The sequence below is a fragment of the Populus nigra genome, chromosome 9 (genome assembly GCF_951802175.1).
Source record: "Populus nigra chromosome 9, ddPopNigr1.1, whole genome shotgun sequence".
NCBI classification, from domain to species: domain Eukaryota; kingdom Viridiplantae; phylum Streptophyta; class Magnoliopsida; order Malpighiales; family Salicaceae; genus Populus; species Populus nigra.
This window is the reverse complement of record NC_084860.1, coordinates 11,079,952-11,152,040: the sequence shown is the minus strand read 5'-3', so window position 1 is coordinate 11,152,040 and position 72,089 is coordinate 11,079,952. Positions and strand designations below refer to the sequence as shown.

At 32.5% G+C, this 72,089-nt stretch overlaps 5 protein-coding genes across 6 annotated transcripts; 2 read left to right on the top strand and 3 right to left on the bottom strand.

Annotated features, from left to right (window-relative positions):
- Positions 1 to 4,535: 4,535 nt before the first annotated feature.
- LOC133703869 (DNA-damage-repair/toleration protein DRT111, chloroplastic-like) lies at positions 4,536 to 8,228 on the bottom strand. Its single transcript, XM_062128584.1, has 2 exons — positions 7,317 to 8,228; positions 4,536 to 5,212 (listed from the first exon to the last, which is right to left on the bottom strand). The coding sequence occupies exons 1-2, from the start codon at positions 8,118 to 8,120 to the stop codon at positions 4,919 to 4,921; spliced, it is 1,098 nt and encodes a 365-aa protein (XP_061984568.1). The 5' UTR covers positions 8,121 to 8,228; the 3' UTR covers positions 4,536 to 4,918.
- Positions 8,229 to 9,091: 863 nt separating this feature from the next.
- LOC133702527 (uncharacterized) lies at positions 9,092 to 13,497 on the top strand. Of its 2 annotated transcripts, none has more exons than XM_062126824.1 (2): positions 9,092 to 9,977; positions 13,223 to 13,497. In XM_062126824.1, exon 1 carries the CDS (start codon positions 9,223 to 9,225, stop codon positions 9,952 to 9,954), a length of 732 nt encoding a protein of 243 aa, XP_061982808.1. In that variant the 5' UTR covers positions 9,092 to 9,222; the 3' UTR covers positions 9,955 to 9,977; positions 13,223 to 13,497. The 2 variants fall into 2 exon arrangements, with proteins under 2 accessions (XP_061982808.1, XP_061982807.1); XM_062126823.1 differs by lacking the exon at positions 13,223 to 13,497 and adding an exon at positions 12,635 to 12,972.
- Positions 13,498 to 21,718: 8,221 nt separating this feature from the next.
- LOC133702932 (anthocyanidin 3-O-glucoside 2'''-O-xylosyltransferase-like) lies at positions 21,719 to 23,110 on the bottom strand. Its single transcript, XM_062127268.1, has one exon. It carries the CDS (start codon positions 23,108 to 23,110, stop codon positions 21,719 to 21,721), a length of 1,392 nt encoding a protein of 463 aa, XP_061983252.1.
- A 21,075-nt stretch (positions 23,111 to 44,185) lies between these two features.
- Positions 44,186 to 46,171, top strand: LOC133702952 (uncharacterized). Its single transcript, XM_062127299.1, is given in 5 exon segments — positions 44,186 to 44,658; positions 45,234 to 45,452; positions 45,718 to 45,743; positions 45,821 to 45,875; positions 45,877 to 46,171. Coding segments are annotated over 5 exon segments (717 nt in total). The 5' UTR covers positions 44,186 to 44,286; the 3' UTR covers positions 45,922 to 46,171.
- An 8,952-nt stretch (positions 46,172 to 55,123) lies between these two features.
- LOC133703430 (uncharacterized) lies at positions 55,124 to 57,875 on the bottom strand. The gene has a single exon (XM_062127922.1). The coding sequence runs from the start codon at positions 57,594 to 57,596 to the stop codon at positions 55,263 to 55,265; it is 2,334 nt and encodes a 777-aa protein (XP_061983906.1). The 5' UTR covers positions 57,597 to 57,875; the 3' UTR covers positions 55,124 to 55,262.
- Positions 57,876 to 72,089: the final 14,214 nt, after the last annotated feature.

The window sequence follows — 72,089 nt, the reverse complement described above, 5'->3', positions numbered from 1 at the left end:
ACTGGTGATGACAGATGATTGTCGGTCTCTTTTCACTAATCAGATTCGACTATTTAAATTTCATTTTTGTCCCCCTTTGACTCTTCTAGTTTAGCATCCATCAAAACCCTTAATGATATAATTTTCACTTCTAAAGGCATCATTGCTTCCATACCGTATACTAGAAAGTAAAAGGTTGCACCTATATAAGTTCTTATTATGGTGTGGTATGCATTAAGTACGTATGGAAGCATGTCATTTCAATCTTTGTAAGTGACCACCATTTTCTGGATGATCATTTTGAGATTTTTATTGGTTGCCTTAACAGTACCATTCATCTTAGATCTGTAGGGAGAAGAATTAAGATACTTAATCTTCCACTTAGTACGAGCTCAGCAATCAACTTCCTATTGACATTCTAAGCGCTACTAATATTGCTTGCACATCGTAATGACAAATCATATATTTTTCAATGAACCTCTCGATTAACTTTTGTGTTATATATATGTAAGATCAAACATCTACCCATTTAGTAAAGTATTTGATGGCAACCAAGATGAATCTGTGCCTATTGTTGGCCTTCAAATCGATTGGTCCTATAACATCCAACCCTCACATATCAAAAGGTTTAATTAGAGGAACCCATCAACCTTTAAGGTACTGGGTTTTGGAAAGGTCGTACTGAAAATGACATTTGAAAGCTTCTTACCCTTAACAATATATTGCATGTTGTTGCCGATAAGAAGAACTTAGTATCTAGCTTATTGTTGAGAAAAAATAATTTTAAGATGGTTTTTTTAAAATCTTAGAATGTATATTGCAAACATCTTAGTTGCACAAGTGAGAATCAATTAAACCTTAAGAACAAAGAAATCATATTTGACAACAACAAAAGTTTCATTACTTTAAAATGCTTTAATAAGTACCCTATTTTGTTCTAATTTAAACATTGATATTTTTTTACTATTAGTACGCATGCTATAGCTTTTAATTAATATCAATTACAAGTTTGATTATATACTTATTATGCATACTAGAATTCTTTTTATTATATTTATGTTGAAAACATATTTTTCATAAGTTATGTTTTTGCATATGTATAGTTTTAAACATGTATAAACTCTAGGCTTTTATTAGACATCTTTTTTTTTTATTATACCTTTTTAATAATAAACTAAATGTCTTTGTTCACTAGTCTAATATATTTACAAACCTTAACTTGCACTTCATTGGTTAGTAGTTATACAATAACTTTATTATTTGTTTTTGAGACTCTTGAATATGGCATAATAGTTTGCATGCACATGCATTTATGGATGTCAATTGAGTAGGTAATACTGATGATCAAAATTTAACTTCTATTCATGTCATTTTTCTTAACCAAATCTTGTCTCTTAGAGTTCTAAAAAAAAAGAAACCCTCTTTTGCTCTTCCACCAAAACAGAATATCAAGTCATTACGTCTACTATAGCTAGGGTCAATTGGGTAATGAATTTTCTTCAAAAGTTATATGTATGTATCCCTCTAACTCTAATCATTTATCATGACAATATGAGGGCTATGCATGTTTATGCAAACCTAATCTTTTATTTTTGTATGAAACATTGACCTCCATTTTGTTCAAGATTAAGTTGCTACACGTTGCCTATGTGTTTCTTATGTTCAGACTTCTAGCCAACTTGTTAATTCTCTTACTAAGTTGTTGCCTTACTTTCACTTTCTTACTCATCGAACTTATTTGAGTGTTTGAGAGTATGTAGCTTCTGTTTTTTTTTTTTATGTATTTTAAAAATACATTTCACTTGGAAAAACATCAAATTGATTATTTTGTTTATGTTTTTCTATAGTTTTGATGTGTTGATGTAAAAACAAATATGAAAATAACATTATGTTAATATATTTTCAAATAAAAAGTACTTTTAAAAAGCAATTGCACTACAATACCAAGCACGCAATAAAAAATAATGTCCTCAATGGCCGGTCAATCTTTGGGGGCATGATATGACTACAACACTAATTGCTCCTTAGCTACAAATATAGAATTAATCCTTTATATATTTTGCAATTAGGATGTAATATTCATATTTTAGTATGTTTATATTTAGTAAATATATAGGATTAATTTTTCTTATTAGTTTCCTTTTCTATTTTTGGTATTTAACTTTGTTTATAACATAGTTATTAAACCCGGACCGGTCTGGCGAGTCGACCTGGGACCGGCCGGCCCGGGGGCTGGACCGGTCCGGGTTCTCAAAAGACCGATCAATGTAATGACCCAATCAAACCCAGTCGACCCGGCAGGTCAACCCATGACCCGGGCGAGACCCGACCAAGACCCAATATTTTTTTTTTCAAATGTAGGATTTGAAACTCATTAGTATATATACTCAATATTCCCAAGAAAAAAATTATGTTTTTTCAATGTAAGATAAAAAACTTTTTGGTTTAAATATTTCATCTTAAAAGGATAACATAGTATCTTTTTAATGTGGGATTTGAAACCCATTAGTATATATATTCTATGTTCACAAGAAAAAAACTTTGTTTTTTCAATGTATGATTGGAAACTCATTAGTATATATATTTTATGTTTCCAAGAAAAAAATTATCTTTTTTCAATGTAGGATTTGAAATACATTAGTATATCTACTCTATATTCACAAGAAAAAAACTATGTATTATCAATGTGAAATTTGAAACTCGTTAGTATATATACTCTATATTCACAATAAAAAAGTTATCTTTTTTCAATATGAGATTTGAAACTTATTAGTATATATACTCTATGTTTATAAGAAAAAAATTATGTTTTTTCAATATGAGATAAGAAACACTTTAACTTAAAAGCTTAACATAATATCTTTTTAATGTGGGATAAAAAACTTTTTAAAATATTCTTTTAAACTTCATTATTTACAATATGTATAGCCTATATTTACATGAATGTTTTCTTAATTTTTTCATATAAAATATTAAAACTTTAATTTTTTTTAATTTTTTCGAGTTGATCCAAGTTGACCCATGAAACCCGTCCGGGTTTAATAACTATGGTTTATAGCCTTGTATTATTCAGAATCAAAATACAACAATCACATTAATTCATATAATCTCTTTACACACACACACACACACACACACACACACACACACACACACACACACACACACACACACACACACACACATTATACATGGTTTTCAATTTTAAAATGTTTTACTTCTCCTCATTTATTGAATTGATTTTTCTATGATGATAAGATGTCATATATACACATACTAATTAGCAACCTCTTTGCCAAGAAAACAATAGTCCCAACCATCTAGGTGGTGGCCTAGTGGTAAGAGCTTGGGACCAAAAGGTTTGCTCCTTCTATGGTTTCAAGTTCGAGCCTTGTGCTTGCTCATATAATGATCACTGGAGGCTTACACGGTCGTTTACTTTAGGGCCCGTGGGATTAGTCAAGATACACGCAAGTTGAACCAGACACCTACATTAAATTAAAAAAAAAAAAACAACAGTCCCTCTTCTCGCTTCTTATGAATTTTTCTTACATGATTGCCAACAAACATGTGTCCCTTTTTAGCTTCTCTTGATAGTTCATGGATTGATGGCATATTTCATCCTTTTATTTTTTACATTTTCTTAATGTGATCCTTTTTTTTTTTAACTTATTTCATCACTTTATACTAGACATTTTCCTACATCCAATTTTCTTTAAAAAAATTTATTTAAAGAATGCCTTCAAAATGTTTTTGCAAAAAATGTAAATTGTAATTTTCTATGACTGCCTGTTATTTCCAATCCTTGAACGTACATCATCGCCGTCTCTTTATTGTCACTTCTCCTTTCTCATTGTCTCGTCCCCTCTCCTTTCTATCTATTAACTACTTCCATGAGATCTGCTTCTCTCTCTCTCTCATCATAAAGTCTTAAGAATGGTGGCTGTTAGTAGGTCTTGACATGCGGGAGATTGTGGTCGGCATCGGGGTTCATCGGAAAGGATGGTGTTAGTTGCTGGGGCACATGAGTTTCTCGAGGATTTTATTGTATGATAGATTTAGGTTATGTAGAAGAAAAATTGAGGCTGTGCAAGTGGTCCGCTCCTTGTACACAATTTTTTTCACAAGCTTTCTGCTATCTTTTATTTTTTTTCACAGTTTATCTTTATTATTTTATTCATCGCTTTATTTTTATATATATAATCTTTTCCAGGTTATATCTTTATAGACTATTTTTCTGTACTGTAAGATCTTTTTCAAAGTAATATAAGATCCAGCCCCGCCCGTGCTTTCCTTGGTTTGCAAATGAAAACTATTTTGTTGTACTGTGCAGTGGAGGCCGATGGGCTTCCGATAAACCGAAAAAACAAACTAGTTTTCTACGCCTGCACACGCAGTCAAGTTTCTGGATTCACCTGAGAAACACAGACGAGCCACAAAAGGTAACGATGTCATTTTGCTTTGGGAACAAACATCATTTGACAATAACACAAATAAGAAAAGTGCACAAGCATGTTAGCTGATTTTCTTCTATTTAAACAACAGAAAAAACGAAGTACGTACAAGATAAAAATGCATTGCGTGAGATCTCCTCGAGTTTCAAGAACTGCCATCATGTTTTATGAGCAGAATGTTGAATGCAATCATGGTCGACTACTATAAAGTACAAGGAATGTAGAAGTTTGTCCTATCAAAGGGAGAATATTTGAACAGAAAAAAAGAAAAAAGAAGAAATAAATTCTCTATGGTTCATTCAACGGTAACAAGTGCATGCAGCTTATAATTATCAATAGAAGCACAGTTTACACTCCACCTAACCCAAAGCTGGAACCTACTTACCATAGCTTAATTCTCACAGTAAACTGGGAATCAAAATAAGAGTCCACCATAACTTTCCTGATGAATGTGAAGGAAACTTGACAAGTTATTCAATCGGCCATCAAAAGCCAGGGATTTCACCAGGCATAGGAGCCAACTCATTCTTGCTGAACCTCTCCTCATCATAGAAGGTCGCTCGAACCACATTACCCCCAAAAAACCGCCCATCAAGATCAATCAATGCTTTTGTTGTTTCTTCTGATCTCTCAAACTGTATGAAAATTCTAACTGCCTCTTCCCGTGGAAAGTTCAGCTCAGTGATCTCGAAGATAAGAACCCGAGTGACTGTTCCATACTTTGCACACTCGGATGCAACCTCATCTTCTAGTTCATCATCTACCTCACCAGGACCCACCTTTCATGAAGAAAATAAGAAAAGAAAAAAAGAACATTCTCAGCAAATTCTCATTTCCGTCTGCAATAACAAACATGGAGCATGGGATAGACACTTTATGTTAAAACCATATAACATATTTTTTAAGGAATAAAATTTGAACTGAAAGAAACCAAATAGCAATCACATTAGAAAATAAATTTCATTTTTGTCACCAAACCAAAATGTTTACGTATCAAAGACATGACAGATGGCACAGCAAAAATTAACACAGAAATTATTTCACCAGCAACTCAGATACTGAAGCAGAGCAACTAAGCCAATAATCATGCAACAGTTTCAGCACTCAGGCTTTGATGGTGAGAAGAGAAAAAAGCATGCTTTTAGAGGCATACAGTTCTCTGTCAAACAAAGCTTCCACCAAAGAATATAATTGATGGCAAAATAGGAGTCAGGATTGCTCAAATCAGAGGGCAGAGAAAAGATTAAACTGGAACCCTTTTGTACCCTATGATTTGGTATTACAAAAGGGGATGCTAAAATGAGTGCCTATAGAAATATTGAGCTAAACCCTTTTGTATATTGTGACTTCCACTGACTTTTGAGTGCTTTGAACATTTCAAGCACAACTAAACCCATCCATCAAGGACAAATACAAGCAAGCAATCTTCAATCATCTGGTTTATATTAACATTACTCTAGATTTTTAAAAGCAATCTTAATAAAGCTTCTGAGAACATTTAAAGGAAACAGAAAACATTAAAGTTTACTTGGGGTGATCTGAATAACCCTAAAAGTAAAGGGATCATATTTCCTTTAGTAACCACTTTTACCCATCCGCTCTTCTCCTGACCGATTGGAGGAAGGGAAGCGAGACTTGACTGTTAAGGACCCAGAGGGGATCGACTGTTAAGGAGAGAGAGGGAAGCACAAGGTTGGTGACCCGGGGGAAAGCAAATGCAGATCTCACGCAAAGTGAAATCTCAAGATTCAGATTGGGTTTGTCTTTGGTGTGGAGTAGATAGGGCTATTCCTTAGCAAGGCTATTCAGTAAAGGCGAGAAGGGATCTATAGCAAGGGCAGCCCGGGTCTACCCAAAGAAAGAGAAAAGTTTGAGCAATGGTGGATATCCATCACTTAAGACTTTAAAATATCAAGTGATTCCAAAAAGAACATGGAGAGTACATTTTGCAGAAACACAGTGGCCAACAGAACAATATATTCAATACCAAATGTTAATCTAAATGCAAGGATTCTCCTCAAACAGAAACTTCATGGCTTCTATCAAAAGCCCAGAGTTCTCTCCTCTGGGCAATAAGGAGAATACTTAACACAGTTACCTAATTCATCTTCGCCGGTGACACTATAGAGCTTTCCTAGGAAAAGTAAAAGATTGATCACCTCACCACCATCACAAATTCAATTTTTTGAGATTATCAGAGACATGATTACAGTGCTAGTAGTAGTGAACATTGCTAATTTTGCTATCAAACCAAATTGCCTCTATCAACTCTTAACACCTCAGCATTTTGCCTTCATAGAAGCAAACTACATTAGGTGCTGTAAAGAATGCACCTGCTTGGGCCTTGACAAAAACACAATAAAAGGAGATGGGGAAAGGCGGACCGAGGATGTTTAACAGATGAAATTACACAGCCCAATGTAATGCTATTGCTCTCTCACACCAGTAAATTTTAAATTATAGAAACAAGCACAGCAAAGCAAGATATGGATGGTAGACCAGGTGGTTACCAGATGAAATTAGAATGTATCAAATCTTCGTGAATCTCAATGCAGAAACAATGAGCAATCTCAGGTAGTGGATATAGCACTACGTAAGTAGTTCTTGTTCACTAGAGGGAAAGTTATAGCACAACGGAATAAATGGAACATGTGAAGAAGGCATTACAAGATACAAAAGAATAAATTACAAACAAAGAACAGAACATAACAATGTCTTGCTGATTCCCATTAGTTTCTTTCATTGTAGTTACATTCATAGTGCAGAAATAACTTGCTATGCATTTCAGATGTCTATGTCAATTATTTTTTAATAACAATAAATTGTAGTCCATTTACCTGATTGCCATTATTTACCAAACAGAAGGAAGGTAGATATGCATACCATATTCCTAAGTAGCAAAACTCGAGTAGGCGTTCCATTGAGATTCACACTCTTCACCTTCTTCTCTGGCTTTGACTCACTGGCATTCACAATAACCCCAGCTCTCCGATCAGTCTTCTTGGCCATCAACGGCGTCGTAATCCCCTGCTCCTGCTTCCCCAATCCTTGCCCTTCCTTCCACCCCATCTTCGCCATCATCCTCTGGGCGGCAGTCATTTGTCCACCAGCACCAACTCCCAACCCAACCGTCTCTGACTTCCCAATACGAAACCCATCCCCATTACTGGGTGGCGACGGACTCCTCGGAACACCACCACCACTCATCGCGGCACGCCTCTTCCACGCTTCCTCCCCGGAAATATTCGTATCCCTCTCCCTGTCTTCCCTCTCCCTACTCTCTCTTTCCTCCTCCTCTTGCCTCCTCCTCTCAATCTCCCTCAACCTCTCTGCTTCCATGGCCTTCCTTTTCTTCTCCCTCCTATAATCGTCATAATCATTCGGCCTCGCGGGATCATACTCCTCAATGACCACCGAATTCACCCCTACCAATGCCGGCTGCGCAGCCACCTCATCGGGTAGGACAGTGACAGGCGGTGCCGGAGAAAGTAAAGTTTTGGAAGGTTTAGGTTTGTTTTGGGATTTTAAAATAGTTTGTGGTGGTGGTGGGGGCATGGGTTTACGAAGAGTAGGTGGAGCCATTAAGGTACTAGTAGACCATACAGTGGAGGTGGTGGTAGTTGGTTTATCTTCCTCCGCCGCCGCGGATGGTGGAGGCAGATCTCCATATAATCCACCACCTAACATTTATTTTTCCTTTTCTTCAAAACCCTAGAAATGAATGTGAGATTTTTTAAAATGTTTTTATGAAGTAAAAAAAGTGAGAAGAAGAAGCGGAAATTTGGTGAAGTCGACGACCTCAATAGTTAAGACGAGCCCGTTTGTTATTAAAAATGTCTTTAAAAAAAATTAATTAATTTTTTATTTTAAATTAATTTTTTTATATCATATATATATATATATATATATATATATATATATATATATTAAAAATAAAAGTGGTGGGTTAAAGGGAAATGTCATAGTTCTTAGAACCGGTCCGGTCCAAGGTCCGAATTCTTGATTTTAATCGGGTCATCGAGTTTTAACTAGATTACCCGGATTAATTTTTAAACAAAAAATTAAAATCACATCGTTTTAATAAAAAAAAAGATAAAAATCAATAGATTGCAACTAGAATTTTTACTGAGTCTTGTCGGGTCACACCGAATTTTTTCTTCCCCTATTTTTTTTTTAATTTGACCCGATTCCAATTCCGAATCAGCTGGAACTCGAATCAACTCACTGCCCGGACCAGATTTTAAAACTATAAAAAATATCATGAAACTTTCTCTTTCCTCGAAATTTTCTAGCCATCTTTTTCTAACCTCTCTTAACATCTAGAAAGTAAAAAACAAAAAAAGTAAAATTTGATATTAAAAAGTTAATTTTTAAAAAATAAAGGTGAAATAATTAAAATTTAAAAGATTAAATTGAAATTTTCTACACAAAATTCAAAATGAGGGATGTTTTGTTGTTTGTGGTAAAAAATGATATTTGTTCTTTCAATTTCTGGTTTTATATTCAGCGTTTTTGCAACATCACCCTTAGGTGACATTTGAAATATTTCATGAAAATTTCAATTTGTTTTTATTTAAAATTAATTTTTGTTATACAACACTCCCACTCTTTAATGGCATAAAATATAAATGTGTCGAGGCTAATTGATTTGATTAATAAACAGGGCTAAGGTTTTATCGGCGCATGGCAGACCCAGCCCACTCCTCCTCCTAAAACCCTACCACTCCATTTGTTTCCTCCCATTTTCATTCTATTGCAGAAGCACACACCTACTAAAAAAAAAACAAAAATGCTTAGAATCACAAGAACTCAACAACCACTCCAGTCCCTAACCCACCAATTCCTCCAACGTTGTTCTGTAAGTGGAACGTCGAAAGGAAAAGGCAAAGATGGGGTAGCGAAGAAGCGCTCTAAAGTAACAACGAACAAGAACAAAAAATCAGGCTCTCAAGATCCTTCTAGATCATTTTCGCGTCAAGACTCTGAGAGGAACCGTCTTTATGACCAATGCATCAACGCACCAGCCCCAGTTCGTTACTTAAAGCCCAAAGACCGTGCCCGTGAAGCAGAAAGAGAAAAATTGGGACTTCTAAGCAAAGACAGGATTCGCGAAAAGGAGATTTTAAAGAAAGGTGGAAGGCAAGCTATGGGTGTTCCTGATGAGCCCATGATTATTGGGACTCCTGGTTTAGATTTGATTTCTTTAGGTTTGGTTGATGTCGATAAGATACCAAAATATGAGTTGACTGAGGAGGATGGGATGAAACTGGCCAAGGAGTACAGTAGGGTGTTGATGAGAAAGCATAGGGCCAGACAGGCTGCTTTGACTAATTGCTTGAAGTGTAAGAACGAGGCTATTGAGGCTTTACCGGAGAATTTGAAGAAGGCCGCCTTGATACCGGATCTAACGCCTTTTCCTGCGAGTAGTTTCATGGCTACTTTGACTCCACCCATTGAAGGGTATAGTGAGAAAATTAATGAGGCAGCGAAGAAGAGTGCTGGGATGCAAAAGATTAGATAGACAGATGGATGTGATTCATTAAGGTATGTGTTTTTTTAATCAGGTTTTGAATTTGGCATTGGTTGTTGGATTCTGGATCTTTATTTACATTATTGTTTGAAATTTTAGAATTATGGTTGATTCCTTCATTGATGTCATCCTCCCTGCTGTTCGCTAATAAATTTCTTTTTATTTCTTTGTTTGTACCACCATTAATAGACCCAGTGGAGGTCACTTATACTGGAATGAAACCAATTATGTGGTTACAAAACCAGAACAAAGCCTTTAAGAAAGACCCATTTTTGAATTGCTGTCTTGAATACCAGTTGATTGATGTGTTCTTCCTCCATAGAAGCAAGGCTTTTTTTTTCCTTCTTATTATAACAACTACTAGAGGGTGTACCGCATAGGCGGGCCTGTGTTATTAATATCTGGGTTTGTTTAGGGGAACTTTTAATTTGGGAGGGAAAGGTAATAAGCTTTGTGGCACTTCAAATTTGGTTGCTTCTGAGCTGGCATGTGTCATATGGTGATTTTCTCGGTTAGTATAAGCTATTAAGTATTAAACTTGCTGTTACCAAGCATTGTGTCTCATCCTTCTGCAGCTTGATTTCTCATAAAGAGTCTACTGATCTAGCAAAGAGCTGAAGATCATAATGGTGGAAATGCTTGGATTTTCGAAACCTTTGCAGAAACCACCCTTGTAGCCAAATTTCTTCCAAAGTTTTTGTTTTCTATCATGCTGCATTCATTATTGGAATTGTGACTGTTTGACTTTACTGCGTTGCTAGGAAAGTGATGTAGTTGAACAGTAAAGTAACAAAGTAGCAGGATAGTGCGAGAAGTTTGTGACATTTACTCAATCTGAGATAGCTTTTTGGAAAATAAAACATCATAATCTGATTGATATTGATACTGGTGGTCTTCAGGGTTTTTCTTCATACATTAACCTGTCCAAACTCCACATTTAGGCTTTAGCTGGGATTTCCCTAGTTATTTAACCAGTAATGATTTTTACATTTGACTTCTGTGCTTTAGTTTCACATATGATGGCATAATTAGTCTTGAACAACTCTGTTGAGAACTTGATTATACACTTTCTGAGAAATGTCTTCAATTGCTAAGAGAAAAAAAAATATTCCCCCTTTCGGTGTTGAGGTGGTAAGGAATAAGGATATCAGGATATCAGCTGAAGGGAAACTTTTTGTATCAGATTACCTTCAGAACAGTTATATATTTTTTTTGTTATACAGACAGAAAATGAAGGATATAGCCTTTTGGATTTAACTAATTTGAGCTGGGTTGTAAATTTTTGCTTGAAATAATATATTTGAGAGTGAACTTCATAACTAGGAAATAATTTTCAATTCATTCACCTTGTTGTATAACCTAACTTATTTGTACATATGTGGTTTAGTTGTATTCATGATGGCATAACTAGTTTTAATTAGCTCTGTTCCGAGCTTTGCAGTACTCTTTCTGAGAAGACTTATATTGTTGAGCTAAATGTAGAAAAAAAACCCCCTTTTGGTGTAGAGTTGGAATGGATAGCTGCTGGAGGGAAAACATTTGTTGATTAGCTTAAGAGCAGTTATAAATTTTTATTGTGTGGACTGTGACTGCAACATTTATGACCTGCTGGAGATAACTAATCTGAGCTAGGCTGTAGATTTTGGCTTCCATATTTGAGAGTGAACTTCATCACTAGGTAATATGATTTAAGTGATTTCTTTAGCTATATATAATTTCTACATTTGAGTTCTGTTTTTTAGTTTTACTAGAGAACTTAAATGCACCGGATTTAATGCCTTTTCCATTTGAGAGGTTTATGGCTGCATTGACTCCTGATTGAAGGGTATATTGAGAAAGTGGTGGCAAAAAAAAGAGCTGAAAGAGAGGATAGATGGATTTTATTGGTTTGCATTTGATTTTCCTGATAGAGAGGATAGTGGGGAGAAGTTCCCCTCTGATTGACCCTTATTGGGATCATATCATTAGCTGAAGAGCGAGTATAGATTTTGATATCTTCAGATTGCAATTGGAGGATGTCAACTTTTGGACTAACTAATTTGAGCGGAGCAATAAACTTTTGCTCAAATAATAGACACTTCACTTGAAAAGTAGAATGAATAAACAGAATAAAGAACTCAGCATCATTGGATGATGATTCTCTCTAGCTGTTAGCCCATAAGTTCTATTGTGTTCTTTTAATTTAGGTTAAAACACTTGATTTTAAGTTTTAAATAGTTAACACACTGGAGCTTGAGCCGCAAGCTTCACATGCAATTGATGATTTGTGACTGGTCAAACTGTCATTGTTATCAAATGATTGAATTCTAACCTGAAACCATGTTATGATTACTGCCCTGGGTGGGGGTGTGGAGAGGTTACTGAAAGGTGAGGGAGAAAAGGACAGGTTGGAACAATGAGTTTCTTTCTGCAGCAGCGCCTGTTGTTTGGTTATGAATTATGATATCATGTGATGACTTCTAGGCTTTCTATTTTGGTATGCTTTGCTCTCCTTTGTTAGAACCTGCCGAAGTCTTTTTGCTGTGAACGGTACACCTGTTATATCAAGCCTTTACTTTCTTAATACCTGTTCTTTTCTGTGTTAATAATATATAAAAGGTTCACTGTTCATCCTCAAGGTACTAAGTGCTATTTACCTGATTTACATCTTATGGGATTGTTTTATGAGCAGGTGGGGCTGTCTAGCAAGAAACAGAGTGATTTCTATGAACCATGTTAGAAACAGAAACCTTATTTTGTGGTCTCATGAAAACATTGAAGCACTGAAGACTGATGCAATGATTAGGTTGAATCTAGAACTGCTTTTGGTGTTTCAGTAATTTTCAACTTCATACAGTTGACATTTTGTCTTCTTTTTGACTTTCTGCCTTGATTCTGGCTTGAATTTGAGTTAATCAATTTAAATGTAAAATGTAATTGTATGTTAAACTTTGGTCCGGGCTCACTTGTTCGGATATTGGTGAAGTTTGTGGTTCTCCTCGTCAATAAATGTTATTTCAGCTCGCCTTAGATCAGTTAGCTTAATGGGGTGAATCTTTATTGTATTTACGTTTTGTTAGCTTAAAGCCTTAAACATTGTAATGCACCGGCAAGAAATGCTCTATGCTTTCGAAGGAGGAGTGTAGTATGAACCGACATTTTATGGAAGAAGACGAGGAGATCACACAAATCCAATTATCTTCCTACTTGAGGCAAAGTTATTTAGTTTTTGAAGACATTTTCAATTCCTTTTGTTAACCTGATCTGTTTATTGTTACAGAGGAAATCTGATGAGCACATGCTAAACTATCTGATGTAGTGCAGAGATGAGAAGGATAACAGTGAAGAGAAAAGGAGAAGGTGATGGAGGAGGAGGAGAAGAGAGAGGATTAGAGGAGAGAAAATTGGAGAACATTACATTTAATCTGTCATCCAAAACTGTTTGACAATAAAATATAATAACTTGAAAACTAATAACACGAAAATTACTAATAATACGAAAGTAGGAACTCCATCACCCCTCCCTTTGGCTGCAATGAACCGCGTTCAAGAGTGTAAGAGTGTGATTGCGATTGCAAATTATTATTATGACAATGTAAGCCAAAAGACATTGCCTTATTATTATAAAACTTTGGATTGTTCTATTGCTTTAACTTGAAAAGTTCAATTTGATCCTTGAAGTTTTAATATTTTACAATTTGATTCTAAACTTTATTTTTTTTATATTTTAATTCTTAAATGCTTAGAGAGAAGAGAAAAAATTATTGAAAAAAGCAGAGGGAGGTTAATCTAGGTACAAATAGGTTTGTTTTCAAAAATGAAGATCAATGAAGGTGGTTTGATTTTTTAATCATGTCGAGAAAAGTATATTAGAAGCCATCAAAATTATTTAGATTCAGTTCGATTTTAGTTGTTTTTGTCAGTCTTATTGATAAGAAATACTCATTCATAATTACCTAATTTAGAGTGATTGTAATTATGGTATATAGTAATTATAAGCTGTAATTATGATAATATTTTTCTATTTAACGAGAAGAAATTCTTCATTAAGAGGTATTCAAATCATTATTTTGACATATATTAGAGTTGTAATTCTAAATTCCTTGGTTAATTCTTTGGGTTGAAGGTTTTTCCCCCCTCTCTTATAGGTTGAGTTGAATTGTGGGGTTTTTTTGGGTTTCTCTCTTTAGACTCATTGATTTAGGGTTATCAACAATTAAATATCCTAGTCCAGATATTCTTCTAGCATTTTGGTTTGTTACATCTCAATAACTTATCTCTTTATGTTCCAAAAATATTTTTGGATTTTAAAGTTTTGATTTTTTGGATTTTTTAATAAAAAAAATGGATTTTTTAATAAAACAATTTTGAGGTATCTAAAATTGGGTTATGATAATATTATTATCATAGGTCATGTTAGTTGTACTTTCATCTCTAACTAGATATCCTTAATTGAATGTTATCTAGTTTTAAGTTCTAATTAAAAGACATTTAAATAGGATGAATCACTTGTTAATGATTAGGGTTTGGCCAAATTGGTTATGGTCATATGATCATGTCATAAGGTTTTTAAAAAAGATAAGTATGAGGCTATGATGTTAGCATGAAAGTGATATTCTTGATTTTTATATATTTTTACCACATTATTAATTTCAATTTTATTCTAGTTCATCTTAAATTTTTCTATTTTATATACTTTATTTATTTTTATGTAGAAAAAAACAAATTCATAGATTATGAGTTTTGAAGTGAGGAATCAACATTTAATCCTCAAAACTCTAGCTAAAACATTGGCCCAAATTGAATTTTGGTTTATTATATTGAGAAAGCTCGCTTAGAAGCCAATTAAATGAAGAAATTAATCTTTAAAAAGCTGATTAACTTATGTACATGTTTTGGGCAAGAATGACAGGAGGAAATTGCCTATTTTAAGAATTGAAAATTTCCATACCAGAAATTTTAGAAACATATCTTGGTAAATTACACATAATTTTGGCTAGAAATATCCAATCAATTCAATTTTGATGTTAGGAGAAATATAAGAGAAAGCCATACAACTTTGATATTTTATCATTTTCTCAAAATAAATTGACCTGACAAAGAAAATTAGACTAGAAGTTTGGAGACTAAAGAAGAAAAAACAACCAAAACTGGTAAGTTAGGGCTTTTCATCATTGAAATTTGCAATTCAACATCAAGTGAGGAATAAAGATATTGAATAAGAGTTTGTTAGTGATTAAGAAATTCAACTCAAACAAAGTGTTTTTCTTGACACTTTTTTTTCTTTCTCCATAGAGATTATGGTTTATAATAATCTTATTATGTGTTACATATTATTGTTAAGGCTTTAATATTCCGTCTCCATGACATTCTCAAATTTCTTAGTTATTTTATTAAGGTATGTATCAATCATTATTGATTGTGTCATTGTTTCTAATACTTTGAATTATTGATCACCATTCAAATGAATTTTTATGCATGTTGGTCTCAAGAGATTATATATGATATTTGCTTCTTAGTAATATATTTTAAGAATTAGTTTGGCTTGGTTAAGTAAATTAGAAACCTCAGTATCTTGTCCATCAATGAATTTATTTTAATATCATGTTTTTGTTTAATTTTTATTTACCAATCTGTTAATTTTCTTACACATGCATCTTTTTTGTGTCTTGAAATAATTTAGGACTAGAATAATTTCATTATCTAGTAGGTAGATTGTCCCCGTGGGAATGATAATCTTAATTATAATACACTATTTAAAGCAATTAGTATGCTTTCTATCAAAATTTTATAACAATAAGCACAAAAATATCAATTGAAAGTTGATATAGGCAATGACATTGGAAAATACAAAAGTGTTATAGATTGTATATGGATATAATCATAACACTTTTAACTCTCCATAATCATAAACCTTTATAATTATCTTAACTCTCCATAATCATGCATTATTTTTAAGAATTGATGAGAGAATTATAGAAAAGATGTAAGAAAATCCCTAACTCCCCTTTCTCTCCTTGTAACCCGCTGGACACCCCAAGTAAAATGGGGTTTATATAGTAAAATTTTTATTATTTGCATTTAAGCCCTTGCCTTTTATGTTTTAATTTATCTAGTCCCCATGAGTCATTTTCTTTTCTTCTTTTCTTTTTCCTTTTGGTCTGCTAGAAACAGCCCTTTGAAGGCTGACTTTTCAACTAATTTATATCATCTTTCTTTTAATTATATTACCATGTGTCTCTTGTATATTTTGTTTTTGCCTGGTTACTAGTACTTTTTCGTGCAAATTTTAAAAATCACCAGACATAATATTATAAAAATTCTGAAACTTTACCCCATGCTAAAATAATATATTAGAATGCTCCACACAAAGTTTCAACTCAATTTTTCAATCATATTAAAAGTTATGCGCGATAGCGCAAAACTAGTCAAATTGTGATTTTTCTAAAAAAATTATCAATTTCTCCCTAAAATTATGAAATTTTAACCAAAGCTAAAAAAAATAAAATATTAAAAGTCTCCATAAAAATTTTCAGATTTTTCTAACAACCCGATCGAGAGTTACGAATTTTTAATATAAAACTAGTCGATTTATGATTTTTCGCCCAAAAATCAAAATCTCCTTATTTCATCCTTGCGTAAAGCACCCAATCATTTTACTGTCTCCTTGGAGCCACTTTACTATATTTATTTTCCTTTTTTACTCATTTACGACTTATTTATGTGCCATGACAACATTACCGATTTTTTGCCAGTGTTTACACCAACACTTTTCATACCATTCTTTTTATTTTAACCGGGGGTTTACATGACCCAAGTCAATATATGGATAAAAGTGGTTATTATTATAATCTTAAAACTTAAACTCTAGAGTAGACCCGAGGCAAGTTTCAGGTTATGGGTCAGGAGGGTCAACTCGATGATCCAAATTGTTTTTAGAAATAATTAAAGCAACCTTATTTTGATCAAATATTTTTTCCAAAAAAGTTAACGGGGTTTTGACCCATTTTTATTCTGAGTTGACCTCAGTTTTTTACCAAGTTAGGTCAAGTCAATTCTTCCTCTTTTTTTTTCTTAAACTCAGATCAATTTAGACCTCAGGTCAACCCGTCAAGTCAGTTTTGATTTTATAACAAATGTTATTATAATATTATTAATATCAAAACTCAATATAAACTAAAATATAAAAAAAACTAATTATTTTTTAAAATATATAAGTTTAACAATAATATATATTAAATATAAAATATTTTTATATATATTTTATTATATCTTGTTTACTATAACCAAATAAGAAAGAAAAATAATAATTTTATCTTGTATGTTTACTATCCCTAGTAGTTACTAAACGATAGTAGAATACAAAGCAAATCAACAACTAAATACGTTGAAATTGTAAGCAACTATCCATGTATATACTATTTGAATTTAAATTCCTAAGAGATAAGGATTAGAATAACGTTGTAGGTTGATAGGATTGTAGTAGAGTTAAACTCTACTTACTGTAACTGACTGTAGATTCTCTGTAACATATATATATATACATACACTGCTTGTAGTTAAAGGACTACGCAGTGCTTCACACAAATCCTACAATATCTTACATGGTATCAGAGCAATCTCATTAATTGTTTCTTCTTCTGTCATTGCTTTCAATCACAATGAGTGATTCCTTAACCACAAATCTGGTGACTATCAATGTTACCGCACAAGCTCCTCTCAAACTAAACAGTTCCAATTACCTGTCATGGAAACTACAGTTTCAAACATTTTTTGTTGGCTATGATTTACACGGGTACATAGATGGTACCAAGCCATGTCCATCAGAACACCTTACCACCAGCAACAGCAAGATCACAACCAAACGCTTGAATCCAGAATATATCACCTAGATACGTCAAGATCAGCTTATCCTCAATGCTATCATTGGATCCATTACACCTACAATCATCCATTTATTGCTAGAGCAAAATCTTCTCGTGAAGCATGGAGCATTCTTGTTGCCACATATGCTACTCCATCTAGAGGACGAATCAAACAAGTAAAATCACAACTCAAATTGCTAACCAAAGGCACTCTTAGTATAATAGATTTTCTACAATCTGTCAAAGCCAAAGCTAATGAACTTGCAGTATTAGGTGCGCCAATTGACAATGAAGACCTAACAGATAAAATTCTTGACAAACTTGGTGATGAATACCGAGAACGGGTAAGGGCTATGCAAGCTAGGGAGAATGCCCTAAGCTTTGATGAGCTTCATGAAAAGCTCTTGATGTTTTGATAGGGGATGGTAAAGGTTTAAAAATTACGCACCTAGGGTCCAATCAACTTTCCTCTTCCACTCACTCATTTCATTTAAATAATATCCTTTGTGTTCCTGACATTAAACGCAATTTAATTTCCATATATCAATTCTGTGTTGATAAAAATGTCTCAATTGAGTTCTTACCATGGTGTTTTCTTGTGAAGGATCTATTGATGGGGGAAATTCACGCAAAGGGCAAAACCAATGAAGGTGTGTACGAATGGCCGTGTGTTGTCGCTCCTCATGCTTTTCTAAGTGTCAAACTCGCTCCAATAAATTGGCGTTTTTTATTAGACCATCCTGCATTTTCTGTTTTAAATACCATTTTGTCAAAGCATCATTTAAATTCACATTCAATTTCTAAAGATTTTGTTTGTAATGCATGTCAATGTAATAAAAGTCACAAATTATTGTTTTCTATCTCCAGCTTAGTGTCTCAAAATCCTTTTGAATTAATATTTTCTGATGTATGGACCTCTCCTCTCTATTCTCTCGATGCATTTAAATATTATGTTATTTTTGTGGATCACTTCACTAAATACATATGGTTTTATCCATTACGGAAAAAATCTGAGGTCAAACCAACATTCATCCGTTTCAAAGCTCTTGTGTAAAATTATTTCAAGAAAAAAATTATGACTATATACTCTAACAATGGGGGTGAATACATTGCGTTGAAAGAATTCTTTGCTACACATGGCATCTCTCATTTAACAACACCCCCACACACTCCTGAACATAATGGTTTTGCTGAGCATCGTCATAGACATATTGTGGAAACCGGTCTCACGCTTTTAACTCATGCATCATTACCACTTTCTTTTTGGTCATATGCCTTTGCCACCGTAGTTTATCTAATTAATCGTATGCCCACTCCAACGTTAAATACTCATTCACCTTATGATGTTATTTTTCAACGCTCACCATATTATGAAAAACTTAGAGTTTTTGGTTGCTTATGTTATCCTTGGCTTCGTCCTTACAATGCATATAAGTTAGAACCCCGGTCTAAACCATGCATTTTCCTCGGTTATTCTTTGTCGCAAAGTGCATATTTGTGCTATGAACCCACCTCCTCCAAAATTATGGTGTCTAGGCATGTAACATTTCATGAGCATATTTTTCCTTATCATTCTTTACATACTGCAGACACTACATTGAAAACCAATGCCATAGATATATGGATTCCACCGACAATCTCAGTTCAAACGACACCTCATGCGCCTTCTACACACTCTTCATCGGCTGCGCCTAATATCTGCACTATCAATGCCACATTTCGTCCGCCAATTATCATTCCACCAACACCAATACCTGCAACCCAATCAACCATATCTTCCCTGCCTACCGTGTCCACTGCCATTCCTCAACCCCAAACTTCCACCCAAACACTACCTATTTCCTCACAAACTAATACTCTATCCAATCATTCTATGACTACCCGATCCAAAAACAACATTCGTAAACCAATCCAAAAACTCATATTCACCACTCAACTCACCCGTGACATCACAGAACCAACCACCCTTGCCCAAACCACTCGTGACCCCAGGTGGTGCTCTGTCATGGTTGAGGAATATAGTGCTTTGATTAGTAATGGAACTTGGACTTTAGTCCCTCCTGTTTGTGCTTCTAATGTGGTTGGCTGTAAATGGATTTTCAGGCTCAAAAGACACACTGATGGAACCGTGGCTCGCTACAAAGCTAGACTCGTGGTGAAAGGATTTAATCAACGTCCTGACCTTGACTACCATGAGACTTTTAGCCCTATGGTAAAACCAACAACAATTCACCTTGTTCTGAGCATTGCTGTCAGCAATGGTTGGTAGCTTCGCCAACTAGACATCAACAACGCCTTCCTTCAAGGCACCCTTACTGAAGATGTTTACATGGCCCAACCTCCAGAGTTTTCTGATCCGGACAAAGCTGACTTTTTCTGCAAGCTTAGAAAGGCTATCTATGGGCTAAAGCAAGCGCCTCGTGTATGGTATGAAGAGTTAAAGGGGTTTCTGACTGCCTCTGGTTTTTTCAACTCTCTCGCAGATACTTCACTCTTCATCTATAAGCACGACTCATGTCTTATTTATATATTGGTGTATGTTGACGACATCATAGTTACAGGAAATCATGCTCACAATGTTAACCAGTTCATCAAAAGTCTAGCAGCTTGCTTCTCGTTAAAAGACTTGGGTTCCCTCACTCATTTTTTAGGCATTGAGGTTTAGACTCATTCTACAGGTGGTTTGCTCCTTTTCTCAAAAAAGATATATTATGGACCTCCTACAATGCAACAATATGGCTCTTGCAAAACCTACTTCTACACTTCTACCTCCTGAATGCACCTTGACATTGCACATGGGTGTTCCGATGGATAATCCGACCACCTATCGTGCCACACTTGGAAATCTTCAGTATCTATCTCTCACTTGGCCAGACATCCGTTTCGCTGTCAATAAACTTTAACAATTCATGCATAAGCCAACAGACATTCATTGGCAAACAGTGAAACGTGTCTTACGCTATCTGCAGGGCACTGTATAAGAATGTCTGCTTCTACATCGCCATTCACCACCTTCAGTCCATGCCTTCTCTGATGCAGACTGGGGGGAACAAGGACGACTTATCTTCCACCAGTGCCTCCATAATTTATCTTGGTCGAAATCCCATCTCCTGGTTGTCAAAAAAGCAACACACAACCGTCCGCTCTTCCACTAAAGCTGAATACCGAGCGATAGCTGACACAGCAGCAGAAATCAGCTGGATTTGCTCTCTCTTGACAGAGCTACATTTTCCAGTAAATAATGCTCCAGTAATCTATTGTGACAACATTGGTGCCACCCAACTGAGCTCAAATCATGTGTTCCACTCAAGGATGAAACATATTGCTATTGATTTTCACTTTATTCGTCAGAGAGTACAATCGGGTACCCTAAGAGTGTCTTATGTGTCTTCACAAGATCAATTAGCTGATGCGCTGATAAAATCCTTACCTCGCTCACTCTTCTGGCTGCTCAAAAACAAGATTGGACTCATCAATCCTCATCCATCTTGAGGGGGCATGTAGGCAAGTATCCATGTATATACTATTTGAATTTAAATTCCTAAGAGATAAGGATTAGGATAAGGTTGTAGGTTGATAAGATTATAGTAGAGTTAAACTCTACTTGCTGTAACTAACTGCAGATTCTCTGCAACATATATATATATATATATATATATACACACACACACACACTGCTTGTAGTTAAGGGACTACGCAGTGCTTCACACAAATCCTACAATATCTTACAGAAATCGCATATATTAGAAATAAAACTCAAAGAAAATAAAACAACAACCGTGAAATCAAAATGTCGAATTAAGTTTCTTAGCAAGACATCCAAGCATCATCAAATTTCAAGAAACATGATTAATCAGACTAAAAACACAACAAACTTTAAGAACCAGGTGCAAAGCTGTCCAGCATTTTGATCACTTATGATCAACAAGTTCTTGCATGTTTTGGAAAAACTTGTCGATATAACTACTCATGAACCCTTCGCTTCTCAAAAGCTTCCTCCACTCGGTGTGATTCTTCTTTATCATGGAACCCACTTCACTATCTTTATCCATGACACACTTGATAGCATTGCAAAGGTTCTCCTTTGTAAACCACCCTTTCTCATCTCTTTCCACCTCTACAGCCACCTTCAACTCTTCAGCCATTAACCTTGTGTTCAAGATTTGGTCACCCAAATGTGGCACCAATACTATTTGACAATCACTCATTAAAGACTCCCACATTGATCCAAACCCACAAGTGTTCACAAAACACCCTATTGATGGATGATCTAAAATCTCCAATTGTTGCACCCATCCACCCCAAACCACTCCTCTCCCTTTAACCCTCTCTTCAAACCCCTCCGGCAATGCTTCTCCGATTGTTGATGAACCCACTGGTGGCTTTAAAACCACTAAAAACGGCAAACCTGTTGACTCGAACCCTAGAACCAATTCTTGGAGCTGCTCCTTTTCAAGGATGAGTTGGCTTCCAAATGAGCAAAATACCACTGAGCCAGCTTCAAACCGGTTTAGCCATTGAGCCCAACGGTCTTCTAAAGGAGTCCTGGCTGATTCAGGCAAAACTGGACCTGTTAAAAAAACTGGTTTCCCATACTGCCTACCTATATAATCACACAATTTTTCTTCCATCTCATAGCATGATCTTATAGCAATTGCATCACATCCTTTCATTCCTGTACAGGCTCTCTCATAAAACGTTATCCCCTCGCCGTAGGGTTGTGATACAAAGAGCAATGAACTCACTTCGTGGCCTCGGAGCACCACAGAAGTTGATGGATAGCCGGTAGGCGGCACTGATAATTCAGCCGCAGTTATGGCCTTACCTTCGACAACATTACGTGCTGGGACGAGAACTATTGCTATTGCAGCAGCTGAAACAACAGAATATTTTATTGTCTTGATCCCAAGGGGCCTGGCCACTTCTGGTATCCAATATGCCATATCATACATGACAAAATCAGGTTTTTGGTCCCGTATAATTTTCTCAACTTGGTCTCTTGTGCGGTCCATGGCAACGCAAAGAAAATGAGTCAAGTAAATAGGAATATCGGAGGCAGTCTCGGTGCCAAGAGGGAGACCTTCAACATGAGGAACCTTCACAGGGTGGAAAGTGATGTGATCAGGGTATAAATTGAAATGTTGTAATAGTTTAATGGCTTTATTGGGTAGCAAGAAAGATATGGTACAACCCTTCTCTGCAAGCTTGTTTGATAGGTGGAGGAATGGAGTCAAGTGACCAACAGCAAACCAGGGGAACATTAAAATGCGAAAATTTGACCTCTTGGAGATGAGATCGCTCATTTTTGCAGTAGATAATGCTTCTTGTTTTCTTTTGGACGAAGTGAACTCAAGCCTCCTATATATTAGTTTTTTGTCATATATTAAATCATGTTCATTTAATTTGAAATAGTTGAGATATAGGAACGTCATGAATACCCTAATTCATGATATGGTTCTACTCTTCCGGAGGTTAGGTGAGTAGAAACGGATTATTTGCTGGAAACCAAAGAGTGTGGAGATCAGGGAGAGAAAAGGTGTATATCAGTTACCCCAAAAATTTCTCTATTAAATAAAGTTTTGACCGAACAATCGGGCAGCAAAATGCGGTTAATATTATTTTGTCGAATATGAAAAGACTTCTGATGTAGAATATTTATGCAGTTACTCAAGCTAACTATGTCAAAAATGGCTGGCAACGGAAACAGTATTTTCTGGTCATTCTAATCTCATGCACATTCAAAGTGGGGGCTTCGAAATGATTTGCACGTGAAAATGTTAAGTACCAGAGAAGTAATGTTATAAAAATACACGGAAGGTTTCAAAATCGTATTCAAGCGAAAAAGTTTCCTTACAAATTTTACCTATTTTTTTAACATTCGACAATTTGAATATTCCAAATTTATTGCTACTTGTAAAATATTTTTGTTCTAATAATTTTATTAATAATAAAATTGAATATTAAAGTTAAAGAAAGCCTTTATTAATAATAAATATATTTTAAATAAATAAAATCAGTGATATGTGTAACCAACCGATCGAATACAGGGTATATTCACTAATAATCTCTCCCTTTTACTAAAGTCAATCACTAATGTATCTAATATCATATCCTTCCATATGGTATTCATATTTCTGTTGGGATAGTACTGTGGTAACAATGATCTGCAAGATTCTCTTCAATGGATAATCGTTCTATCATTCTATCTTAATTTCCTCTATATGATTTCTCTAATCAAATAAAATCATTTAAGCATATGTTTGGATCTTTAATGAGATATTGGTTCCTTTGCTTATGTAATGGCTCCATTATTATTACAATATAGGACCACTAGATCAACAATACTAGGAACCACACCTAGTTCTGTGATGAACGTCTTGATCCAAATTGCCTCTTTTACCACCTTAGATGTACAAATGTATTTAGCTTCAGTTGTAAAATCTATTATGGTCAATTGTTTAGAACTCTTCTAACTCACAACACCACCATTTAGAATAAAAATATATCATGACTGAGATTTGTTATCATCAATATCTAATTGAAAACTAGCATCTGAATAACCATGAATCTCCAGTTCATGCCCTTTATAAACTAGAAATATATTTTTAGTTCTTCTTAAGTACTTAAAAATGTTTTTAACTATCTTCTGGCAACTCTCACTTGGATTAGATTGGTATCTGATCGTTATACTCAAAGTATAAGATACATCCAATCTTATACATAGTATCACATACATAATGGATCTTATAGCCAAAATATAGAGAATCTTTTCCATCCTATCTTTCTCAATTTGTCTCTTAGAACATACATCTTTGAAGAGAGGTATTCTTTGCTAAATTAGTAAGTATCCTCTCTTCGATTCTTCCATGCTAAACTGTTTTAATATCTTGTCTATGTACATGAATTAAGATCATCCAAATAACCTTTTAGACCTATCTCTATAGATCTTTATTCCCAGCATATAGACAACTTCTCTCATATCTTTCATGGAGAGATTCTTGGACAACCAAATCCTTACTGATTGGAGTGAATGAATGTTGTGTCCTTTTAATAATATATAATCTACATGTAATATTAAGAAAATAACTCCACTCCCATTAATATTTTTATAAACACAAGGTTAATCTATATTTTTGATGAAATTAAACTATTTGATTATCTCATGAAAATGAATATTCCTTCTTGAAGCTTACTTAAGTCAACAAATGGATTTTTATAGCTTGCATACTTTGTTAATTAGATTTAAAATCTTCAGGTTGTGTTATATACACATCTTCCTGAAGATTCCCATTCGGGAATGCAATTTTGATATCCATTTGTCAATTCTCATAATTATAGTATGCAACTATAGTAAGCATAATCCTTATGGATTTTAACATAGTTACCAGTGAAAAAGTTTCATTACAGTCAATCCCTTGTCTTTGTCTGTAACCTTTCAAAACTAGTCATGCTTTATATATTTGTACATTGTCATCCATGTCAATCTTTCTCTTAAAGATCTATTTACATCCAATAATTTTTATCATTTTACGTGGATCAACCAAAATTCATACTTGGTTGGTGTACATGGAATCTATTTCAGATTTCATGACTTCAAACCATTTCTCAGAATCAATGTTACATATTGTTTCCACGTAGTTAGTAGGTTCTTTAAGTATGAGCAACTTGTCATCATTAGCTTTTATGAGAAGTTGATATCTCAATGATGCATGACATGTCCTACCAAATCTACGGAGTTCTTATGTTTTTTGCGTTTCATATTGAACATCAAATGTTATAACCCCGAGCTCTAGCTTCATGTAGATATCATTTTATGGTTCTTGAACTTCTTTAAGTTCTAATTTCCTCTCATTAATCCTTTAAAAAAAAATCTTTCTCTAAAAATATGGTATATTTTGATACAAACACCTTTTACTCAACGGGATGGTAGAAATAATATCCAATTGATTATTTTGATATCCAACAAACTTACAATTATTTGAATTAGCTCTTAGCTTTTCATATACATTACACTTTATATAATTTTTTTTCTTTTATTATGTAATTACTACACATAGGGTACACTAAGTCATTGGATTTTATTTTCAGGGAAAGATTTAAAAAGAAGAATAGAATTTTACAACAATACTGTATTGGCCTCCATCTGTTACTATAATGCTGCTTTCAGAATCATATTAGGAATTGCAATCTTGCAATGTTTATGTTACATATTCTAGTCTTAAATTTTCTCCTTATGTTGCTTTTTTTTTTCCAAGCTATCTATTTCGTGTCTATATGGTTCATTAAAAAAAAGTTCAAAAGTAGAATTTTCATTTTCATTAATAGAAATTGAGTCGTTGCCTAGAAGTTTCCTTTGACGTAATAATAAAAAAAAAAGGCTTGTACTTTTATGGATGTTAGCAAATGCTTTGGTAACTATTTTAATTTTTTTAACCTTATGTTCCACTAAAAATAAATATACATTTTAGCTCTATTTTCCCATTAAATACATGAAGAAAACTATGTTATAGATTTGGCCAAACATAGAAGTTGGAACTAATTAGTAGGCATTGGTTTGATTGAAAGGTGTTTTATGCTTAAATCCTATTGGGTAATTTGGTCTCATAAAATTTTTCTTTTTTAAATGTGGTTGTTATTTTCTATACCTACAAGATATACATTTGAATGTATTAATCAGAAATGGTATGGAAATTGTAAAGGAGCAAATGTTTTTTTTAAAATAAGTTTCTAATAGAGGTGATGGATTAGTATATTTTGAAAAATAATTTTGATCCAAAATCCTTATTTAGAAAGTCCAAAGATAGGGTGATAATCCAATGATAGGTAGGTGGAACTTATATCCAAACCCAAAATCCCTAAGCTTGATGAAATGTCAGGCCTAGATGACATGTATCTGGCTCACTTCTAGACCCAATGTTCTTAGGCATGACTACAATCCTAACCTAAGTGGACGTAGATCTAACGATCTGCCAGACCCAACATCTTTGAGTTTAGCTACATGTTGAGCCCAAACAGACATGGATCTAGCAAGTTGTCAAACCCAGCGTCCATAGGATCAGCTACGTGTTGATCCCAAGTGAACATGGGTTAAGCTAGCTGTCATACCCAACATCCATAGGGTCAGCTACGTGTTGATCCCAAGTGAACATAGGTTAAGCTAGCTGACAGATCCAAGTTAGCTACTTATTGAGCCTAAAGCAGAAATGGCTCTAGCGAGCTATTAGATCCAATGTCCTTGAAGACAACTACATGTTGAGTCCAAGTGAACAGGGGTCTAGCAAGCTGTAAGGCTCAACATCTTTGAGTTCAACTACATATTGAGTCAAAACAGATATGTATTTGGCTAGCTACCAAATCCAACATCATTGGGTTAAGCTACGTGCTGAGCTCAAGTGGACAAATGACTGGTAAGCTGTCAGATCCAATATCCTTGGGTTCAGCTACGTCATGAGCCCAAGTGGACGTGAGTCTAGAAAGCTTTAAGACTTAACATTCATAGGTTCAACTACGTGTTGAGCTCAAACAAACATGGGTCTGACGAGCTTTTAGACTTAGTATTCTTGGGTTCAGTTACTTGTTAAGCTCAAGCAAGCATAGGTCTTGCAAGCTGACAGACTTAATGCTCTTGGATTCAATTACTTGTTGAACCCATATAAACATAGGTTTGATGAGCTACCAGACCCAATGTCTTTAGGCTTGACTGCCCGTTGAGCCCATTTGAGTATGGGTCTGGTGACCATCATGACCCATCGACCTTGGACTTGGCTATATGATAAGCCCAAATGACCATTGGGTTTGAAAGTGTACCAAGTACGAAGGATTAAAGGTTTGGAGATCATTATAGGCCTTATGTTGGGTCATAAGACTTCGTTTGTTTATTCTTACAACTTTTAACATAAGATGTTAATGTTAGGGAAATTCATCTCCCTACACTTATAAGTGTATAAAAAATATTTCAATGGCCTATCATATTTTCATCTCATTAATATTATATAAGAGATATTTATCATTCATTAATGCTATTAGGAGGAAATGACGCTCCATCCCTTTCACTCCAGTAAAAACAACAAGGTTCAGAGGTTATAAATATTCAATGAACCAATTACGTAAAGAGTTCACAATTTCTATTCTCTGTAAAAATATCTTTTTTTAATTTTAGAGCATTTATCATATCCAAACTAAGAAAAAAACATTTTTTTAAGAATAAATATTCATTTTCTCAGTTGTTATAACCATTTTGCTAAGATTACTGACTTTATCGTCTGAGAGTCCCTAAATCCCATCAAAAGGGATTTTTTTTAAGTTATAGGTTTTTCACAACAAGCTACAAGTTTCATAAACTATGGAGAATATATTAGCTTGTTAGAACCTATGATTAACTCATAATTTAACAGCTGAAGAACCTATTCCTAAGCACTTTGGATTTTGGAATATCATCAACTAACGTTGTCTATGGGAATTGGTGAAAAAGCCATCAATTATGCCTCCAGAACCGGTTTTTGATGTCCCTAATCACAATCAATGGTAAATAATCAAGACACTCTTGAAATGGGGTGTGTGACAGACGTCCCTACCATAATAGGCACTTCTACCCAACCAAGCTTTCAATTTCTCATCAGCCAACTACACCTCCTCACCTAGGTTGTGTTGGCAGCTCAACGGCAAAATCAAGTTTTTCCACCTCAACATGTTTTGGCACCCATTGCAACACCCTTTTTTATAGCTCCATAGCCGCAAGCGAATCATGATTTTCCATCTCAACAAGTCTTGACACTCGTAGCAACACCTTTCTTTATAGTTCCACAAACATAGGCTACACCCAGCGCCTACAGACAATTACATTGTCCAAAAGAGCTTAGGCAGAATGACATGCAAAAGGGTTTTTAGCCTTAACAATCACCAAAACCTTTCCAAGGGCATTCATGTCGTCATGATGCTCAAACACATAACGAGTATTCTTGATGCTCATCTGGCCACTATGAGATGGAGGCTAGCCACCAATCCTGACATTCCATGCCAAAAACCTTAAGCTCCCTAGTACCATATAGACAAAGGAGTGAGAAGTAGCTTGTAAAGGAGCTTATGTATGAGGATGTCAACAACCCTGGTCAAATGAGGGATTCTTCATTTCCAAACAAGTATTGAACACTCAAATCTCTAAAGATTATATTTCCATAAATAAAAAAAAAGCTTGGAACTATGGTGGCCTAACCAACCCAAGAGAACATGTGCGAAATATGCAAAGTAACTTAGAATTGGTCATCCAAGATAGTAGTATGATGTGTAAAATCTTACCCAGAATCTTTAGAGGGTCTACACGCATCTAGTATAATAATTTGGAGCCAAATTCCATCAGAGGCTTCAATGACCTCTACGCCAAACTAGTGGCACAAATCAACACTAGAATGCTTGCCAAAAAAAGCTCTACGAAGCTATATGGTATTACCTAGTTAGGAGGTGAGTCCATGTGGTTATACTTAAAGAGTTTCAATAAGAAGATGCTCAAGGTTCCCTCACGAAACCTTAAAGAGGAAGAAATACCCCAACTCGTACATATATAAGGGGGCAGTGACTTTATAGAGCCACCAGACCTGGCCAATGTCGGTTGACTGATTCTTTCAGTCTTTAAATTCAGTTTAGTCACATATACTATGGAAAAGGTGCTACATTCATTATCCTCAGGGGTATAAGGAAACCTCTCTCTCCTCTAGGGATCCCTAGATACAACAAAGAAAGGATTTCTTTTGGTTGAGAACGACCTTCCCTCCTTTCAGAGATGGATGCTAAAGTTCCACCCCTTCTAATCTTAAGGCTTAATCTAACAGACCCTTGTTCCCTACTCCATCCCCAAGTTTCTGGCTGGAAACTAAATTCACCACTTAGAGGAAGCAATAAATCTACTCCTAAAATCAGACCTAACTCTTCTAAAGTTCATTTTTTCTAACTAAATAATAAGAAGGAAGAAGTTCAAGGCGATAAGGAATAACTAATATAACAGAGTTTCTTCTTGTCACGGAGAATAAATATCGCACAAAGCTTTTTCAACAATTTGTTTTTAGAATGGAAGTTACAATGGTGAAGATAAAAGAAAATAATGGAAGTGATAGTGACTAAGGTTATAAAAGAAATACTTTTTCATCCTTATTGTCGGATGAATAACCTTTGATGTCACTATAAATCTTTAAAAACCTAATCAATTACTATATTAAATATGCGTTATTGTTTTTCTTCCCAAGAGACTCTTTTTTAATAAGGGTAAGTAACCTGACCACAAGAATCCTAATAGTTATGATTTGGATAGTATATTACATGGAAAAGGTAAAAAGTCTCTCATTTAAAGTTAACACCCTTTCAAATCTTTATGTATTCAATACACAAATACTTGAGGGGCTACTGATAGATCAATATATTTTGAAAAATAATTTTAAACCTAAGTTGTTGTTTATAAGATCCAAAGGTAGGGTGATAACCCAATGATAGGTGGGTGAGACTTATGTTCATACCCAACATCCCTAGACTTAACGAAATGTCAAGCCTATATGACATAGGTTTGACTCACTTTTAGGTCCAATTCCTTTGGTTATGGCTACAAGCCTATTATAAATATACATAGGTCTTGCGACCTGCCAAACCCAACGTTTCTAAGTTTAGCTATGTAATGAGCCCAAGCGAACACGGGTCTAACGAGCTGCGAAACCAAACATCTTTAGGGTCAACTACGTGCTGATCATAATTGGATGTGGGTCTAGCAAGTTGTTAGACCTATTGTCCTTGGGTTCAACAACTTGTTGAGCCTAAAGCGGACATGGATCTAGTAAGCTGTCAAACCCAACATCTTTGGGGTTAGCTATGTGCTCAGCCTAATCATATAAAGGTCTAGCAAGCTACTAGACCCAATATCCTTAGGTTCAGCTATGTACTCAACACAAGTGAATATGGGTCTGGCTAGTTTCAAGACCTAACATCATTGAGTTTAGCTATATGTTGAGCTCAAACAGACATGAGTCTGGCGAGCTACTATACCCAATATTCTTGGATTTAGCTATTTACTAAGCCCGAGCAAGCATAGTTCTGGACGTTCTTGTATTTATCTACTTGTTAAGACGAAGCAGACATAGGTTTAGCAATCTGAGAGACCCAATATTCTTGGATTTGACTATGCGCTAAACCTCTTTGGGCATAGGTTTAGCGACTCTCTCGACCCATCGACCTTGGGCTTTGCTGTGTGCCAAGCCCAATTAAGTGTGGGCTTTGTAGTGTTCCAAACACGAAGAGATAAAGGTTTAGACATCATTACAGGCCTTATGTTAGCTCATAAGGCTCCTTTTATTTATTCTTATGACTTTTAACATAAAATATTAATGTTAAAGATATTTGTCTCCCTTCATCCATATATGTATAAAAAATCTCTGAACAGTCTACTATATTTCCATTTCATTAATATTGTGTAAGAGATATTTATCCCTCATTAATACTATTACGAGGAAATGACTCTCCAACCCCTCTATTCTAGCAAAAACAACAAGGTTCAGGGGTTGTAAATACCTTTAAACCACATAAGTAAAGGGTTCATAAACTCTATTCTCTATAAAAATATCTTCTTAATTTCAGAGCATTTATCATATTCAAACTAAGAACAAACACTTTTGTTCTTAAAAATAAATGTTCATTCTCTTAGTTTATATAATCATTTTGCTAAGTTACTGACTTTATCATTTGAGGGTCTCTAAATTCCACCAAAAAAAATTGTTTTGCAAGTTATAGGTTTTTTACAGCAAGCTACAAGTTTTATAAACCATGGAGAATAAACATTCTTGCTAGAATATTTGATTAACCTATAATCCAACGTTAAAGAACTTATTCCTAAACACTTTGGATTTTGAAACATCATCAGGAGCGTTCTAGCAATGCTCTTGATTTATGAAGATTTTTTTTAGGTTACATAGATGTCAAACCATTTTGATGGATTTTTTGGATAATTGTTTTTATAAGAAAGTCTTATTAATCATCATTAATAAATAATACTAATGAAAAGTCTTCATCTTTTTCCATATAGGAATGCAGAGGATAAACCTTTTAATCCCATTTGGAGTAAAATTTTAAGATGACAAATTATTAAAATGTTTAGCAATGTCTTATCACTTTATTGAAAGATGTAAAATAAGTTTTGCATTACAAAATAAAAACTAACTTTTTGATTGATGCATATCCACTCATCTGTTTTGAAATTTAAACGTGAAACCTCCATTTGATAATTAAAAATTTTAATTAATGGGTTATGGCCTTTAAAATTATCCAAAAACACTCGAGTTCCTAAATTTAAAAAGTATTACTAAGTGTCCTCATTATAATAGTTATAATAGGCCAGGGTTTTACACTAGGCCTCCCAACTATGTCACAAATTTGAAGTTAAATTCATAAAAAAATGTTGTTAGAAATTAGGCCAGGGAGCATATGTTTATTTTATCATAAAAAGATTATTATATAAATATATAACTTTATATATTATGACAAACTTGCAAACAACTTATAACATCATATAAAGGTGTAAGCATTCATACTATCCATATTTTCAAATTAGCATAAGAGATTGAAATACAATACTAACATATATACTAATGTATTAGATTAAATGAAACCCAAGTAGGGTACTTACTTGTGGAAAAGAGTAAACTAAAACTATAGGTGAGTAAAATCTAGAAAAACAATGCAAAAAACTCTTCTTTCATCCCCTTTTTTATAGTGGATTTTGAAACCAAAATTGATTAAAAAAAAATTAATTTTGATAATTTAATTCCCACCATTTACTAGTTTTGATTATCCATGATAAAAAATATACTTAAAACTTAACGTTTTGGCTTTAAATATGATGTTTTTAGCTAAAAAAACTGTTAAGGTTTTAAAAAACTCTTTTATAAGAAAAATAATCAGATTCATAGGTTGGACTGAATAAAATAATGGTTGGCAAAAAATAATTATTTTTTTTATGAGCTAAAGAATTAGTTTATAATAAACTCAAATCCAATATCAAAATAGGTTAACAAGAAATAAATCCAAACCCAAACTCAAACACAAGACCTAGAACCAGGAACCTAGGGCCCGTGACCCGAGCTTGTGCTTGTGTCTGAGCCGAGCTTAGCACATGCAAGTGGGTTAAAGCAATACCACTTTTCTTAGGTTTATTTATGACCGTTCAACTCCCTTATAAACCACAAGATATCCTTATATTTTTTCTATATGGGATAGAGAGTTTTGGGTTTCACAACGAATATGTCAATCAAGTGTTTTAAGATTAATTTTTTATTCACCTATAATTTATTTTAATCATATTAATATTCAATGTTAAGAAGCTTATATAGGAGGATAATTTCTAAGTTTTAAAGTTAAAAATGGGAACCCAATTTAAATTTGGCATCAAATATGCTAATTAACCATGGTTTAATGATATAAATTCTAACAATCCCCCCACATGAATAAAAATTGTCTAACTAGTATAAAAGACTCAAACAATTGTAGAGAGATAGTGATTTGATGGATCACTATTTCAGAATAAATAGCTTTTGGCTTTGAATTGTCCTTAGTGAAATATTATTGGATTTTCTCGACTAAATAGTTAACCTAATTTCTTAAACTATATAACCTTTTTATGCAAACCAAGACATAATATTCACATAGTTGTCTACCTAGATATTTCCTTTGGTTTTCATTATTGTGTTGATTTTGGCTATAAACAACTCCTAGTTTTATGAGTGCTTTAGAAAATTTAGTTTTTATTGAAATTCTAAAAAAATTATAGCCATTTTTCATTTATATAGATGATTTTTCATTAAAAATATTATGTTATACTCCATTTGGTAAACCAAAATATAGAAATCATTAAGACCACCACTCACCTTTTATCATGTTATAGCTAACACCTGTTTCATCATAGGAATAAATAGGAAATAATAAATTTCAAGTGTTATCGAGAATGTTATATGACTTAGTTTTTCATTTGAACCTAGATCTTAGGATCTTCAATTGACAAGATATGGCTACCATTATTACACTCTTTAATCTTTAAAAGCTTTAAGCTCATTCTCTTTGTTGAGTTATACACAAATCCTCTTGACAAACCTTTGGTTACTAGATTCTCAATATTTTCCTTTGACTCAACATAGTCAATGAGAATAATTATGTTTGAGAGAAAGAGTTTGATGATATTATGTCTATGATGTATCTAGACCTATCATTATACATACTCATTTGTTCATTCCCAATTATAGACTAATTGTTTAATGGACACAAATTTCTAAAAATAGTTTTAGCCAGCATGGAATATCCTCTAAGAAATTTTAAAGTCACTCGACTTCCTCTCCAACTTTTTCAAAAGAAATGAATTATGATTCCATTATAGATCTTGCTATATACATTTTCTTACATTATGTCAATAACACTACTTCTCTATTGAGTATAAAAACATATCCACTGGTGGATTTTGAATCCTTAGTGTCGGATATCCAATTGGCATCACTATACCCTTCTAGTATCGTTGGGTAATCAATATAGTATAGTCTATAGTCCAAAGTATATCTCAAATATTTGAGTACTTCTTTTTATTGCTTTTCAATGTTCCATACTCGAATTACTAGTAAATCTACTCAATTTGCTAACTAAGTACATAATATCAGGCCTTGTGTGGTTCATAACATACATCAAACTCTTAATTATTCAAGAATATTCTAATTGATTTATTTCCTTACCTTTATTTTTTGATATATTCAAACTTTCATTGGTGTTTTTACAATATCATTGTCACCTTTAGAAAAAATATCAAGAATGTTTCTCAACATAATGAGATTGGGACAATACAAATCCATTAGATGTCCTGCAAAACTTTATTCCTAGTATGACATCTGCAACACCCGAAGCTTTCATGTCATACTTACTAGTTAATATTTTTTTAGTATACTTGATCATAAAACCATTGCTAACAAAGATAAGCATATCATTCATATAGAGACAGACAATAATGTAGCCTTTATCTATGGCTTTTTATATAAACACATTTATCTACTTCGTTGATTTTGGACTCATTTGACTTGTCAAATTTTTCATGCCATTTTTTTATTTCTTGTTTCAAACTATATAATAGTTTGACAAATTTACAAACTTTCTTTTCTTGTTAATTGATAACAAACCTCTCACGTTGTTCCATGTATTCCACTTCTTAAGGGTCACCATTTAATAAAGTTGTTTTTATATCCATTTGATGTATTTCAAACTTGTTAATAGTTGTAATGATTATTAACACTTATATAGAAGTTATTCTTGACACAATCAAATATGTTTTAAAATAGTCCACACATTCTTGTTATTTGAATCATTTAATAAGTCTTGCTTTGTATTTGTTAATAGTTCCATCTGCTTTCATCTTCCTTTTGAAGATCAATTTATGGCCTAGTGATTTACTTCCAAGTGGAATATCCACTAGTTCTTATTTATGAAAATTCTTAATGGATTCAATTTTAATATTGATTGTCTTCTAAAAAGAAGCTTTTAAACAGGATATTACCTTCGAATAGGTCTGAGATTCATTTTTTAACAAGTATGTTAGAAAATTAATACCAAACATTTTGGTTATTTTTTCCTTTTACTTATTTTAGGTTTAATTTCATCATCTTTTGATTAAAGATGATCACTTGAACTATTTTTAATCGTTCTCCTAAATGAAATTTTTTTTTTTTGCTTCCTTCAATGAAACATATCTTTAAGAATTGTAGTATTTCTTGATTTCATTATAGTATTGGAATGAGTATTCCAAATACTTGACTTATGTACAAAAAATCAATTTTATCTACTATTATAAGCATTATCGATAAAAACACAATCTACAATTTTTATCTTGATCTTTTTATTATCAAGCACTGTCATCTTTGCAAGACACCTCTGCACTTTAAGGTATTTGTAGAAGGTTTTCTACCTTATCAAAATTCATAAGGTGTTTTTTCTAACTTTTTTATAGGGTACCTTGTTAAATATATAATTGGGAGTCAAAATTGCCTCCCTCTACAAGTTTTGAGGTGCTCCTAAACTTATCAATATAACATTCATTATTTTTTAAATGTTTGATTCTTACATCCTGCATTGTCATTTTATTATGCTGAATAAGGAGTAGTGGTTTTATGGATAATACCATTTTAGAAACAAAATTCACCAAATAAAACTTTATAATCTCTAGCTCCATCACATTTAATTACCTTTAATTTATTATTAAAATAATTTTTAACTTTATTCATGTAATGTTTAAATATTTCAAGATTTTCATCTTTGCTCCTAAATAAATAGTTATAACAATATCTTATGTGCAATAATCTATAAAAGTAATATGGTATTTCATTCCACTCTAATTTACGCTATTTTTTAATCACCAATGTCAAAGTAAATTAAACTTAGAGGTTCATTATTTATTTCAATTGTTTGAAATAAAGGTTTGGAGAATTTTAATTCTACACAAACTTCACACTTATAATTTTTCTAAAAAATTATATTTGGTAATAATTCAAGTTTAATTAACCTTTGTGTAGAATTATTTTTCATATGTCATAACCTATCATGTCACACATCTTATATAAGGCTCAAATAAATAAGAAGAATGTTCTTATCATCATCATCATCATCATCATTGGTTACAATGGTCATTACATTCATTTTAAAAAGGCTATCAAGAAAATACCCTTTTTCCTGTAAAAATTCTACTCATAGCGAGTATATATCACTCTCAGACAACATCTTAAAACCATTTTTACTTAATAATAAGCCAAACATTAAATTCTTTTTATTATCAACAATATGAAGTACATTGTGACGATAGAAGCTTTTCAGAAGTCATTTTTTTTAGGACCCAAACATAGTAAATTCAAAGTAATATTAGCATTCTCTCCCAATTGATAAACATGGTATATGAATTACAACCATTAACAGTTAACGAGAAATGTGTAATGAAATTAAGTATTTCAAGATATAAGAATAATTAAATAGTTCATACATATGTTCTGAACCACGTGAAAAATTGTTCATCTTATAATCAAAATATTTTAGATTCAATCAGTTGTGAGTTTTGGGATAGTAAAAACTAACGATGTTGCCTACGAGGAAATATTTAATATATCAGTTTATGATAGTATAAGAAATAAATTGTTCAAAAGTAACATGTTAATTATTATATTTAGTGAATAAAAGATCTCAGTTCATGGCAGTTAAATAGTACATAATTATATGCATATCTAAATTTAATTTTTGTCAAGTATCTTCCACTCATAACATTTTTTGGTACAGGTCATGCAAGATGGGAAAATATTGACAAGTTGCCACTCGAAAGCATTTCCCTACCATTGTCATACCTTGAACATGGTTGATTCTTATTCTTAAGTAAGGCTCTAAATAGTATGAGATAAATGTAGAGATCTCTTCAGTAATATAAGTCTCGCATATCGAAGCCTCAACATGCGCCTTATTTTTTACTTTTCTCTTAAGGTTAAACAAGTATCTACATAGAATTAAATAAATGTTTTGAATTGTTTTAAAAAAAGACAATAGAAATTTAATTATGATGCATCTGTAATCCATAACCTCTCGAATGGATATATTCATCTATACTGGACTAGGCCTCTAACTTTTGTCTTAAATAGTAAATGTATAAGTAAATGCTCTATTGAGGAAAACACAAACTCTTAAGTTATTGGTAAATAAGTAACTGTGCATTCTTATTTAAGGCAAAGTTGGCTTTAGGCTTTGCGACGTGTGACCTATCATAAACCAACTTCATGTTTTTATGGTGACAAAACAAAGATATATGCATTCTAGCCTTCATGTTATGCTTTGTCTTTCCTTTCACATCTATAATCATGTTAAAAATATTTTCAAACATGTTCTTTTCAATGTGCATGACATCAAGGTTATTGCGAATGAGATTAGTCTTCAATAAGAAAGCTCTCAAAAAGCACTTTGTTTTACCCAATTATGGGTCACACCAAAACCAGAGAATTTATGCTTACCGAATTGAAAACTAAACACAATGTCATCGTACTGCAACACCACATTATATAATTTTTCACTCGATAGTAATGGCGGTGCAATATCCTTTTCATCTCTACTAATAAAAAAGTTTTTTTGTACTTGTGATCCGTGTGCAAGAACCACCAATGGCAATAAAAAAAAGACATTTTACCACAATTTTCTAACATAAAGGCCTTGTTATTTTCCATATAGCATGGACATGCTAATTTTTCATGCGTGCTTCAAACAAAAACCATTTTATATGCAGGAAAATCATTGATAGTCCACATCAAAGATGTCTTCATTTAAAAATTTTGTTTCCTCGAGACATCATAAGTCAAAGTCCTAGATGACCACAACTATTTCAATTCATCAATCAACGGTCGAAGATAAACATCTATATTTCAAACCGGACCTTTTTTAGAACCACGTATGATCATAGATAAAAACATGAACTTCAACCTTATACACATCCATAATAGAAAGTTGTAAATTATAAGTATCACATGCCAATAAGAATAGGGAGCAGCAAATGACCTTAATGGATTGAATTTATCTGTACATAATCCAAGACATATGTTCCTTATTTCCATTGAAAACTTAGGATGCGCCCTATTAAAAATTTCCAGGCTTCACCATCAAATGGTTGCACCATAACTCTATTCATTGTATCATGTGAATGATACCATATCATGTGTTTAGTAGTCTTTGGAGACACAAATAACCTTTATAGTCTATAAGTAATTGGGAAGTATCTAAGTTTTTTTATATGCAACAAAAGTCTTACCAATTCTGGGTTTATAATGAGCATGCTCACATATTATGCACTCTGTCAACTCTATATTTTCAAGGTAGTACAACATGCAAGAGTTTAGATACGTGTTAATTTTTTGGTATCCTAGGCCGAGGGGTTTCAGATTTAGCAGCATATAAGTTCTCTTTTAGCTTATTCCCTTCAAGTAAAATGTTTTTTGCTCATTCGATAATTTTATCGTAACCAGCCTCACTCAACCCATGATCTAACTTGATGGTAAACACATGTGCAACAACCGATAGTTTATTATGATTTGTGCACTCATCCCCTAATAGTTCATCGGAGTCTTTCAAAAGATAAAAAAAATCTGGTTGCGTCTGCATTTGATTCTTCATCTATGATTGGACATTCACCTACATAACTTTAATTCATTCTCATCGCATTCATAACCATATTTCTATAAGGATTATTATTATCATCTACAACTCCATGCACATTGCTAGAACTAGAAGTTAACCCAACCATCTTTTCTACCATGGTCTCATAAGGAACATATGATTCTTCATGTACAAACCAACACAAGTGTTTCTTCAAGAATCTTTTTTGTAAAAGATGCATCGTTACAACATCTAGATTGAGAAAAGTTTTAATTTTACATCTCTTACATGGACATCTACTACCTCCTCCACTAATATTTCTTGGATTAGATAATGTGTAATTAATAAAACCCTCAACCCCATTATAATAATGCATTATACACAACCTTTCGGGTGAATACCAATACATCCATAAATGATCATTCATTACTTATATCAAACATATATAGAATATTGATGATAACATATATTAATTGATTATGTAAACTAAATAAATTAGCCAACATTAGTTCAATTCAAACTTATTCAATCTATTTTAATAGTAGTCTTAAATCATTATCAATTATCTATATAAATTTAAATTCCTATATATTTATCAAAATTTTCCACTCGACAATAAAATTGACAAAATATAAGTTTTCTCTTTGATTTCAAAAATGGTGTTGTTATTAGGGCGACCTGCTCATTGTGTAAAAAATATCTATGATTTTTCATGAATGGACTGTGTTCGGGTGACGTACTCGTAGTATATGTTCGGGTTCCCTATTCTTGGTATGTGTTCGGGTGACCTGTTTGTGGTTTATATTTGGGTGACCTGTACATGATCGGTATTCGGGTGATTTGTATATGATCTGTGTTCAGGTGACCTGCCTATTGTAAAAAATACCTTATTTTTCATAAACAGTTTGTGTTTGGGTGACCTGTTTAATCGAATATAAAGGAGAGAATTGAGACCCTGAAAGAGAAAATGGACATCTTTGTTTATAGTATAGGTAAAGTTGAAACTTCAACATCTCATAATCATTACATAAAATGTTTTCATTGTTTGAGAGTTGGTTAAGTTGCTTTGCAGTTTCCAAACAAGCGACTTGTGGTTATAAAAGCTAATGGTAAGGTTCTAAATGATAGGGAGGTTAGTGATAAAAAAGAAATGCCCTGCTTAAGGATGTTAGTGATTATTGTATTGAGTATCCGATTGAAAAGGAGATATTTGTAGTTAAACGAGAATTAAATGTGCAAGTTAAGGTGGGAAATTTGAAGAAGCAACAAGAGAACATCATCCATACAAGGTGTCATGTCAAAATAAGGTATATAGTATGATCATTGATAGTGAGAGTTGCACTAATATGACTAATATTAATTTGGTGGATAAATTGGACTTGCATACTACAAAACACCTTATTCCATATAAATTGTAGTAATTGAATGATTGTGAAGAGGTAAAAGTGCTTAAACAGGTTTTAGTTGCGTAAATATCAAAATGTTTAGCTTTAATTAATGAAGGATTATTTGCGTTAATGAAATTGAATTTGTTTAGATTGTTAGTTTATACAAATTAGATAAAGAATTAGTCAAATTTATGTTATATGATATGGTGTGATTATTTCTGCAATTTGTTAGGGTTTAGAAACATCCAGGTTAATTTACTGCAATTAGTGGCATATTGTTCTTTCTGAATACATCATTATGATTCCATATTCCATGGTTAATCCCTCTAAACCTTTTGTTTGGCATGATCTGGTTTAGAATTTAGTTTCAATTTCTGTGTTCTTCGATGTGTTTTTCGTGTTCTTAATGAAATTCAAGTGAAAATCCCATTTGACCATTGTTTTTTTTTTTTTTCATTTCTGAGTTTGGGTCTTGTTTTTGGGTTAGGAAGCCCAAGCTCACACGATTGGGTTGAGCTTGACAATTTTTTAAGAGCATGTTTGGCATGTCAAAAATTTTCAGAAGGAAAAATGCAGTTTTTTTCTTTAAAACATGTTTGTCAAATGCGACTTTAAAGCAATTTTTAAGCCTATAACTTTTAGCTAAAAGCGTGTTTGGCAAACACGCCCTACTAATTTTCCAACATTGTTTCTTTTCTTTTTTCAATGTTTTGCCAAACACAACCCTTGTTTTTTTAATTAATTCAATTGTATGCCTTTAAAGGACCTATTTGAAAGGAAAAAAAATATGTCTCTTATATTTTTCTTTTTATTATTTAATATTTGCGATTGTGATCTATATGCGAAGCATTTTTTGGTATTAAATAAATTTGTTTCCTTCCTAAAAAAATAAAATAAAATCTTTCTTTCAAAAAAACACATTTAAATATTTTAAATTGCATATAGCCAAGTCTCTCAAATAAAAATCATATTTGCATTAAAAAAAATACATGGCATGATTTAGCATTTTTAAATTACAGAAGATTCGAGAGAAAAAAATTCTTGCATTTTGAATTTAATAACAAGTTTATTAAATGAAACGACATAAAATTAATAAATTATTAGATTGAATATTAGTTATATTTTTAAAGGACATTGGGTTACTTTAATATGTTATTTTTACTTCTTTATAGAAATAATTTATACCTCTTATAAATTGTATCAATATCAAAATAGACTCCTTAGTAAAATGGTAAATTAAAATTTTCATTTATGTCTATATCTTTAATATTTATCTCACATTTATTAGAAATGAAATTTTTTTGTCAAAACCTTTTTCTAAACTAATTACTCATTTTAATATAGATTAAACTTTTTTCAAAAAAGTATTTTTTCTGTATTTTTTTAGTGTGAAACAATCACTAAAATATAAGTTGATATAAAATATTTTTCAATCAACCCATGGAGATGTCAATTTAGAGAAAAATATTTTAACCTCATGAAAAAAAAAATATATATTTTTCTTAACGCTATTAACTCATGATATTCACCACTATTATCACCTAGCCACCACCACTATTATTATTATCATTTTTCAATCATCACAGCCATAGCCACCATCTTATAATTAATTTAACTATCATTTTATCATCATCTCATTACAACCATGACAACTACCATATACATCCAACCACCAGCAACTCATCACTTCTTGCCACTATTTTATTATGAATATAATTATTATTTTATCATCATCCTACCATAAATGAAAAATCCTTTATATTTGAAAAAATTAATTGTATAGAATTATTTTTAATAGTTTTAAAATTATTCATAAAAGTTAGTTAATTATTTTCTTATAATAAAATAAAATAAAAATTTTAATTGTAAAGAGTTTTTTAAAGCAATATATAATATTTTTTTAATTATTCATAAAAGTTAGTTAATTATTTTTATGCAATTAACAAATTTTGTATAAATAACATTTAGAAAATACTAATATTTTTATATTACTACACATAAAATGCATGTGCCAAAAATAATAGTCATTAAAAGGGATAAAAGGAACTTAAGAGAAGACTAGCCTCGTGCCTGCACTTCGCTACGGCTTAGACATATTTTTTTACCAATTAAATGATCTCAGTGTGGAATCTGATTTAAATAAGATAGGAGTAATTAATTTTCCCACCTTGGAGGACGCTATTTTACTGTAGCTATCATGATCATCTTCTCACTGTTTTCTATTAATAAGTGCTGTATTCATGGTAAATTTCCTTCTTGGTTACTTGGTTTTTTTTGTTTCTATCTTCAAACTGCAATTTCTTTTAATTTGATGCTCGAATGTTCATTTCTTCTTCTTCGGCCCTGATTTTTTTTTCTCTTTAAATTGAGAGATAAAGCTCTTAGAAGGCTGAATTTCGACCACTAAATACTTCAATGTTAGTATCTATGAATTTATATTTGAGAGGGGAACTCAATAGAGGTTGTTTTCACCTTCATTTATGATAGAAAAAATAGATCGAAGCTCGGAAAATTTTTATTCAATTTTAAGTTTTTTGATTGATTGGAAAGTATTTTGTTATTAGAAATAGACCTATAAAGGTTCGTGAGGTGTTTGTTTTTATGTTTTTAGGTGCAAAATAGTTTGAATATGGGTTTTTGAGATCCAAGAACTTGGACCTTGATTTCTCGGTCACTAAAGCCACCTTCAATAATTGAAAAAAATGACATATAAGTGATGCATTGTCTACCAATACAGGTAATGAGTTGACAAAAAAAGTTTTTTTTTAAAACAAATTAGGACAAATGATATGTTATTTTTTTAAATAAAAAAAAAAGATGTTTATGTTTGGGTTTTCAAGCCCAAGCGCACCTGCGTTACGTGTGGGTCAGACACGCATATCTAGCCTATGCTTGCTTGGCTCTTTAATTTTTTTTTTCTCTTTTAGCGTTTTATACTTTAATTCATTTTAAATAATTATTCAATTATGTCATTATTTTTAAATTATATCATTTATGGTAATATTAATAATTGCTTTCCTAATAATTATATTTGAATCTAATATGCATAATGTTCTAAATGTAGATAAAACATCTATGTTCTAGATTTTTTTGTATAAATTTCTTATATAATTTATTTCAAGTTTATTGTAGTTATATTTCTTTTAATATATTCACGTCAGAATTATCAATTTATTATTCTATTATTTTTTTATCAAAACTTTCTTTTAAGATTATGTTAAGTTTTTGTTTAAAAAACTAGACTTCTAATAAAAGAAATTATTTTGGAAAGAGGATTCGATGAAAGAGATACTTTATATATATATATATATATATATATATATATATATATATATATATATATATATTTGAATATTTATTTTAATTACTTATAGTTTTCATGCTATTAACAAACATATTTAAGGAAAGATATAGTTTTGGCTAGACAGATTACATTAAAAAAAAAAAAGAGAGAGAGAATTTATGCCACCAATCATTTTATATATATAATTTAAATTATTATATTTGTGATGAAAATTTATTTTTATTTTCATATAATTTAAATAAGAAATTTTCAAAAAACACCCCACATCACAACATTAAATATTTTTTTGTGTTTTTATATTTTAACATCAGGCTTTAATCTTTAATAAATATTAATAATTTCTTTTTTGATATATTAATTTATATAATTTTTATTTTATTTCAATAAATATACACATTAACTTCTCAATTCTCAATTAAAATGTTTTATGATGTAAGAAAATGTGTTTAAAAATTCTTTACATTATTTTTTTTTTTTAAGTAAAATCTAAAAACTGTGAAGTGCCCTGCAGATATGATGATGTCCAAACTGAAAAGAACCAGTTGAGGATAATGCAAAAGAAAAGATCCCAAATACAAGAAACACACATTTTCCCTCCCATCTCTACAAGACCTCTGAAATGCTGCATTTACAATGCCACAACTTCCACCCTCTATCTCCCCAAATCTTCCCTCTTTCTCACCACCACACTAATCATCATTTATATCCTCTGAAGTTTCTATACAAACCCCCCATTTTCACGCCTTTCACTCTCTCAGCCCTCCCTCGTTCCAGACCAGACCCCCCGCTATGGCTTGCCCAGTTACCAGAACAAGCACCAGAACCGGAAGAAGAAGGTCCCATAGAGATACTGAGGTCTTCTCCTTCCATTTTTGCAACCTCAGATGATCCTTCTTCTATTCAGGTTGCTACTAGTGTTCTCCTAACTGGTGCCATCTCTGTTTTCCTCTTCCGCTCTCTTCGACGCCGTGCTAAGCGTTCTAAAGAGCTGGTATTTTCCTTAACTTTTTTGTTGTTATTGATGTGCTCATACGGAAATTGGAATTAGAAAGGAAGTGAGTTCGGTTGATGGGATTATGTTTCTTTGGCACAATTAAGTGGTTCTCTCCCATAATTCAATTTTGTTTTGTGGTAAATATGTTTCAGTTTGGATTTTTTTTTTGTCTTGTACTCTTTGAGTAATTTACAAATACCCTTTTGATCAGTGGTTTTATTGCTGTTACATTCTTATGGGAATTTGCATATATGTGCTGTTTTAGTGCTGGATTTAAATTTGATGGATTTGCTTTCGTTTTAACTTCCATTGTGAACTTCTGAACCACACTAGTTTTTGGTTTGGTACAATTCTCTTCAATTCATAATGTTTGGGGACTATATTGCTTAATTTTGGAAATTAGTTGAAAGCTAGGCTTTTTTTCCTTTGTTGGTAGCCGTGAAATCTTGTATTCACTCACATGTTATTATGATTCAATTTCAACTCTAAAGAAACTGTTAGATTTTATTTGCTTCATTTTACTTATTTGTGATGAGATTGGAATTTTGAGGGTGTCGATCCTGTATTTTTAGAAATTTAGGTCATCAGGGGCGAAGAAAAGCTTGAAAGAGGAAGCATTAGATAGCTTGAAGACCTTTGGATCAGCTCCAATCGATGTTAAGAAGCCTCCTTCCCCGGTTCAGGCATTTTTAGGTGCAATATCAGCAGGTGTGATCGCACTTATTCTGTATAAGTTCACCACTACTATCGAGGCATCTCTTAACCGCCAGACAGTGTCAGATAATTTCTCGGTTGGTCCCTCAATCTCTCTTTTGCCTTACTTCATTGGATTGTTTTGTACTTGTTGTTCTTAGTTAGCCTTTTTATCCCAAGTGTAACTGGAACCATAAAATTTCAAGCTTGTATGTTCTTGTGCACGGTTTGCCATATGTGAGATCAAACACATTGTTACCACATATTGCAGATTATCGTTATCTGTAAAAAAGATGGTTTGAAAATTGTTACTGTGTCAATAATACACGCTATTTCTCACTCTTTTCGCTTCCTGTGTTTCAGGTGCGGCAAATAACAGTAACTGTTAGGTAGGTCCTGCTACCACTATCCTTTTGCTTTATGATTCAACTTATGCAAGACAGTGACATCTATCTGCTATTTGCAGGACTATTGTGAATGGTTTGTGCTACCTTGCAACATTTGTTTTTGGCATCAATTCTGTTGGTTTGTTCCTTTATTCTGCCCAACTTGCTTTCAACTCTTTAATGGAAGCCGGTACTGACGAAGTAACTGAAAGTAAAACTAGCGGGCAGTCAGGTTCACCAAATTCAACATCTGACAGTGCTACAGATGGTGCTGAATTGACAAGCAGCCAGGGAGATCAAAATCCAGACAATTTACAGCAATGAAAGAGAGAATTACAAGAATAAGTTTCTGTTCTCTTAACTTTTGTGTAATTAAAACACAATCAGCATAATCGATTTTAATCATGCAACTATAATCAATTTTTAGTTCACTTAGCATCTTCATGAACTTTTTCGCTTGCTTTTCAATGCTACCATAACATAGTTTATATCAGCTTCGCAGATGACTTTGCGCCATATTTGTTGTTATTCTATTGACAATTTCTGAAGAGATGTCAGATTTTTTAGGCTAATGAATGAAGCTTCTCAAACTTTCATTTTCCATTTTCCTAAATTTACTAGTTATGAGCTTTTGTTAGAAAGCTGCATAAGGCGTGAGTCAGAAGGATTAAAGGCTACTGCTGATGGTGTGGAAGACTAGTTTGTTGGCGCCTCTAATGAAAGTTGTGCGACTAAGAATTCCATTTGAGGTGAGGGATTGGGAAGGGAGAGAGAAGCTGATTTACAGAGGGGCAGAAGTATGGCGGGAGAATGATTCAGGTCTCAAAAACCAGGAAAGATAATTTAGCCAGGAACAGCATGCAGACATCTGAGTTTAGCAGTAGATAAGTCGCCCATGTTGCAAGTGATGCAAAAATTTAAACAGAAAGCTAGTAACTCCATTTGATGTTTTGGACTGGAAAACCTGCTGAATATAATAGAAAACCTGACATTGCATCTCACCCTACGAGCTACTCTTCTTTATTTTTGTGATCCTTGACAATGGTATTTTGAATTTATGTTAGACTAGCTTATTAGAATTTTTATTTAATTAGTTAATTAAAATTTATTAGATTATGATAGTTAAAAGATGCCTAAAATATAAAGATTAATATATTCAGAATTTAAGTGTGTTGATAAAAGAGTAAATTAATTAATAAATCTTGAGAGATTTGTTCATGTGTTTTATTTTCAATATTTGATTTCAGAACTTATAATCATGAGGAGTAGGCTAATTAGGAGAGAGAAACGCAGTAGGCAGCCTTTTCTACCTTCGATAGTCAAAAACAACACACAACAAAAGAACAAATCAGCAACACGTGTCAGCAGCGGCAAACCTTTTTTTTTTTTTTCAGACAGCAGCAAGTTTCTTCACAAAATAGCAAATGCAAACCTTTGCAGCAGCGATGCTAGTCTATTTTCAAAGAAAACTACTACTTTCATCGAGCAGCAGCAACGAAGAGTTGAAGATTGTCCTCTACACGGCAGAATACCCTCCAAAATAGTATCAAACGCAGAAGAAAAACAGCAGCAGCTTTTAAATTGTACCAGCAACAGCTTCCAAACAGTACCAGCAGCGGCTTCAAACTGTACCAGCAGCAACTTTTAAATTGTACCAGCAACAGCTTCCAAACAGTATCCTTATAGCAGACCTCACCAGCAGCAATCAAGCCTCTCCGAGCACAAAACCAGCATTATGCAGTGAAGATACTGGAATAATAGAATAATCAAGAGAGAATATGTTATCTCAAGTGAATTAAAAAAAATATTTTATTTATTTTTAAATAATATTAATTATAAAATCTTTAATTAAGATGGAATGAGTTTTGAAAATAGTTTTAAAATCTTATCTAAAAAATCAATGATTATAATATTGAGAACTAACATAATTTGACGGAGCATACATGTTACATGTTATAATATTTAAATCGGAATATTTTTTATGAAGGGATAATAAATACATTGAGAAACTAGTTATTAAAAAGTTAAGTCAAATCACTTATGATTTTTCTAATATTTAAGTGATCATAACAAATTGTTATACATTATTTTTTATCTTCAAATATAAATCAATCAATTATTGAATTGATAATAAATTAAATTATTTAATTTATTTAATCTTATTTTATTTGGAAATATGATTTATATTTGGACCAATTTATTAGGGAACCTAATAGGTCATACATGTAAGAATCATTGATCATAAATTAAAATGGGATGATTAATCAAGTTTGACTTGGTTGTAAGTAAATTTTTGAAATTGAGGACTAGAATAATACAAAGTATTATAATTCTAGACTTAGAAACAATTAAGTAAGGAATTGATTGAATAAATTTCTAAAATTAGCCTAAAATAATATATGTGATATTATTTAAGGTGTAAATAGATATTTTGCTATTTATAAGGTTTTTAGGTTTCCCTATAAATAGAATGTTATGCCTGTTATTTTCAAATAAAAAAAGATGAGGAAAGTACAGTATATAAATACCTAAAAAATAAAAGAAAAGAGTTAGCACTCTAAAGTATAACAATCTCTCTCTTCTAAAAGAGTTTAGAAAATGTCTCACTAGTGATTCGTGTGAACTATCGTTAGAGGCTGGATATTTGGACAATTTGTAATTTGTGACAACCTAGCCTTGAAATAAATATTCAAAGCCAAAAAGAACATATGATTTTTAGGTAATCTTCACATAAACTCTAAACAACTCTAGATTTGTCTAATAGGATCTTTGAGACTCGTGAAAAAATTTAAATTTATTGTTTCTACTATGTGTATGTGTTTCGAAAAACCCAACAGTAATAACAGAGCCTTCATTAGACAATTAGCATTATTGATTACATGTTTTAATTGTTATTGACGTTAATTACAAATTAAATTTATGTGCAACAGCCACCGGCGCCAATTGTCGCTGGTAGAAGGTCACGATAGTGTTAAACTGAGGCAGCACAAGAGCTTCTGCCTTACACTTTCACTAGGTGAAACGGCAGCATTGTGCTGCTGCTGAGGGCTGCCATTAGCATGGGCAGACCACGCCGGCAACAACAGATGCAATAGCAACGCTCCTACAGCAAGAAGAAGATGACAGTGGTAGAATTATTATTATTCCCCTACTATTTAGATTAGGGTTTTTTAGGGGTAGAATTATGAATATACCCCTACAACTTATGCTTAATTATTTCTAGGGTATTATTGGGGCAAAATTACAATTTTCCTCCTCTATGTCTAAAATATTGATTTTTTATTTTAAAATTAAAACCCTAAATTAAATTAATTGTAAAATATTTAACTCAAAATTTTCAAGTTTTGGTTATATCCTAATAGGATTAGGATTTAATTAAAATGTTGAATTAAATAATGTTTAGAAAAATATTTTTTTTCTAAAATAAAGAGAGTTTTTAAGCTAAAATATTTTTATTTAATTAATCCTAAAATAGTTTAGGATATTAATAAGAATTTTAATATGATTAATTTTCTTATTAAATTTTGATAAATGGTTTTTCAATTATAAAATTTATATTAAATAAAATTTATCAAGTTTGTAAAATTATCAAATTGGATTTGATTTCATATTTCTAAGTATTAGAAACTTTATTTTAAAAATTACACATAAAGTCAATAATTAGAATTGAAGTAGGAATATATTTATTTATGCATATTAATGTGTTATTATGCATGATGGATGGTTATGTACATTAAATATCAATGTGATTGTGTTTTTATGGTTGAAGAGTTATAATATTAAATAGGATGTGTGTGTTGTTTTTTTTCTGTTTTTTTTTATTGTAAAATTATTTTCTCATGTAATTCCCCTTGAATGTAACTTGAGATTTCTTAATTAATTATATAAATGTTATATAATTTAGAAATATAGAAATTTAGATAGAAAATTTATTTGTAATCCTGAATGAAAAAAAGAATGGCGGTGAAGGATACAACCATAGTGCTCGCAAAGAACTTATAATAATTTACAGCAGCTACTTAAGTTTTGATCACCTGATTCTCATCGATGGCTCGAGGGAATTAATTTAAATATGTTCATAATCATCCTATTAGAATGTCATGCTATGAGTATATGTTAACATATATTATTGTTAAATATGATATACCGATTATGTCATGAAATGAAATCTAATTAAAATTGATAATAAATCCCTCATTAATATGTTAAGTACATGTTGAGAATATGATTTGTTGCCTTCCGACTTTATATGTACAAAATCAAAGTTCTATTCATGGATAACTTGTTAAGTTACTCAAGGTTACTGTTAATCGAATATGTTTAATGCTATAAAATTAGGTTTTATTTAACTAACTTATATGACTTGAATGAGTTAATTTATAGAGTAGAATTTATATTTGGGGCTATTATAGTTGGTATTAGATCCAGTAAACTTGGATTGAGTATTGATCTGATATTGAAATATGTTTTAGGATGGTCCGAATTAGACATGGAACCTGGACTAATCCATCCCCAGTTCGGGGAATAGAATACAATATACAACATAATGATGACCAAGGGAAGATCTATTGGCAGACACTGCCTCACATGTACCTACAACTTTAGCATACTCCGACAAGGGTGAATCAACGGGGCTCCAGGATGATTATGCTTCTCGATAGCAGAGGTAGCATTGCCTGCAACATCAAATAGATAGGGACATGTAGATAGGCTCCCACTGATAGCGCTGACTATTGGGCCTACATTATATATAGACCCTGCCTTTTTAGGATAGTTAGTGAAAACAGTGGTGATAAGGCTTCCACTACTACACCTAGAGTTAAGAAAGTTGTCACCCCAGTACATTGAATGAAGGGCATGAGGAAAATGGTGTGTGAGAAATATTTAGGAGAGGAAGAAGCTAAGATTACAAGATATTAGCTGAGAAAAGTGGAAAGGGTGATTAATCATATACCAGTACTAGAAAGAGTTGCGAGTTGATTGTGTGACCAATTGTTATCAGAGAGTGTTCATTCTTAGTGAAAGACTAGTGTTTACATGGCAAGATTCAAAGTAGAATTTAAGGAGTTGTATTACCCTTTATATTTATGAGATTTACCATAAAACCTATTTGAAAAAACCAAAAGGCCTATTGGTCCATGGTTCATTTCTCCTTGACCGCAAGGGCAAAGTTGACTTTTTACTATATCTTAGAAAACAAAAGGACCAAAAGTCTTTGTCAACCATTTTAATTATTATTTTTTTTGAAATTAGGTGTCATAAAGTCATTTAACTATTTAAGAATTATGGAAGCGATACACCCCCCCTGTATAGTCATTAAATGACTAGTGAGCCATATAACAAGATCAAGATACCCCTCAAACCAACGCTTATGAATTTATTTATTTTTTTAGAAAAGAAAAGGTGTCCTTACATTATAGCAGTGAATAGAAAAATAAGTTTATGGCTATAGGGAATTTGACTTCTGTTTTAGTTGTGTTTTTATTAGCATTAACTACTTTTTCTCAATTTATTGGTTCACATATTTTTAAATTTATTTTATTAAGAGTAAACAACATCTTTACATTTCTTAGTTAAAAATCACTATACAATAAAACACATATGCAACAATTAAATTTATAGGACATATAATTCTCAATTTATTTTATTAAATATATGCATAAGTTTTTTCAATTCACAATTAAATTTTTTCTTAATGGAAAATAACACATTGATAATACCTATATATTTACTTTTTTAGTTAAAAAAATTGATCTGACCTGTGACAAAACACAGGTCAACCAACTAGTGTTTACTAATTAGTGTGGCATGCATAGTTAATTTAACTAGTTATTTGACATGCGTTTCGTTGTGAGTCAGATAATTGTTTTTTTGAATAAAAAAATGAATATGTTGGCTTTTTTATGAATTTTTTTACCATGAAACAATTCCCAATAATAAGTCAAAATACTTATACGTGCATCTAATTAATTAAATTGATATTTGATAAAAAAAATAACTAAGGTTAAGATATTTGATCTTACAACACAGGTTTTGTACTCAGTTATATTTAATAAATGTATTTCTTAGAATCAACTCTTTATTAATCAAAAGATTATTTGTGCTAATAAAAGGTTTTAAAAAAGTCGTTAATGAAAGTAAATTGAATAAAATTATGGATCTTAACTATAAAACAACTCATTGTTAAATAAAGAAACTAAAAAAAAATGTTGAATGATGAAATTGAAAACAAAATCAATTTAAAAAACTTGTCAAAGTTAATTCAACAAGGAGTGGTAAATAAAAAGAACTGAGATAACTCATGTTATTTTCAGAATTAGTGAAAAATTCTATAGAAAAAAATAAATAAAAATAACAGAGTTTAATTGAATAAATACAAAAGTCTGAAACTGAAAAAAAAAACATGAGCTTAAAAAAAATTTAAAAAAAAAACAAGATAACCCGAGCAAACCTTCTAAACTCGGGTTAATATCTAAAACTCGCAACTCATGAAATCCTAAAATCGGGCTCAATCAAGAAATTAAATTTCAAACCAGTTTAATATTGAAAGATGAAATTAAAAAAAATCAATTTAAAAAAATACCAAAGTGAAAAAAATAACAATCAAAAGAATTGAGATCAAATTAGATAGGAAAAAAAAACATGATGATAAAATTTTAAAAAAATAAAAATTATCTCAAACAAAACAAATAGTAATAAAAGAAATAGAAACTAAATTTGAAATATAAAAAAATAAATTATTCCAATTAAAGAGCTGCTTTGAAATTTTAAAGGAGAATGTGTAAAAATTGATGAGGAGAGACAGATAGAGAAAATTTCAACGCCAAACTGGACGGTCGTAAACCACACACACCACCTCATCATAGCGAGGACGCCGAGACAATTCAAAAGTTGCAATGAAAGGTGATGTTTGGTCACCAAATGACCTCGCATGTTTCACTCGAAAGGCACAAGGGTCACCCTTGCACTGACGTATAGAACACACACATCAACAACCTTTATTTTTAATAATATTTATACATATTAAATTATAAAATTTCCCCTCAACCAACTTGATAATATCAAAGAATCCTCGTTGCATATATAAAAATGCCCCTAAACATAAGTTGTAGAAAATTCCACTTACAAGAGCAAGTAAATCATTTTACTGTTCTTGAAAAATATTAACAAGCTTTGAAAAAATTTGAATCCAAAGATATTACGGTCATTTTTACCATGTATTATAAAAGCAAAAGGATATAATTGCCCCTTTAAATTTGACAATAATAATAAATGGACTGTTGTAAAATTATTAAATTATCCACAATAACACTTACTGTTAACATGCAAATTTATAATGTATTCTTAAGTTTTTTATTACATTTGATTACAGGTCGCCAAACGTGGGGATGCTAATCCATGAAGCCTGATTAATAGCATAATCCAATTGTCAAAATCGACAGCAAGACACAATTATTCCATGTCGATGGGATTAAGACAATAAGATGCAATGATTCAAATTGATCAGATTCAATGATTTCATGTCCTGTCTGTGTTTGTTTGATTATAGCCTAATAGTTGCCAGTTGCCTGCATGTAGCCATCATCAAAGAAATTTGTTACCGTAACATTAAAAGCCAACCAACTCCTGTAATATTCGAATCACATCCATCTACCATGTTGTTTTGTATGAGATAAATAAATATGTTGAAGATAATATTTTCACATATTTCTAAACTAATTTCTTTTTTACTTTTATTTTAAATAATTTCTCTAACATCAGCAAGCCAAGCCTCGTAGTTTTGGGCATAGTTATTAAACTTGAACTAGTCTGGCGGGTCGACACGGGACCCGACAAACCCGGGATCTGGACCGGTTCGAGTTTGTTAAAAGACCGGCTGGTGCAACAACCTGACAAAACCCGGTCGACCCGACAAGTTGATCCATGACCCGGGCGAGACCCGTTTTTTTTTTTCCTTTTCAAATGTGGTTTCTATCCTTCGGCCTCCCTTCTTATTTCATCATCTTCTCTACAATGAGTTGTTAGCAGCAGCAAAGAGGAAAGGAGAGTGAGGGACGCTGTTGTTGGAGGCTGGTCGAAGGAGAGGCTAGTTGGGCTGGTCTCATGTGTCAGTGGGCGACGGTTCTAGTTTGGCCAAGAGAGGGAGGCGGCTGGGGAAGAAGAAGGAGGTGCTCTCTAGTTTTGGCCAAAAAACCAGGGGGATGACTGAGAGAGGGATGAGGGAAGTTGTGGTCGGGGTCTTCATCCCATGCTGCTTGACGGAATGCCTTCTAAAACGAGAGTGAAGAAGAAGGGAAGAGAATGTCTTTTATCTTTCAATTTTCGATAGTCAGTCGCGCATGGCAGCTGCTTTGGCCAAGCTAAAAGAGAAGCTTTGGTTGGTTTTGGGAGAGATAATCTAAAGGCAGGGGGAGCTGCGACTTGTTGTTTTATTTGGTAGAGATAGGGTAAAGTTCAGGTTTTGTGTGTCTTTCCTTTAAAATTTTTAGTTGACCAGTAAATATATTAAATTGCAATATGGGGCATTCCCCATATCTTTTGGAGCTATTTGACTGGAAAATATAGAAACATGTTTTACTAGAAAGAGAAGGTAAATTACAAAGTTGTGAGAATATTAATTTTTTTAGGTGTTGAAGTTGTTGTCAACATCTTTTAAAAGAAAGAAAAAGAAGTGAATTTCCGAGTTGACCCGGGTTAACCCATAAAACCCGAGATCCAATCTCTTGACCGGGTTAACCCCCTATACGGGTTTAATAACTATGGTTTTGGGATGGTGATTATATTACAACACATTATCATAATAGCCTCAATTCAAAAGTGTTATGGAGCGCTAATTTCATTTCCCTGATTTTGGGGTTAAATTTGCTAGCCATAGGCTGGTGAATTATGATAATCATCATTTCACACAAAAAAAAAAAAAAAAAAATGAAGACTTAACTTGGATAGTTAACGGCTATCATTCCCACATGATTATTCAGGTAAGTGAATGCTGCAATAAATAAATTCCTCGTAGACACATAAATGGTGGTGATGGTATAGATAGTCTAATTGTAACCACCGAGCTACAGCAAGATAACCTTCCAAACCCAACATTATTTGCAGTCCCACCCCCTTTATTGCAACCCTTCACCAAATCATCCCTGACATCGTAACCACTTGCTTTAATAATATTTCAAATGCTCTCATGCGACGTTCACTCTATCTTTTATTATTATTATTATTATTAACATGGAAGTTCACATCTTAATTAATTTTATAAATCTTAAAATTAATAATTATATAAATCTTTAATAATCCTAAAATAACTCAAAATGTAATCAGTTCCTCTGGTTGTGCACTCTATCTTCTTTATCTTATAGGAGGGAAAAAAAGAAAAAGTGAGATTGAAAAAAATTGCATCAAATTATCAAAGCAAGATTTACAAGAATGCATAGCAGTAAAAAAGTAAAAAAGCACCACTAGTACTACTCTACTAGTATGAAAAAAACTACAAAAACTACAGTTACCAATACAACATGGACTTCAAAACCCAACCCCAGCCGCTCCGACCCCAAGTGTCGCCGCTGGTCGATGCGGCTCAAGTTTTCTATTCTTCCAGAAACAAGCCTCTGGCGCTAGCTTAGAGGCTGACCTCATTGGCTCAGACTTGCAGCGCGTCAGAACAAACGGCTCATATGCCTTGGCTCCTACCAGCTTCTGCTCTATCATTGTGGACATGGACTCTGTCCCGGCACAACGAGCCGGTGGCTTAGCCGGGTATGAACAAGAGGACCTACGTGGCTGCTGCAAGCAATTGCTGTTATTACCATTATTATACACCTGCGCAGGCTTAATGTCGATGCTAACTCTTTTCTTGGGCTCATCTTTACCGTTGGTTTTGCTGACTGGCCTTGAATGCTCTGGTAACCATCTGGTGAAGTCTGTACTGCAAACCCAGGTTTCCTTGGATACCTCCATTGACAGCTTGGGCTCACACATCATTAACAGCAAGCAATCTGGTAAAAGTGGTTGACTATTATCTCCTTCCCTTGACTTGACACCCGTTTGACCATTTACATGGGTCTTCGGGTCTTCGGGTTCTTCCTCTGCTAGCTCGGTCTCATTCTCGGTGGTCTCTTTCTCTTCCTCCGACTCCTGTACTTGTAATTCAGCTACAGAAAGGGACTCTGGTTCTTGGTCCTGTAAGTCTTGGACAGCAACTTGTAAAGTTTCTTGTTCGAACCGTACAGACACTGAATTCTCCTCAATGTCATCACTCAGCCCTTGCACAACTTGCTCTTGTTCTGCTTGGAATACTCTGTCTTCTTGATTATCCTCCTCATTTTCTTGAACCACCTTGTATTCATTTTCGTTATTCATCAAGGCCGCTGGATCTACAATTTCTTGATCATGTGAAGAAGACTCGTCACTGCATAGACTAACAGTTTCTTGTGTTGAGGATGTTGGCTGCAAGTTCATGATCCCTGGAGTTTCCGATTCCTCTTCTTCCTGTTTCACTAAATTAACTTCTTGTAGAACACCATCGATATTATCATCTGTGCTTCCAATTTCTTGGCTATCTTCTCCAGCTTCCAAAATAGCCAAACTTTCTTCAGTTTCTTGAATAATTTGATAATGCTCTTCAATAGTTTCACAAAAAGCCAACTTATCAGACACAGTCAAATCCTGTTTCTGCTCAATTATAATTTCTTGCTCAACTTTTATTTCCTCTTCTTGACTTGCCTTAACTTCACTTTTATTTTCTATATTGATAAACTTGTCTACTTCTGCTCCCAAATTTCTATCCTTTTCACCCTCTTCATTATCTTCTTCCTCGTCTTCTTCATCTTGTGGAGCAGGAGATTCCCAGAACTTATTAGCAAGAGCAGCCATTTTAACAGGATCAGATCTACACCTCATCAACAACAAAGCATTCTTTGGTGGTATACAAATACCTACCCTTGCCTCTTCTTCTTGCAAACCCGCATTTCCTCCTTCAAAAACATGTCCTTCTTCTTTAAATTCAATATCTTCAAAAACATGTCTCCTATAACTCCTCCTCCTGTCATCTCTTTCTTCTTCTACTACTTCTTCTCCAACCACCAACTCTATCTCCTTCCCTTTCCCTTCTCCCTCCTGCACTGCCACTAACCACCTTGCAAACACCGCCCCACAAGAACGACTACCGTTGTTATTAGATCCTGCTGCAGCGGTATTCTCTTCTTTCTCTTTCTCACTTGCCATACATGAAGACCGGCAAGGTAAAAAGCAATTAAACTCAGCCCCAAAAGCCCTTAAAGCTTCACATATTGTCACAGGAAAATGTACCCATCTTTGATTCCTGTGTGACAAACCCTCCTGCTGCTGCTGCTGCTGATTCAAGAACTGATTGTTTATCAAATCATGATGACTGTTGCTCCCTTCAAAAGTATTGCTGTTTTGGTCTACTCTCCTAAAACTTATTTCCCCTCTTCTCTTTGATCTCGTCCTCAGTTTCTTCCCCTGTTTCTTGGTCTTAACTCTCACTTGACCAATGCAAGTAACCTTTGGAGAAGAGGGTTCTGGATTCTCAAAAGCACAGCCACGTTTTCTGCCATTAGTAGGGAACATTGGTGAAGCTTGTCCACCTTTCATGCTGCCACTGCTTCTAAGTCTTCTACTGAGAGAGTTAGAGAGAGAGATTTGTGAGGAATCTCTGTGACGGCCAGGGCTGAGAATAGATTTTGAAGAGAGCTTCATGGAGGAAGAAGAGAGGCGTGAGGTGAAACAAATAAAGAGCTCACTGGTGTTGCTGTTGTTGTTACTAGTGCTGCTGCTATTGTTGCTGTTGCTTCGATGGGGTCTGTCTACAAATGTGTCCATGTTTTTTTGTTTCATTTTTCTTGTTGGTTTAGCAATTGATCATTGAGGAGGGCAATAATGCAAGATTTGAAAGCAAAGAGGGAGATATTTTTATTGTTTTTGTGGATGGAGAGGGAAAACTCTGATCCCTTGCGAAATAATGGTGGTCTTTGTTTGGTTGTATTATGTGTGGTTTGCACAGAGAGCTGCTCGACAGTACAGATAGACGCAGGTGGATCGACAGGGAGGGAGAGAGAGAGAGAGAGATGGGAAATGGAGGAGGTTTGCTACAACGAAAGATTTTACATGATAATATATATTTTTTGCTCTTTGTCTTTAGCAATATGCAAATGACCTGACTCTGCCCGTGTGTGTTGCGTAAATAATAAGGTTGTGAGACGGGTTGAATGAATTTAATAATGCTTGATAAAATTTTAAAATATAATTTATATTATTTTTTAAATAAAATATTTTTTCACTTGAAATCTATATACAACTATTATTTTAAATTTAACTTTTATCAAATAAATAATTATTTTTTACTGATCCATAAGCCTAATTAATCTGGGTTTTATGCTGAGAATGAATGAATACATAGTTTGTATGATGTGGTAGCTAAAGGTTCATTTAGAAAAATAATAGGTATAAAGTCATATCAATTCAATAATTTAAATAATAAAATATAATTTATATTAGACTGGAATATTTTTTTCATGGTAATGCTATCCTCCCCATCCTCGTGGTTATTCAGGACACATGTTGCTAGGCCGATGCTTTTGGTCAAGAAAATTAAGCTAGGATGTCCACACATGGAGGTTTTGATTGGCATGCATGAAAGCAAGAAGAAGGAAGATCTCTCTCTCTCTCTCTCTCTCTCTCTCTCTCTCTCTCTCTCTCTCTCTCTCTCCATCTTCTTTCCAATCCTCTTTTTTATCTTCTTTTAACAAGTGGGAGAGAGGCAGGCAAAGAAATGCGTGTGTTCGCTTTCCAATAGTCTTGAAAGAGAAGGAATTAGTGTCTTCTACGTATTGTACACAACGCCCAGATTACTTAACGAGTTAAGCCTTCTTTTGCTATGTAAAAAGAAAAAACAAGATTGGAGAGCTCGAGCCAAGTCGTGGAACGTAAAGAAGAAGATGAAATGACTTTTTTTTTTCTAGATTCGAGAAAATATTATCATTGAAAAATATATTTTATCGACCCAGATAAGTGAGACGGTAATCGACCCAGATAAGTGAGACGGTAATTTATTCCCTTCTTACCAAGAAAATTACTAGCCATCTTCCGTGAACTCCCAATTAAAATGTTTGTCCGGGTAATTTTTGGAAGTGCAATAAAAGTTACGGTTTAAAATGTTTCTTATTTAAAAATATATTAAAATATTATTTTTTTATATCAGTGTATTAAAACCAAACTAAAATTATAAAAAATTAACTTTAAATAAAACAAATTTTAAACTCTTGAGAAATGTGGTTCCAACATCGTTTCAAACACTACCTTGAAAAACCAAGTTGGAATGTATCTTATGGTAATGTAAGCCTCAAGAATTGCCCTAACTAGATGATTAATTCTTAGATAAAAGTGGACAAGATTTGGGCCATATCATTAAAGAACATGAACCTCAAAAAACAATACATCAACTTCAACAGCTAAACATGATCGAAGAGGGCATGTTCCATGGAGTCTCCATGAACGTGGCCAGTTCACAAATGTACAAGGGCAAGAAACCAGTGGATGGAATATCAACATCGCCGTGACTTGGGGTGCCCCTTCTCTTCTGCCCCAGCACCAAATTCTTAGCCGTTTTCTTTACCTAAAAGACAACATAGATGGCAATCTTGATATTATGTTGGAGAATGATGCCTCTTTTCGTACTGGGATCACATGGGAGATCGAAGGCGACGACGAGGTGAAAAAAACAGGGAGGAATCCGAGGCTGCACGTGACCAGAGTTCCAAAGATAATAAATGGAATTGTCCACTTCACGCGCTTGCTTTTGTATGACTTGCTAAAACACCCCACGCGCCACCATCAAAATAGCAAGTTAAGAGAAATATTGCATCTCGTTCGAATTTTATTAAAGGAGAAATCTAAAAACAAAATAATACTTTACTTTTCTAAAAAGACTGGAGTTAGTAAAATAAAAAATTCTTCCTGCAGAAAAATAGAAAACCAATTCTCTTTATAGAATGACGTTGGCAATTTATTTATGTTTTTTATTTATTCAATAATTGATGGAGTGGTTGTATATTTCAAAATATTCTGTCATTGGATGGTGAATTAATTATCACAGCTGCGGCACGCGCATGGATAAGCGAGTAGCAATGATACAAAGGCCTCGGAGGCAGAGAGACCTGCTCTGTACTGTCCTCCAAGCACACGCATTATCCACTGTGGAAAGGGTCACCGAACCCCCAACCTAGCCAGCAATAAAACAGGCGTCGAGTGGAGATGGTTTTTCACGGTGGAAATGGGCTTTACACACGGAGGATACTCCTTCTTGCATATCGATGCAGGGCAAATATTTTAATGAGAGGCAGACTGCCACAGCACGCAGCAAGTGGAAAGAAAATAAAAAACCCCAGCCTCAGAGGGAAAATGATGATGACCAAAATAATAGCGATAGCGAGTGGTCAAGGATTCCTTGGAAAGAAGGTGGTTTGACCGAGCATTTACACCACAAAGAGACAAGGAGAGTATTAAAAGCAGCTTTAGAGCACGCATCGTGGCAGCCCGCAGCAGCAGCAGCAGCACATATAACTTTCATGTAAACCCAACTGTGTAATAATTAAGACTTGAGTATGATACATATCAGGTTGTGTGTAACTCTTCACTTCCCACCTTTTTGGCACCTTCCACTACATCAGGTGGTCCATTGTCGTGCCACTGATATAGGAGCTAGGGTAGCCATTAGCCAGGGCCAGAGTTTTTAAATCTGCCCCGTGATCCCTCCGAATTAAGGGTGAAGGTACTGGGTTAATTTTATTTTTTTTAAAATCAAAATAATATATTTTTATTAAAAAAATAAATAATTAACGAATTGCAACTGAGATTTTGATCAGGTTTTACTGGGTCACTAACTTCCCTTATTTTTTTAAACTCGACTCGGTTTTAACTCAAGTCAGCCGGGTCCCGGGTCGATTGACGGGCCGGGTCAGGTTTTAAAACTATGATCAGAGTCATACTTGACTATAGGGGTGTTTAAAAAAACCGACTAACCAATTAAACCAAAAAAACCAAAAACAATTAACCGAAAAAACTGAACCGATAGAAAAAAACCGAATAAACCAATTAAAAAATAAAAAACCACCTGGTTCGATTCGATTCTGGTTTAAAAAAACTTAAACGGACTAAACATGACCACACCAAACCGATTTAATTGAATCTAAACCCTCCCCCCCTCCCGCGCGGTGCTTTTCTCTCTCATTGGTTGCTCCTAAAAAGATATACAACGACTTATTGGATAACCTTTAAGAGCAATCTCCACGTCCTAGATTAAGGTATACAACGTTAACAGCAAAAACATTTTGATTTTTCTGGTTTTTAGTGCTAAAAAACCGACTCGAACCAGACCAAACTAGATCGTGAACACCCCTGCTTGACTATTCCCATTTATTTTATATTTTAAAAGATTTAAAAAAAATAAAATTTTATTATCTTTTTACATTTTCAAAATATTTTTTTACAATCATTTAATTTAATGTACTGGTATAAAAAATAATTTTTAAAATATTATTATAGTATATTTTTTACCAAAAACAAAAGTTTTAAAAAAATCATTATCACACTTAACAAACCAGGCAGGACCATAAGTAACGTTGCTCTCCTTCGCGTTGGGTCACATAAACACGGACCAAGATTCATTAGTGTTATTTTTCCATTTATTAGCATGTTTCTTTAACTATATGGGAGGCCCAAATGGCTTTTAACTGTACAATTGGAGGCTACCCCCTGAATCACCAGCTCTTTCAAAAATCATTTCTTTATATAATAATGATAAAAACTTACTAATAAATTATTAGTTAGTAGCCAGCTATACAGTAAAATTTCATAATAATAAAAAATTATAACCAAACATCTAGCTACTTAGAAATTGTATGTCTATAATTAACAAAAACTAATTGAGGAAGAGAATTACTATTCCCCTCTCACAAACTATTGTTCATGGGAATAATACTTTTTTCCTTTTCTTTTCTCTATTTTTTAGTTTTAAATTTAGTTTTATTTTCAATTTTGTTATTTAATATTAAATTTAGTGAGAATTGAACTTCATTATTTATTTTGGTTTATTTTCTATAAGTTTATCTTAGTCTTTGTAGATTAACCTAGTTGACTAGGTTTTTTTGTCCTTTTTATAATTGATTTTTTTTTCAATTATATCCTTCAATGTTTAGGTTGATTGAGAATTAGTCAAGGATTTGACGGGTTGACTCGTCTTTTTTTTCTTTTTTTAATTGATTTTTTTTTTCAATTTCATCATTCAACATTGAATTGATTGGGATTTGAGTTTCATAATTTGTTTTGATTTGCTTTCTATTGGGTTATTTTGGTCTCATATTCAGGTTTGATAGGTTAACTTAGGTTGACTCAAGTCTTTTTCTTTTTTTTTTCATTGAGTTTTCCAATTTTATTTTTCAACATTGAATTGATTGAGAATTATATGTTAACCTTATGGCTACGATGATGATTTAATTATGTTTTGATAATAACATAAACATTGAATATTGATGTTATTAATTAAGTAATATGTTATATGTCAATAGTAAAACATTGATTTGATATAGTTTTGATGAATGCATACATTTATGTTATGATGATAACATAAACATTGAATATTGAAGCAATACGACATATGTCAATAGTAAAACATTGATTTGATATGGTTTTGATGAATGCATATACATGTACATGCATATAAGTATGCCATATTGATAATCATGATATATGTTATTAAGCTTTTAAATACTATGCTATAATGCTTAAACGATTTAATAAGTTTATGACAATATGCTACATGAAACACGTTTGTGTGTCACATGCATTAATCTTATTTTATTTGTTAAGTAAAACACACTGCATGCCATATAAATATAAATATGAATATGTATATTACATGTTGCACGAACCCTTACAATTATCTAGAAAAGTTTAATACAAATAAGAAATCATCAAACAAGAAAGGAATGGACTCATAAAAGTCAAGAACAAAGAGCTTGTAAATATAACAGTTATCGACTTCACCAATAAAGATTTTGTAATAGAGTTTCGCTAGATAGCACTCGACTTGTTTAGGACAACCTAAACAAACCCAAAAGAACCAAAGAAAACTAAAAAAATACTAAAACATAAAAACAGGACATTGGCTGCATAGAGCCAAAACAGTCCAGCTATTTTGAGAAACAGTCATACCGTTTCTTAAAATGGTTTTGCCATTTATCAAAACAACTAGTTTATTTCTGGAAATTTTTCAAAAACTGCTTAGGTTCTTCATATAGTCTGATTGATTCTAAAAAGGTCTCACTAATTCTAAAATGATCTGACTAATTCTCCAACAGGCAGAAAACTGTGTCTAACGACTAGTTTCATTTTTGAGCCTATAAATAGCCATTCCCTTCGCCATAACAAGTGTGGAACTTCTAAGGCAAATATCTAAGCATACTCCCTCCAAAAAACAACTTCTAACACTCTTGTTTCACTTGAAATCATTGAAAAACAAAGTTAAATGTGAATTGGCAAAATCCTTCTATAGAGTTTCATTGTTATTCCAATCAAATCTACTAAGAAAGTATATTATGGAAAGTATAAGTGGCATTTTAAATATTTAAAAAAATCTCATAGAAAAAAGAAGTGTAAGTGGTTTAATACTTGTCATTGAATAAGTATTGGTAAAAGGTTTTCTAGTCTTTAGCTCACAAAAATATTTTGAAAATTTTAGAAATACCTGGTTTTCTCCAAATATTTTGAAAGTTTAATACTTGTCATTGAACAAGTATTCCTTTATTTTAGAAAACACAAAAGTATAGTTTTTTCAAGAATTTTATTTAGTATCGGAATGTAGACTTACACTATAAGATATAGACTCCGTATTAAAAATACCTGGTTTTCTCCAAATTTTCAAAAAATCCAAAAAAATTAAAACATTTCCTCATTTCAAAAACACAAAATATATTTTGTTTTCATGCATGCGGTCAAATTCTAAAGGTTTTTCATGTATATTTTCTAAAAAATAAAATCACATTTTTATCATGTTTTAAAAATATGAAATGGTTATCATAATCAGTTTATAATTATCCATTAGGATTTGATTAAAATATCAAAAATTTCACAATAATTAATTTGTTTAATTAATATTCAGATTATTAGGATTTAGCTATAGACTTTAATATTTAGGGGTATAAAATTATACTGTAAAGTATACCCTTAGATATTAAAGAATAAAAATGGAAAATAAATGTCATGCTAAAATTAGAGCCTCAGAACGATTAGGATTTAACTTGATAAAGTTGAGACTTTCTCATAAAGGGAGATATGTCTTGAATCATAGATGAGACTAACATATAGAAACATGACTTAGATTAATAATCAATCAACAATGCAACTTACCTTAGGTAGAGTACACTAGGGGTGATGCGTCTTTCAAAAAGAGGTTGTATGTTCTTGAAATTTCAATTCCAAATATCCTTGTTAAGGATGCTGAAAAAGAAGTTATGAATAAACATCAGCATCATGTTGATGAGAATGAACATGTTGCATGTGTGATGTTAGCTAGTATGTCACTTGAACTTCAAAGGTAGCATGAGAATATAGATGCCCACAATATGATTATGCATCTCAAAGAATTGTTTGATGAGGCTAGTAAGACTGAAAGGTATGAGACCTCTAAGGAATTGTTATGTTGCAAGATAACATAGGGTTCTTCAGTGAACACCTATATTTTGAAAATGATTGGCTATATTGAGAAATTGAGTCAATAAGGTTTTGTCATGGACCATAAGTTAATTATTTAGGTCTTGCGGTCATTACCTTAAAACTTTTTGTAATTTATTATGAACAATCACGTGAACAAGTTAGATAGTACATTTTCAAAATTGCTTAGCTTAAAACTACTGAAAGGGCCTTTATGAAGGAAAAAAATCTTAGTTCTTCTAATTTAATCTTCTAAAATATCTAAGAAAAAGGATAAGAAGAATAAGAGTGTTGTCTCTAAAGGAAACAAACTAATTTGGGACATTAAAAAAGACAAGGGCACTTGTCATCATTATGGCAAGAAAGGACATTGAAGGAGAAATTACCAAGAATACCTTGCAACCATGAAGGCGAATAAGCTTAATGAAGCTTCTACTTTAGGTATGTTTATAATTGAAAACTATCTTACTACTTTGCATTGGAGTTCTTAGGTATTGGATACTAAATGTGGTTTTCACATTTGCAATTGCATGCAATAACTAAAGAAAAGTAGAGGATTAGTTAAAACCAAAATGGATCTACGACTCAGTAATAAAGCAAGGGTTGTTGTATTAGCTGTAGAAACTAGTTATTTTATTTTTCTAATGGGTTGATTTTAAAACTTTATAATTGTTATTTTGTTCTAGTATTTTGAGATATCATTTCCATTTTATTTAGTATAAATGGATTTAAATTTATTATTAAAGACAAATGTTGTTCTTTTATAATAATAATAATGTTTTTATGGATTCAATAATTATACAAATGATTTGTATATATTTATATTTAAAATGTCTCGATTTAATATAAATTGTAATAAAATTAAAATACAGATTGGAATAAGTATTAAGAAACTTCGATTGAATTGAGGTGATTTATATTTGACCTAATATTTCAATGATCATCTAAAAGAGAATGAAATTCTCTACACCTCTTAAAACATTATCTAGATGAAATATATTCTTAAGGCTAAAACATTGAATGTTTAGCTTGAACCTTAAATAGTACAAAATCTCTATGAATTTAGTAGGACATGTCATGCATGAATAAGATAAAAACATCTCATGGAAACTGTGAATGACATGCTGCTCATAATTGATGAGCCAACCAAATACTTGGAAGTAATATATGATATTTATTTTAATAAATGACTTAAGGCTATGGACTTCATGTACTAACCAATTTTAGAACTTGGTTTATCCACCTAAAGGGATAAAACGTAATGGATCTAAGTGGATCTTTAAAAGAAATACTAACACAAAAGGCAGTGTACAAAAGTTGATGTGGATCAGCCCACAAACACTAGCAAGGACCATTACATGTTTCAAACGAACCAATGACTCGGTCTAAGATAAAAGCATTGAAATAAGCATTGAATATATTAGTTTTGAAGGTTTCAACCAAGTTAGATTTGAAAGGTCCATTGAAATATCAAGAGGAGACCTTATTACATCTTATCCATGTGTAAGAGGAGTCTAATCCAACCTTATTTAGGCCATGAGGTTTCGACAACAAGACTGTTAATTTTCTAAATTTCCGGCCAGCCTTGTGTTTATTATGTTTCTATGTGTTTTATGGATTTCTAATTAGTTTTGGACTTCTTATTATGTATGGGTACATTAATTATTTCCTTTAAGTATTGGGATTTATTATTTTGTTTATTTCCTTGTTAGATAAGGAGAAAACACAGCAAAAAAAAAAAACAAAAGAATCCTACTACAACTTGGAAACAACATGGGTGACTATTTTTTCCTTTAGTTTCTCGAATTCATGGGTTGCATGGAAGGTTATAAATAAGCCTTGGATCAGTTTTAGGATTAGGGTTAATTTTTCAATAACTATTTAAACTCATGTAACCTAAATTTTGGCAACCATTGATGAATAATACTTCTGAAGTTTACAGTTTTAATGTGTGAGAGTGATTCTTGTATTCTTTAATTATTCAATAAATTAAATCTGACTTATCGAAGATTGACTGACTTAATGACATCATTATTCTTCATTCCAATAGTATTACTGCCTTGAGACAGCTTTTCATTATGTCACACTCCTATTAGATCTATTTTGGTTTTTCAGGATCGGATCTCAATCTTGATTGTGCTTTGCATGACCACGTGATTACGAGGTTCATATCTGTTCGTAGACAGGTTTTCATTATGTCACACTCCTATTAGATCTATTTTGGTTTTTCAGGATCGGATCTCAATCTTGATTGTGCTTTGCATGACCACGTGATTACGAGGTTCATATTTGTTCGTAGACAGGTTTTCATTATGTCACACTCCTATTAAATCTATTTTGGTTTTTCAGGATCGGATCTCAATCTTGATTGTGCTTTGCATGACCACGTGATTACGAGGTTCACATCAGTTCGTATCAGCACTAAGCTCTGAAACAAGGTCATATCTTTTTGTTTTTATCATTTTCTTAGTGTTCCTTTTAAGTTTTTCATTTTTTATGTTGTTCATCTTCTTGTTATTTGTGTTTGCAACATCTAAGAAAAAGAAGAAGAAGTTATATTCATCTTGTTACTATCTCTAATTATATTAGTAGCAGAAAAAAAAAGATAAGGTTAATTCAATTCTACCACAGAAACACAACTCTCAGTGAACTCTAAGCAAACCACCTCATAACCAATTGAAACTTCATATTCTATCTATTGGGGGTAATATTGCACCATATATTAAATTTGGACTTATTTTGATATAATTTGCTTGAGGTTTTAATTTGAAATTTAATCTTGCCGTAGAAAAATAACTCTTAGTGAAACCTTAAGCAAACCACCTTAGAACCAATTAAAACTTTATATTCTGTCTACTTGGGGTAAGATCGCACCATATATTAAATTTGAGCATATTTTAATATCGTTAACTTGAAGTTTTAATTTAACATTCAATTCTACTGCAAAAACACAACTTTTAGTGAACCATAAGCAAACCATCTCAGAATCAATTGAAACTTCATAACCCCAATATTTGTGTTCAAAACAAAGAGTAAGGACATGATAATTCAATTACGATTAAGGTAAAAACCATTTTGTCATCAATAAAAAATCCGGCAGAGTTTTCTCTGTATTTTTAGGTATCAAGTTACCAACTCTTGTTCCACAATCCCCAATTATGAAATTCTTACTCGTATTATCATCCTTCCTCCTCTCATTACATCATAATTTCTTAATAATCAAATTCACACATGTTTAAACAATTCAATATCACACATTTACATAGATGCAATTCAATGAACTATTCTACAAATTATAATTGAAGTACATTACACAATTCAAAGATTTACAAATAAGGATCATTAACAAAATTATAATCGAAATAAGTACATAATTAAAGAAGAAATTCATAATTAAAATTATACTACACAAAAGAGCTTTCAATAAACTTTTGACGCATTAAATTCTAGAATTTATATTACATAACAAAATGATAATTCCATTCCTTACAAAATGATACCCAACAAAATATAAGGAAACTAATCTATTGTCCAGTTCAGTAGATGAATGTACTTGAAAATTGATTTAATACAATAATTCGATTACACAAATGAAAAAAAAATATCAATAAAATTCTTTCTACTTTCTTCCTTTCTTTTTGAAAATTTAATCAAAAGATCATTAAATTAACTTGCTTATCTAGTATTATATATATATATATATATATATATATATATATATATATATATATATATATATTCAATTAAATTTCAGAATAATATATAATTTGTTTTTTTTAACATCAACCAAAAATATAAAAAATTTCCTATCGCCTAATTAACCTTGCAATACTTTCACTAATAGATGATTAATTTTCTACTAGTCCATTCAACAAGTACTAATTCCATCAATAAAAAAAATAGTTTAATGTTTCACCTATTCATCATAGTACAAATCTCATTAACCAAGGAATTAATTCTTCATCTTGTCTATTTGTCAGGGCACTAATTCCATTAAATCAGAAATTAGTTCAACGATTTATCCATTCACCAGAGCACTAATTCCATTAATTAGAAAATTAATTCCTCATCACACCAATTCACCAGTAATCTCATTAATTCAGGAATTAGTTCAACGATTTGCCCATTCATCAAGGTTCTAATTCCATTAACCATGGGATTAATTCCTTATCATGCCCATTCATCAAGGCATTAATCTTATTAAATTAGGAATTAGTTCATCACATCACATATCTTATTTTCTCAAGTAAACAATATAATAATTACTAATTTATCAACCACAATTAATCAAATAAAAATACATATTGACCAATAATAAATTTGAGCACTGTGTAATTACCCAACTATTGAGCTCGAGCTGAAGTTTCCTGTTGTGGTGTCGACCTGGCAACCTCTCCTGAATTGACAAGTATATCACATCATTATTCTACTTTTCATATTGACACAAAATTAATAAATAAAATCCTTTTAATTATCCTTTCATTTGCCAAAATCAAATTTAGAAGGAAAAATGAAAATTCCCTTCTTCCATTTGTAAATTTCCTTCCTATTCTTCAAATTTTCACATTGTAACACAATTCATTTCATCATTCAAATATATATATATATATATATATATATATATATATATATATATATATATATATTCATTAATTTTTTGACTGAAATATAAACTAAAGGAAAACATAAAAAAAATTCATTATTTATTCACTCTTTAACATTAATTTCATCTCTTTCCTATACAATCTCATCATCTCATCAAAATTCTTAAATTTTATTTATCTTAATATTATTTGACAAAAATCCCTTCTTCAAGAACACCCAAAATTTTGCTTACCATAATTTCTTACTTTCTCTACTCAATTCAATAATCTTAACACATTTTTACAATCAATTGTAATTTTTCCTAAAATTTATCAAGAATCCTAATTCTTTATTTCACAAAGTTCAATCAATTTAAGGTATAAATTCTTCAAGAATCTTATTTAAAGTGTGAGGGCACTTTACCAAGTAATAGCCAAAGTTTTAACACTTTTAAATTCAGAAATTTTCCCTTGCTTGAATTTTTCCCCCTTTCCTAACCGAAACCTCCCTTCTCCTTTCAAAATCAATTTTGTTCTTTTTTCTTTCTTTCTTCCCGCACACACTCGCGCGCACATATATATATATATATATATATATATATATATATATGTATGTATATATAACTTTTTTTAAAAATTCCTTTTATATCCCTCAATTATTTTTTCCCGCACATGCACACATACTTACACACATATATTTACTTAACTTTTTAAAAATACCTTCTATGTCCCTCAATAGTAACTTTTATGATTTTTAGGTAAAATTTCTCGAATCCTAACACTTGTTTATACCAAATCTTACCTGAGTTATTTCAAATTTCACTAAGTTACTCGTTGGTACTTTCAGTTTCGTGAAATTCACTTTCATAAAATTTTAATTTGTATTTATTTTTATATTTTAACACCCAAACAAAACATTTCAATTCAAATTCTTGAATATATCATCATTCTTATAATTTAATTTATCACTTACCCTCATTTTTCATAATCTTGACTTTTATTAATATCAATAATATTACCTAGGGTTTTACATGTTTATGTTTGGCTAGCATTTAATTCGTGTTCTTCATCGTCTTGGAAGTTGAATTTGAGGAGAGAGGGTATTGTCCAGCTGAGGTCATTTGTTCCTTCCAAAGTCGAACCACCAAAGGCTAAAGTTGATGTCCCTATTGGTTCTAAAGGTAAATCTGAAACTTAACATAAATGTACTCGTGATGTTAAATGTTTCAAGTGTTAGGGACATGGATATTATACTTCGAAGTGTCCAAACAAGAGAATCATAATGATTAGAGATAATGGTGATATCAAATCTAAAAGTAACAAATCTGATTATGAAGGCATGTCATCATTGGAGGATAGTGATGGAAATGAGTTGGCATTACCGGTTGAGGAGTCCTTGGTTATAAGACAAACATTTTAGGTTCAGATCAAGGAAGATGAAACTAGTCAACAAAAAGAAAACATCTTCCATACATATTGTTTTGTACAAAACAAAGTGTGTAGTTTAATTATAGATAGTGGAAGATGTTTTAATGTTTGTAGTACCACCCTAGTTAGTAAACTGAATTTATAGACTATTAAGCATACTAAACTATATAAATTGCAATGACTGAATGATAATAGTGAATTGAAAGTGACTAAACAGGTTGTGGTTCCATTTTTTATTGGGAAGTATATTAATGAAGTTATGTGCGATGTGGTACCAATACAAGCAAATCACATCTTGTTGGAGAGACCATGGTAATATGATAGGAAGGCAATTCATGATGGGGTTAAAAATAGGTATACCATTGTAAAGGATGGTAAAATCACTACTCTTGTACTTCTTATACCCAAACAAATGTATGATGATCAAATAAAGCTAAAAAGTGAGCATGAGGTTATAAGGAGAGAAAATCAAGGAGATGAACAAGGTGAGAGAAGACCATCAGATTCAGCCAAAACCCAAAACACCATTACAACCCATTCGGTCACCCATCCAAACATAAATAAATATTCAGCCAACATTCTAAACAAATTATACCATTCGGCCTCTACTAAAAAACACCTAAATTTAACTAAGAGTGGAGGTACAACAAAAGGAGTGAAGAAAGTCAGGAAAGATGATGAGAATTGTGTGGAAAAACTAAAGAAACAACTCATTTTTTATATTAGAGAGGGTGAGGTTAGATCTAAATTTTTCACTAACAAGCCAATGATTTTACTTGTGTACATAGAGACTTACTTTAATACTAACGATCTTGATCATATTATGCCTAGTGTTATTATTTTTTTATTGCAGGAGTTTGATGATTTGTTCCTCGATGATATTTCTAATGGATTACCACCATTAAGAGGGATAGAGCATCATATTGATTTCGTACCCAAAGCTTCAATTCCTAACCGACCAGCCTATAGAAGCAATCCTGATGAGATGAAGGAGCTTCAAAGACAAGTTGATAAGCTGATAAAAAAGGGATATATTTATGAGAGTATGAGCTCGTATGTTATACCAATGTTACTTGTGCCTAAGAAGGATGAAACATAGAGGATGTGTGTTGATTGCCAAGTCATCAACATAATAATGGTAAAGTATAGACATGTTATTCCTAGGCTTGATGACATGTTAGATAAAGTACATGGATCCTGTATTTTCTCTAAAATTGACTTGAAAAGTTGGTACCATCATATTAGGATGAAATAAAGTGATAAGTGGAAAATAACATTTAAAACTAATCATGGTTTGTATGAATAGTTAGTAATATTGTTTAGACTTACAAATGCACCTAGTATGTTTATTCATTTAATGAATCATGTGTTGCGTGCATTCATAGGTAAGTTTGTGGTTGTGTATTTTGATGACATTTTGATCTATAGCAAGAGCTTAACTAGGCATTTTGATCATTTGCGTAATGTATTTAATGTGTTGCGTAGTGAGAAATTGTATGCTAATCTTAAAAAGTGTACCTTTTGCATGGAGAAAATTATGTTTATTGACTATATTGTAATTACACATGGTATTGAGATGGATGAGGAGAAAAGGTCATCTGGGATTGGTCTA

Excerpts from the sequence above, each read along its gene's own strand:
- LOC133702932 (XM_062127268.1), bottom strand. The coding sequence starts at position 23,110 with ATGAGCGATCTCATCTCCAAGAGGTCAAATTTTCGCATTTTAATGTTC.
- LOC133703430 (XM_062127922.1), bottom strand. The coding sequence starts at position 57,596 with ATGAAACAAAAAAACATGGACACATTTGTAGACAGACCCCATCGAAGC.
- LOC133703869 (XM_062128584.1), bottom strand. The coding sequence starts at position 8,120 with ATGTTAGGTGGTGGATTATATGGAGATCTGCCTCCACCATCCGCGGCG. Across the intron at positions 5,213-7,316 it reads TTTTGCTACTTAGGAATATG|GTGGGTCCTGGTGAGGTAGA; the intron begins GTATGCATATCT and ends TCTTCATGAAAG.
- LOC133702527 (XM_062126824.1), top strand. The coding sequence starts at position 9,223 with ATGCTTAGAATCACAAGAACTCAACAACCACTCCAGTCCCTAACCCAC.